We start from the raw sequence: 72,089 nt of genomic DNA, 5'->3' as shown, positions 1-72,089 counted from the left end.
GAGCTCAGAGTAAGACATTTTGAATTTTCATGCTTAAAATAATTCCTAGGGTTAAGTGAAATTCCTAGCTCTATTAAAAATAATTACTTTGTGAGGTGAATTGGGGTTCTTTATAATGCTAAAACCCCCTGGTTCCCAAATTGTTCTTGTTGTGGATTTTAGTCAGTTCCACCTGGAGAGGAAATCAAGTTACTGCCTGCATAGAAGACTCACTTGTGCATGTGCACACCCATGGGCAATCTTTCACTTCTAGTCTCATATTTTGACTTATAGGAGAAAACTACCCAATAAATAAACATTACATATGTTATCTCCAGTGTTTTCTATTCTCTCTGTCCAGAGTCTCCACTGAAGAGCAAATCTGACCAGGAATGACAAAACCCCTACAGATGGAAAAAGACAGAGCACCCATTTTTCTGTTTCAGAGAAATTTTAGCAATATGCCATTTTTAGCCTATAAACCTTTTCCTGTGGCTCGAAACACCGACATTCCCAATACCTATGTGGAATTTCAGCTTTAGCCAGTTCAGTGATTGCCCAGTGGAGGTGTAAACTGGGCTGCCCACACTGCCAGGGGATGTAAAACTGAGCTCCTTGGGACAGTCAGGAGCTGTTCAAACCCCCCGATGTGAGGTCTGGAGTGCTTCCCCCAGCCCACACAAAGGCTGAACAGCACAGGTAACTCATGGAGCAACAAATCAACTCCTTTTTTTTTGCAAGAATCTACCATATTTCCTGTAGTTGTCCCCTTTGGTGCCAATAAGATTTCAGGAAACCAGATGGGAGACCCATAACACCTTTCTGCTGAAGGAATAAGTGATATTCCTTCAAGTGAGAATCAGGCTACAGTGTACAGCTCTTTCTTCATAGCTGGACAGGCTAAAGCAAAGATGAGCAATAACAACTGTTCCCAGGTAGAAAAGTACAGTTAAATCATCATCTTTATGGCTAAGCTTACGTGGGCATGTGTATAACTGGTGCATCCTTTTCCCCCCTTAAGTGCCTGAACTGTGTGTGAAATTGCCTTTTTTTTGCAGTACAGGCTCTGGATCTTTGAGGTTGAGCCCTGTGGGGGTGAGCAAAAAAAAAAAAAAAAGAAAAGATTTGCTGGGTGGGTAATGCTTTAAAGCTTTGAAACTTTCTCTCCTCACCCAGAAACAGCCTGGCTGAGGTGAGAGACCTTGTGGGCTTGCCGGAAACCCCTTTGTTTTTCTGGGATGTAAGGGAGCTCATGGGAAAACCTGTGGCTGAAGATGTGAACTGAAGCCACCATCCTGTTTCTAGCTGGGTAAAAGTCATTACTTGAGTGTGTGGGAGTGCTCTTTTAGAATGGTGCTAGGGATCAAAACTGGGGAATTAAATCTGTGTGTGCTTAACCAAAAAACCGTAGACCAAGCTTATCTCTTGTCCTTCAGCAACCACATTTACTTTATCTGCCTTCTGTTGTGAAGCTGATGTTCCCTGAGGCAAGGAACAGAAATCTACACCGTTCTCAAACGTGGTTACAAATTAGGTGAATGCTATGAATAAGCCACGAGGTCAGGCTGATCTAAACCCTTATTTTAACTAAGTTATCTAAGCTGGTCAATTAAATGACTATAAAGCAATTTAAGGCCTGGTTTCCTATGGTTCTTGTAGTCCTCTTGGGTGAACACGTTTAGAAATAATTTATGAAAATGCAGTGCACTGGAAAATATATTCACCCAGTTCTTTTCTCAGCTGCGCTACTTTGCAGTCTGCAGCAAATTGGCATTACTCTCCCCTGCTTCTGCAAAATGCTCAGTGAGTTCAAATGGCTCTCAAATCTACTGAGACAGTTGAATTATTGCAAAAGTCTGTCTAGGGCTGTAGACATGTGTTCTTTTGACTCCCCCTCCATCCTACTGAAAAATAAACTACTGTTCTTCATGGCTTATTTTGTCTCTGTCAAGGAAACTTTCTGCTCTCATCTCAGGAGGATTGTACAATAGCAATCTGATCCTGACCTTTCTACCTCTTCCTTGAATAACAGATGAAAATTGGACAGTGAGAAGTGGTGTACGCTCCATAAGTTGTATCCCAGGCACAATCTAATGACACTCTTCTCCTAGTAAAAACAACAGTTGCAGCAAAGGTTAAGGTAAACAGGTTTAGCTAATTACCTCTTAATCAAATCCAGTTATAATTTACTGCTGTCCTCTGAAGCTCTGTGCCTGCTAAACTGCGGGCTTTGGTTGGATTAGCTTATCTCTGATAAATGCAGTGTGATTAATTTCTCCCACAGTACAGCAGCATGTAAATATCAAGTGAGAATAATATATGACCAAATAAACTCAGCTCACACACCATCACAGCAGAACTCTCCAAGGCCCCCATGTACCAGGCACTGAAATAGAATCCCTTTTTTTCACAGAAGGTGACGGTGGGGAAGCAATCATTTCTGTGTTATTCTTTGTCCCGGGGACCAAAAATAAAACACCAGGAGCGAAACACACCGGCGCTTTCTGGATTAAGAAAGTCACGCTGCATTCATGTAATGTCCACCTTTGTGTGTGAAAATCCTTGCTGCCAGTAAATCAAGTGTATACATGGGACAGAAACATCCATTTCTCCTATGGAGCTTTGTAACTGTGGCTGTGGACACCTCAAGTGTCTTATTTTTTGTAAGCTGTCTTTCTAAAATGTGAAATAGTCTGTTTCTCAAGGAAGTGAGAGGGAATAAAGAGAGCTCAATTAAAAATCCATTTGAAATGTTTATATGAGATCTGAAACTACATATACTTCTTGAGTTTATACTTTGGTTTCAAGCTCAGACTGCTTTAATCAAAACATTTGTTACTTCTTGAGCAAACTTTAGGCTATTTTTTAGAGAAGCTGCTTGGAAGAAAAGTTCTGTGTCAAAATAGTAAGAAAGCCATAATCCCCAGAGCTTTCTTATAAGCCCTGTGAAATGCAGCAGTTTTGATTCAGCTGCAGTTTGTTTTTTTAACTTTATACAAATCCAAAACCTGAGGCAGACAGAAAATGTCTGCCTGAAGCCCTTGCTGTGGCAGGAAGCAGCAGGGCTGGATATGTCTCCGTGTGCTGTCAGTGCTCTGCCGTCCTCAGTGGGATGGAACCAATTGATGTGATCTGAAGTACAAATCTCACCTTGCTTTGGCATTAACTTGACTTCAGTGCCACTCACTGCCAAGCAGCAAGTTGTTGTTTGCAGAAGAACAATGATTTCACCCAAACATTGCCCTCACTCTCAGCACTGCAGGTTTAGTTTAGACAGCAGGAAAAATTTCTCCATGGAACAGGCTGCCCAGGGCAGAGAGGGATTCCCTGGATGTGTCCATAAATGTATGGATATGGCTTTTGAGGACATGGGCTAGTGGTGAGCACAGGGTGGTGCTGGGTTGACAGCTGTACTCGATGGTCTCAAGGTCTTTTCCAGCCTTCATGGTTCTGTGACTCCATGTCCTTTCCCGAGATGTTGAAGAGCTGTTGCTACACTCAACAAACTTTGAGCACAAATTTTCATTTCTTCAGTGTCAACCACAGAGTGCTGGTGTTTTTTTTTTTTTTTTTTTTTTTTTTTTTTTTTTTTTTTTTAACTAGCAAAAGTCAGGAGAATTGTTTCTCAGATCCCAGCACCAGCCTACATTTGGGGTTTTGGGGAGTCCTGATGGGCAGAGACACCTTCCACTGTCCCAGGGTGCTCCAAAGCCCTGTCCAATCTGACTTTGGACATTTGGGGCAGTCACAGCTTCTCTGGGAAATTCACATTTATCTCTGCTGCTCTCCAGTCACCGGGGTTCAGTGTTTGAAGGGAGAAGTGAAAGGAAGCTGAGAAACCCAAACTGGGCACAGCAGGTTTGAATATTTTCTAAGCAAGGACCTAAACTTCCACAGATCTCTACTCTGCAACTCAGAACCAGACATAACAGGTTTTCTGCACTGTTGAACTGGCCAACCAAGGAAGGCAAAATTTAAAAACAGAGAGCAGGATGTAGAGGTGGTCCTGAAGTAGCTGTGGTAGAAAATTACTTTGAAACAGATCCACAGCCTTTCACAGAAATTACTAAATCCGTTCACTGGGATTGTTTCATAGTGACATGCACACTGTAAATAAATGATGGGCCAAGTTATAGGAGCCTTCATACCTTCTCTCTGCTGGGCAGATTGGCAGTTGTCACTGCCCTTTGTTTTTCTCCTGCTTACATATGTTTTTTTCAGCTCTTCTGTTGTGTGCCTCATGAACAGAGAGCCCAAGTTCAAGGCTGTGTGGGATTTTTCTCAAGCCATTGGAGTTTCAGCCAGTAAGTAAGCATCCCAGCACACAGGCCAAATTAATTCCATCATCATCAAATGGAAACAAAGTGCCTGAGACAAAGTGACTGAGAGGTCAAGGAAATCTGCAGCTGAGAATCAAACTGGGGCCCGTTGGGAATTCAATACGTTAAAGGTGAACGAGGGGGCATTTTTAGAGCTTGGGGTACACTCCAGTGATTGCACGCAATCCTTCATGCTTCTTGTGGCTTTATCTCAGATTTATTGTTGACTGATGCACAAGATGAAACAACAAGGGTTGTTCTGGTATGTGAATTTCCTTCTTTGAGTTAATTTTTGTACCGCAGACGCGATCGCTGTATGAAGTGACTCCTTAGGAAACATTTTTAAACTCTACACCAGTGCAGGAAAGCTTTAGTGTGTCTGACAGCTCTGGAGCTGCCCGGTCAGAAGACGGGTCAGGGTTCAACCTATTAAACTTTTGGTAGCTGCAAGATGCGGCATGAGCTGAATTGTCCATCCGCCAACACAGACCTGATTGCTGCTCCCATTTCCTGATGCCGCAAAGGACAAAGCATGAAAGAAATTAATGCACACATTTCATCCCCTGCAGGGCTGACATCTTTCTGGCTGACTGATAAAAACCCTCAGATGATCAGATAGGAGAACTGTCTCAGATACATGGTCGGTTTGCCTCAGAGCAGCACTGTTCTTTTAGAGTCACTTCCAGTCAATGGCAGGTCTGGGAAAATAGGCAAAAAAACATAAGCTAGCTTTTGGGTGAAAGCAGCTGTGTGTTTTCAGTGCAATTGTAATCTGGCACCTTAAATTCGTGACCCTTTAAATGTGGTGTCATGTGAACCCTGATTACTCATCCCTTGGGGGAAAGGAAGCCTATCTGAAAAGCTCTCACACTTCCAAACTGCCCAACTCTTTGTGTCTTACAGCCATATAAAAGTAATAACCTTTCCATAAGATACTGCTCAGTGGCTCTTGGAAATGCCTTGGAATAGGACTTACTCAGCAGATTTGAATAAAACCCAATCTCTTGTTTTTACAGTGTCTGTGGATTAAAGTGTGAAATGTAACCCTTCTGATGAAAATCTGTGCCTTTCCACAACACTCTTTCATGTCAAACCTGGAGCATTTTGGGTGCCTGTTCTGGGATGCCATCTGGCTCTCTTCTGCCATGGCAGGGTACTGGGACTGTGAACATTGTTCCTGTTTCTAAGAAGCATCTCTTGTACCTGCCCAAGCCACCCAACACAGCCAGGCTAGCCCTGAGTATTCTCCTCTGGCCTCATTTCTTGCCTCCTTGCTCCTATTTCTTTTAGCTCCTCTCTGCACACCCTCACACAGCAGTGAGCTCATGATTCAGTTAATCTTACCTCAGCCAAAATATTCTTTCAGAGCTTTGCCTCTTTGCCCAGACTCCTCCTCCACACAATGTGTAGAGGAAATGATATGGAGAGGGTTATTCAACCTGTCACCATCTAGATGTAGAGTCAATTATCCTGGAAGGCTCCAGGACACAGACACTTCAACTTTTCATTGCTCTGTTATGGACTCGTGTGTCTGGTCTGGTCACCTTAGATATCCTCCATAGTTATGGAAGATGGAAAAAGGTGTTTTAAGGTTTTCTTTCATCTCATGACTGATGTTAGGGAGATAAATCCCTCTCTGGTGTTCCCAGGAGACTCTGGGATTGCAGGGGGCTATGGATCTGAGGTGAACTGTGGTATCTGGCTACACTTCTGGTCCCCAGGTTTTTGAGGAACCCCATTCTGAAGTGACTCATTTTTGAAGTCAGGAGCCTCCAGTAAAATTCTGATAGTTTCTTAGGATGAACCTTGGCAAATAGAACCTGTTTTTTCAAAATGGTTCCTCTGTGGGACAATTAACTCCGTCGAGCTATGCTAAGTCTCATTAAAACAGATAATTCTTGGCAGATGTTAAGAGAGTAAGTGTTGCAGGTTATTAACATTTAATTGTTGACTCCTATTGAGCTAAGTAAATTTTATCTTTCCTTTACCCTTCTCATTAATGCACGGAAATAAATACTTCCTTTTCACACGGCCTGGTTGGTTTTACCTTGGCAGTTTTCAAACCTAGTTTATAACGTTTGGGAAGATTGTCAGCTGATGCAACAGATGACTTTGGAGGTATTGATAACCTGCACTGGGAGAGCTGCATCAGCTGGAGGTTTGAGAGCTTAGCTCCAGAGACATTAGGTCTGAAAAGCATTTCACTTTTGACAGAGCGTGGAGTTCTTCTTTCGGCATCTCCAGTGGAAAACACAGTTTAAAATGTATGTTTGTGCTTTTCCCTGCCATGGTTCCCATTGTGGGGGAATTGTCTGTGTGTTTAGGGCAGCCCCTGCCGTGTGCCACAGGGCTCTGCCACTCGTTTGTCAACAGCCATGGGTTTGTTGGTCTGTAATGGTCAAGGCACTGGGAAAAGGATGGTGCTCTGAACTTGTCTCATCTCAAGCTCATCCATGAGTTTTTCCTCATTGTGGAGCTCCTCCTCTGCTCCATGAGGACACCAAATCCAAATCTGTGGGTCCTGGTAGGAGAGAGCTGCTGAAAAGCTGAACCTAAATCCCCTTTGTGAATCCAGTCCCTTTGTAGATGCCAGCTGTGCGTGGAAATTTGGCTTAGGATCTTAAAATCACTTTGTAGATCCAGCCCTCAGGCGCCTTTGACAATCCCTCCATAGGAAATGAGGTTTTTTTCACCATAAGTGTGAAGTAGGGTATAACTCTTACTGGTTTTAGTGCAGCTAAGATCATGTAGCACTTTTTATAGACTGCCAAAGGGTCTAAATATGGTCAGTAAACCAGAAGGTGTTTTAAGGGGAGTAGACAGAAAGGGGTTAGGTCTACATGGGCTCATTGACATCTGTATTTAAGGCATGGGGGGTACAGTGATACCTTTGGGGAAGAATGCAGCTACTTGCACTTTATTTCATTTCTGCAATTTCAGTGCCAAGCCACTGGACTTGAAGAGGGATGATTCTTTTCCTTTTTCTTCTGAATGTACAGGCAGGCAAATAATGAGGCATTGTGTGCTGGTCCACTGCACAGAAAACTAATTCATTGACAAGCTTGGCCTTTTCAGTGATTACTTTTACTTCCAATTCGTTATTTTATGCAGGTTGGGTTTTCTGCACTCAGCTTCCCCTAGGAGAAAAACAAACCAACACTTTCACGTGTTAAGGTGTGTACATGAATTTTGAAGAAAAATTGATTGTCGAGCATTGAAGGTCCAAGCTAGAAACACCCCGAGCTCTGCAGCTGAATGGATGCATGTCTTTGCTGTAGTGAAGGGCTCTCACAACCAGGCTGCTGTCATCCACCTCTTGGAGCCCCAGGTGAGCACTGTGGGCCTCGTGGAGACAACAATCGCTTTTGTTTTGCAAAGGAAAAATATGTAATGGTATATTTGTTTTACCAAAGAAAGGTATCCTGTGAAGTGGGCTCCAGGGAAACTGAACTTTTACCATACGGACTCCAGGTTGCAACTCTAAGAAAGTTTGGGACGGTTTGTGGTCTACAGACACACTGACAAATGTGTGATTTAATGTGGAGAAACACCAGCACAATGACCCTTTCACAGACCTCTTAAAACATTATTGTTTCCTGTCTTCCAGCAGTTACTTCTGGAAACTTGAACGTAACGCTGAACCCTTCAGTGGTTTTAATGTCACCTTCACATAACTGCTCCCCTCTGGAAAGAGATGCACAGGTGTTAATCTACTTATGCTTTTCATCTGCTTTAAAGGGGGCTGTGAGAAAATGCTCTCTGTGTTTCGCATTGACCAGCTTTCTCTGCCTTGTGTTACAAGAAGGCTTTGTGAATACAACCAAAGAGGTTTTCTTTTGCAATCCCTGGAATCTTCCGAGGAATCGCTTCCTGAGTTTTGTTCTGTGCAGCAAGGCTGTGGGAAATCCATATCAAAACCATCAGCTCCAAGCTTTGCTTTGAAGCAGGCTGATGTTTTCTGGAAGACAGTTTTGGAGGCTGGAGCTGAGGACACGGCAAAATTTCTTCTTATATTCACACAAAATCTCATTTGTGAGACCCAGTTGCATCCCAGTTGCAATCCCTGGTTGCTCAGCTCCTTAGATGACACAGTCAGTAAAAATCTACTTTTACTAGCAACTTATACCAGGGTTTGCTTACTATGCTTGAAGTTTTTAACTCAAATTTGGATTTCCACAGTTAGGTGCATTGAAACGCGAGGACTGTCTACTGTGTGTTTTCTCGTCACCTTTTTATGCTGCCTGTAAGGGGTTTAGTTGCTTCAGGGACACATGGTTAGATATTTTTGGTTGGTCTTGGTGATCTTAGAGGTGTTTTCCAACATGATTCTCTGATTCTACTGTGTGAATATGGAAATGTGAAGCTGTTGGAGCGGATGAGCCTTGTTCAGGGGGAGCAAACTAATAAAATAGATTTTTTTTACCCTGACAGAGCTACAATTGCAGTTTTTCCCCATCCTTCCTTGCAGCAGAAAACTTTATTTCCACAGAACCTCCTTGATCAGCTCATTAGTTCAGCACCAGCCCAACCCAGAGGGAGTCAGAGGACACTGTGTGCATGAGGCTGCACCAAACACGCCCTTCGGAGGTGTAACGAGTTGTCTGGGGTCTGGAGAGCTCAGGCAGTGACACCAGGGAGCAAACGTGCACATACTGGGAATGTCATGGGCTGCTCAGAGTGGCTGGGGCAGAGTGGCATCTCTCCTGTGTGAGGAGATGGATGGAGCCTGTGCCTGGATGGCAGCAGGACCTCCCAGCCCCATCCTGTGCGGGGCTCTCTGACATCTGAGGAGCCTCTTGCAGGTGCCAGGGCAGCATCTGCTGGAACTGCTGGGCTCTCTGTGGTGCTTTTTGCCCACCAGCTTGTCTCCCCAGAGATCTGCCAGCTCCGTGCCCACCATCTGCTGCTCTGCAGCCTCTCCTTTTGTTGCATCTGTTGGATTTGCCCGGGGCTGGGTGGATAAATGAGGTGTGACTGCTGCAAGCGCTCTGGAGCAGAGGAGCCTCTCGAGGTCATGCTGCAGCTTTAGGATCCTGACAGTCCAGGCCCTGGTTATCAGACCTGGGCTTTCTGAGTTTAGAGTTTGATTTTAGCATCTCATAATATCCCCTTGATTTGCCTCTGTGGATCACACCTCCACACGTGCAGTGCTTTTCTTTCAGGTACAGATGAGGCTGGAACTTTAAGGTCAGAGAAGAATCAAGCAGAACAAGATGTACAGTTCTTCTAGATGTGAGCTCTTTCTTTGATGTGAGCTTTCTATTCCCCTGCTTTCTGCTGAATCAAGAGGTTTATCTAAAAATAAACATTTCAAGAATTAAAATAAAATTCCCCCGTCTTCCCCCATCTCTTTGACTGTTCTGTCAGGGAAGCACAGTGGAACAGAGCCAAACCTGATACTGGGTTCATCAATGACAAATTCTGATTTTGAAGTTGTGTTTGCTGAAAGACCAGGAAACCTCAGTTTGAATTGCTTCAACAAATGTTTTCTTTTAACATTTAAATTCACAAAGAGGATCTGAGGACAAGGAAACCCAACAACAGCTTCATAAATGAAGAAGTTGGTCTATTTTGTTACTGGCAGCTGAAAAAACCTCCTTTCTATAGTCAGTCTGTGTATGATAATTAAATATGTGTGTTAATTGGAGGCATTAACATCTTTTGCTGTCATGTGGCAGTGTCAGACCTAAGTGGAAGGGTCTTCAGCCACACATGTGGACAAGAAGGAGGAGAAGACAGTCAATGCCCCAAACCAGCTTAAATTAAAGAATCTTGTGGCAGGAGAGAGGGAAAAGAGTCTTGTGAAGGATGGGAAAGCAGTGGGATGCAGGAATGGTTCCTGCAGGTCAGCATGAACACGTGTGATGGGAAAGCAGGACCACTGGAGTCTCACGTGCCAGGAAAGCATCACACTGCCATTCCCAGGACAAAGCAAAAAGAAGCAAAAAGCTGAGATTGATGGAGAAGTGCTCTGCCAGAAATGACAAGCAAAAAGGGATGTGGAAGGATGTCTGACCTGATCCCAGCCATGAGCCTGAGGGTCAGGGGTGACCAGGAGTAGAGGGGCGCAGGGGAAGGAGACAGAGCTTTGTTCCAGTACCTTGGAGGTGGGAGCTGGCATTTCACCAGGAGACACCAAAGAGGCAGCCTGAGAGGAGACAAAACAGTTTGGGAATGTCAAATTGAGCAAAAGGAGAAAAATCAGAGCAGAAAATATCTACCAGGAGCCAGCGTGGAGATGCCAGTTGAGTTCATGGGAATGACAGATGTTCAAGAGGGGCACAGGGTTTCCCCGAGCTGCAAGTAAGGATTTTTAATGCAGGAAATAAAATAAAAAAAAAAAAAAAAAAAATAAATAAATACATCAAATGAGTAATGTTCTCATTGTAAAGCTCCCCTCTTTTCCCAGAGAACGTAAAAATGAGTGCTGTGGCAGTAGTTGCCATGATGGAGATTTATTCAAGGTGTAAAGGAATTTTGCAGCCAGCTATGCTCTGTGATTTATCAAACAGGGACTCCTTATACATGAAATATCACCGTACCTCAGCACAGGAGAAATCACATAACTGTTTTCTGAGACACAAAATACCACAGTCTTCCCATTATTACAAATAGCTCTCAGCTGCAACTGGGAAACCTTGGAGATAGTTAATCTTTTGTCATATTCTGCACAAATAGAGACAAAATGGAATACATTTCCAGTATCGAATTACTTGTTCATTTATTCCAAGTTAAAGATGCTAATTACTATCTGTATTTTCACAGCCTTATCTGATCATATTAACCTGACAAAAGGGCAGCCAAAATTCAAGATTAAGTTTCCAGATAATGCTAATAGATTCATTTTCCCTCATCTCTCCTGTCTTTTGGCTGATTTTCATTAGTTCATTTGTAAGGCTCCTATTAGCCCATGGTTATTTCAACACAGTGTGCAACATAGATGTGGAATTTGATCTTGATGTTATTCTCCACTATTTAAAATCTGACTTCAGATCTGTCTGTCGCCTGAGGAAAGCAGGAGAATGCAAATAATGATCTAAGATTCAAGAAAACAAATAGGGAAGTAGAAAAGCCTGCTTTGAAAATGCCTGCTGGAAAGGAGGCACAGAAGGATGGTGACAAGGAGTCACAGAGTTGTGTTTTACTCACTTTCAGGATGAGAGAACCAGTCAGCAACACACTCTGAAAATTTTCCAGAGTACCTCTCATGTCAGCAGCCTTAATACTCTCTATGGGATGTGTGAACTGTAAAAAGGCAGAAAAAGACAGCAGTTTTGTCAGTGCTTTCAAAGTTATTATCAGTTTCAGGATTAAAGACTCGGGTCCCAAAGTTTATGCTGAGGTCCAAACCACATTTTGCCTTAAAGGAAGGGTACATTGCTGAGCCTCAAAAACCTGTGTGCAAGAAGCTGTGTCTGCCCAACTCTATGGCAAGAAGAAAACACTGTTTTTAAAAGTCTGGTGGAACTCCAGCCAGTGCTCTGAGGTCCTAAATCAAGATCTCTAGATGACTGCTGTTGGAGAAATGATGATTTTTGTCCTATTTCTGTCTGAGTTAGTGGTTATTGATAGCTGGAACCAACTTATAACACTAGCTGATTGGATTTGCAACCCTTTGGGAATTCCAGCCATTTGGGATTTTCAACACAAGGAAGATGCTGATGTCCTGCAAGGGCCTTCATACCTCCAGAGTTCAGAAGCTCGTTGACATGCGTGTGCACATGTTTTGAAATGAAGAAGACAGGAGCTTCTGTAGGGACAAAAGTAAAAAGGTAGGGTGGAGAAGCACCTTAGGGAAAGGAAGAATAGGAATTAATGGGCTGTGAGGGTCAGTCCTGAGGCAATGAAATTTGCTCTTATGTGTATTTGCCATGTTTGTATAATCCTTCCCCAAAAGGGACCAAGCTCTGGCTGTTACTTAGACCCAAGGAGATGTTCTACAGGAAGAATGATGAAAATCTCACCGTGTATGAGCAGCAAAATCCCCAGGTATGGCCAGCTGAGATCCATTTCCCTGGACCTGGGGAGGTGAACATATGTTACAAGAACTTAATTCTCCCCTTGGATGAGGGAGAAAGTTCAGGTGGAGGGGTCAGAGGTAGATTTTTTTGGGTGATGCCTGAGTGAAGGCTACTCTGCCCCACTGCTGGGGTTGTTCTCCTCCCTCCTCTTCCTGACACTTGCAGCTATGAACACTCCTAATCCCACTCCAGTCAAAACGAGTCTGCCAAAAAATGCCTACCCCAAATTTGCCCGCCCCAAAAGGCATTTCAGGGGTGTAGGAGCTGATTTGCACACGTGGGAGCAGCCTGGGACCCGCCAAGGGGAACAGTGCTGGGACACTGAGGGTGGTCTGGGGTCACAGGGGGTCCTGGTGGGAGAGGGGCTGTGCCTGGGAGCCCTGGCTCAGGTCCTTGCCCAAGGGCCACCATCTGCAGCAGGGGACAGGCTGAAGTCAATCACTTCCATTTTAAATGATTTCATTTCTTCGGTGGAAACAAGGTCAGATGGAGGTTTTTGGTGTGGGTTTCACTCGTCTGGCTGGTGAAAAGGAGAAATAGTTGTCATGGATCCTGAAACAGGAGCAGAGGATCTGGAGCAGGCAGAGTCCCCCGAATGAGTGGCTACGTGTGCTAGTTTGCTTCCCTGGCAAAAGCTGGAAACAATCTGTCCTTCTTTGGATGGTCCAAAAACCTACTTAAAAAATCAAACATTGAGGTTGTGTTCTTAGTTCAAATTATTTGCAGTGGATCCGTTTTATATTTTCAAAAGGATTTGATGCCTATATACATATATGTGGCTTTATATTAAATATTATATAAAAATAATGAAAAAAACTAGTGAAACCGCCTCTGAAATGATCACAGAATTCATTAGTTTAATGAAGGTAACATTTTTCATTAAACTAAGAAGACCAACAGTCAGAAATTGGCAACAATATATGAATTTAAATGATTTCCTAAAGCACCGATAAGGAAAGAATAAAATGAAAAACGTGCATAACTCAATGTAAATGCTTTCACAAAACACAACTTTCTTTGGAGAGAAGTATTTTCCACCTGAGCTGCCCCCCTGGAAATTTTACTGATTAATTTAGGAATGTGTCTGTTTTTGTCTCTTGATTTCAGAAACTTGCACCTCCACCTATCTACTTTCATTATCACTCTTCTCACTGCCATGCTGCAGGTCTGCGTGCTGCTAAACCCACAGCCTTGGCACTGACACCTTGAGATACAGTAAATCAAACTCCTTTTTACATTGATACACGTGCCGGATGAATCATGTGCAAGATTTTTAGCACTGTTGTACTTTGTGTTAGATGTGGACAAATGCTCAGGCATCCTTTCCGCAAGGGCAGGGGGAGAAATTACATGTTTGAGTTTGCGTGATGCCAGCAGGGGCCAAATCTGGGATTTCTGCAGAGAGCTGGCACGCAAAACTGTGACTTCATAAAAAAGGAGAGGCCAGTTCCCCCAGATCGTGACCCTCTATTTACAGGCTTTCTACCATCCCAGGTGAAATTGAATTGTACTTAAATAATGAAATGGCGTGGCAAGGCGTTGATTAGGGCGTGTGTGGCACAGTGGTGCTGTGTGCCACCCAGACGCATCCGAACGCGCTGCCCACGGCGCCCCGAACCCTTCGATTCCAGGGTTCCCGATGGTTCTCGCCCCGGGAGCCGGACCCACGCAGCACTAGAGGGCAGGCTAGACCAGACTTACCCCTAAACCGGGACTAAAAGGATTCCAGTGCACAACTCCGCTCCGAAATACCGCTGCAACCGGAATGAAAGCCTTGCATCTCACCGAAAGCCTTTAAGGGGAATCGAGGCACTTCACAGGGATGATTTTGCTCTCGTTGGAGGGGTTTTATTTCAGAGCGCAGTGACAAGCGGCTCTGCGAGGAAGCAGATGGGTTGCAGCAGGTCTGCAGCTCCCCTGGGGGGTTTGCTCTTCCCTCCCCACCCCGGAGGGATGCTGAGAGCCTGTGATCCTCCATCCTCCTCCTTCACCCTCCCTGGACCTGTTCTGAGCCACGGTCCTGCCTCTTAGATGGCTTGTAGAACAAGAAAACATCTTTTAATTGTTTGGGATGTGTGTGTGTATGTGTGTGTTTGTTTTTTAGCGATTAATGTCCCAATTCTGCAAGTTTTCCTAACTGCAAAGTTGTGTTTGCTTCTGTCTCACTCATGCACTGGGGCAGAATGATCAAAAGAGAAGGATTAGGGGTGACCTCACTGTGGCCTTGCAGTGCCCGAAGCAGCTGCAGGAAAGGTGGAGAGAGACAATTGCCAAGGGCTGGAGGGCCAGGAGCCAGGGAATGGCTTCCCAGTGCCAGAGGGCAGGGCTGGATGGGATATTGGGAAGGAATTGTTCCCTGGCAGGGTGGGCAGGCCCTGGCACAGGGTGCCCAGAGCAGCTGGGGCTGCCCCTGGATCCCTGGCAGTGCCCAAGGCCAGGCTGGACATTGGGGCTGGGAGCAGCCTGGGACAGTGGGAGGTGTCCCTGCCCATGGCAGGGCTGGCACTGGATGGGCTTTAAGGTCCCTTCCCACCCAAACCATTCCATAATCCAGTGATTCTCTGGCTCAGTATGCTGGGATGCAGAGCTGAGCCCTCCAACCCCTGCCCTGCAGGGATCACTCCCAGTCTCGCAGCTCTGCAGAACCCAAACTGCACTGACCCGTCCTGGTGTCGCTCCTGATTTTGGATTGTGATTTCTTTCTTCCTCACACAGTCAGTGACTCTGAGCTGAGCAGGGGGAAGCAGCCTGGCCTGGTGGCATGGAGCCACTGGCTGAGGCAAAATACTGCTGTGAATAAATTACCCCTGGAGCAGTTCACAGAGGAGCCACAGAGATGGGAGGGAAGTGGATGTATGAGTTTTTCTGTTCTCTCTCTTGCATTTCATTTTCACCCCTTATCACTTTCTGTTCAGATTAACCACCCACCCCAAATTGTCAAGGAAACTGTAGGCCTGGTGATATGCTTTAAGTGTACTTTTAAAAAATATATCCAAACTGTGAAGGAGATGTCTTTTTATCTGTTCCTCAGTCAAGATGCATTATTTCTTTATAGTGTGTTTCTTACCACTCTGTCCAGCTTGAAAGTGCCTTTAATTTAAGAGCTTATTCCGGCATTTTTGTGGCCAACTCTGTCCCTGGTATTACATAAATTGTTGAAACTCTCTGATTCTTGGTCAGAGTGAAAATGATCTGCATTAAGATCACAGGTTCAAGGTATATTTCCTGGTTTCTTATGATGAATTCTTCCCAGAATTTCCCACTGCTGCTCAGCCTATCTTGGCTATCAGCTCCCCTTTTACTTTCTAAAACCAAACTGGAATAGTTGGCCTGGATAGCTAACAAAATCAACAAATTTTCATAAGGCTACCAGGGACACATAATTTGAAGAGTACATTGCTTGGCATTGTCTTTTCTGACACAGCAGTGGTGGACAGAGTGAGATGAATTATCAGTGTCTGCTCTTATTTTAGTTCTTGAGACTTTTCTTTGCGGGTAGAACAAATCCTGAGTTCCCAGGATAAACAGGAATTTAGCTGAGCACCAGCCAAATAAAACCTCCCTTAACACCTTAGGATTGTGCCCTGACTGAACAAACATCCTGGAGGGAGTTTTCTGAAGCTTTCTGCCTTTTCTTGACCTCGTGTCATGGGAACTGGAGGAGGTTTGATATTGATTTTTGGGGGAATGGGTTTGTTCTGGTGCTGACTTCTCATTGCACCATAGCAAGGGTTTCTACCGTGACATCCTGAGCTGGTGGCTAACCTGAGCTGGGGTGTGCCCTCAGAGGAGTGGTTAGAGATCAGGAAAGAAGCTTTTCTTGCTAAGGAGAGATCAAAAGCATCAAAAGGTTCCACTTTTCCTTGCAAAATTTGCCTACTCCCAGCAGTTTCCTGCTGTGTGTGCTCCATGAGGTGTTGGGGATGGAAGTGAGAGTGCAACAGCAGATGAAAAATGGGGAGCACACACTGAAAACCATTGGGGATGGCTCATGGATCCCCATGGCTTTTGAGGGACTGAAGTGTCCAGGGAAGGGAACGGAGCTGGAAAGGGGCTGGAGCCCCAGGAGTGTCTGAGGGAGCTGGGAAAGGGGCTCAGCCTGGAGCAAAGGAGGCTCAGGGGGGACCTTGTGGCTCTGCACAAGTCCCTGACAGGAGGGGGCAGCCGGGGGGGTCGGGCTCTGCTGCCAGGGAACAGGGACAGGAGGAGAGGGAACGGCCTCAGGCTGGGCCGGGGGAGGCTCAGGGTGGACAGCAGGAAGGGCTGAAGGGGCTGTCAAGCATTGAAATGGGAAGTGATGGAATCACTGTCCCTGGAAGTGTCCAAGAAGGGTGTGGATGTGGCAGCTGGGGACATGGGTCAGTGGTGGGGGAACGGTTGGGCCGGATGATCTCAGAGGGCTTTTCCAACCTAAAATAACTCTGCGATTGTGTGAACCCAGCCTCAGGGGCCAAGAGCAGGACCCTCAGTCACTTGGCCCCTGCCAGACTCCCAGCTGAGGATGAATTAAAGAAGAGAACATGATCAGAGTGCCTTTATTTCCCGCCTTGCACAGCTCCATGGAGTGCCAGAGAGGTTTTTTGGAAGCCAGCTGCCTCCTGGCTCTGAAGGAATTCATACCATATTGTCTTGAAATCCTGTATGAACACAGCTAATCTGTGAGATTTCACAGAGTAGATGGTGGTGCTTCCTTCTGTTACTGTCCAGGCCTTCTGAAATTCCTCTGCAGAGCCCCACACTCCAATTTAAAGGCATTATTCCCTGCAAAGAACAAGTTTCAGCAAAACATTTCAGCATGAACTTAACATCTTTTATGAGGTTTCACATCATTTTTGGATTGCTGAATTGCAACTTAGATTATTTTTACTGTAGCATTCATTCCATGGATCATTAGAGAATTTATGGCCTCCATGCTATACTAAACAAGCTTCTTATTATAAAATAGAGATTATTGATTATTGATTATTATTTTATTATTTTATTATTTATACTTTATATATCATAAACTAGGTCAGTAATGTATATTGTATAATACATTATGTGTCATGCAAAAGTCATAATAAGCAATGCATAATATATTATCTACAGTATAAAATATATAGTACATAATAATACTGCATAGTGTATAATATACAGTAGCATATCTAGGACTCCAATTATTTCAATGTAATATATAAATTTTTGTATTATATATTGCATTTTACATGCTATGTGTTACATATTAATTAGTAATATGCAACTACTATTAAAGCATAATACTATGTATTTATATACTGTATGCAATATTGATAGCTATTATATTTCTATATTAATTATTATTTATTTTACATGTCATTTGCAATGTATCATTTTATATAGAGTAGTGCATAACATTTAGCATAAAATACATAGTTTATACCATTGTATATAATTTATATACTCTCTCTAGATAATATTAGCAGTGCAGTATAAATTATGTTACCTGCTTTTTACACCTGCATTTGACATTTTTCACTTGTTTTTTAATATTTGTTCCTTCAGGTTAGTTTTCCAAGTATTGTCCAGTTGAGTGCATGCGAAGCTTTGATTAAATCCCAGCTTTTGCACATTTAGAGCATTGGTCCAATACTCCTCCTCTTGCAGGAAGGAGGTGCAAGAGCAATGAGGGAATAAAAGTGTGAATGAGGTTGTGGTGAATGACTCTGGTGGGCTTTAGTCACTGTACAGTTATTCAGTTTCCTGTGGTTTCCTTGGTTGCTTTTTGTTTGTTTGTTTGTTTGTTTGTTTGTGGGCTTTTTTGTTTGGTTGATCTGAATGAAAGCTTCTTCAGAATGGAGGAACAGCTCGAATCCATGAAATTAAAAATAATGTGCACAAGTTACGTGGGAATTACATTCACAGCAACCCATTTTCCTATTGAGAGCCTGATTTCTCTATTAATGAAGTCAAGATTATGTGTTTGAAGTAAAAACTCGTCTTGAAGTCATTCTAGAGGCTTTTCAATCCCATCCCTTAAAACCTGTATTTATGTAAATCCACGTTACACAGCCCAGTCCTACTCTGCGTGCTCTGTCCTTGTACATGTCTGTACAGCAAAAGCAGGTAATGCTCCTGCTATTTAATTGTAAGTTTGATCCTCGTTCTCAGAAACGAGCCTGAACTATGTAACTGGACGATTTGTTGCACGTTGGGTAAATGGAATATAATCCTGTATAAATATTTTAAAAGTTCTCCGTATTTATAGGGGCCATTCCCTGGGGGGAGCACAGTCTCTCAGGGCGAGAGTTAATTCAAAGCCAGAGCAGAGCAGCTGACTTTTCCTGTCCCCCCACACTGCTGAAATGTTGATTGATTCAGGAGCTGCTCGGGAAAGTGACGGCGTTGACGTTAAAAAAATATAAAATTACTCGCCCTCGGTAAAATACACAGAGAAGGGAACCCCACAGTAAGGTCTAATCCCGGCTGAGATGTCACACAGGAGATGATTGCTGAGGAGGGAAGTGTGCCTGAAGGTTTTTGGGCAGATTTGTGCTGTTTGTCCTTGCTCTGAGCGTGCTGGAGCTCGTCAGGCAGGAGGGACGCACGCGAGACCTCCTGCTCAAGGTGGAGCCTGTTCGTGAGGTGGAGTCCCCATCCCGAGGAACTTCCTGGGGATGCTCTGCACTTTGGGAGGGCCACGCTCTGAAAAACAGCTGAAAACCACCAGGGGAGCGATTTAACCAACAAGAACTGCAATTGAGTGGAGCCTTTTCTACCCACGGCTTGGTCAATATCAACACAATTTGCACACTTTCTATTTAGCAGCACAGCAGTGCCTCAGACCTCTCCGTGGTGACATCATAGAGGAGCAGAAATGCAATTGTCTTGGGGAAAAATCAGATTTAATCTTCCCAAGCCACACTTTCACTGTCAAGAAGAAGTTAGTGTTAACAAAAAAACATCTTAGCGTGCTGAAGACCCCTGGCTGCACTCTATAATAAAAGATGTTCTTTCATAAAAACAATACCATTTTTTTTTTTAATAAAAAGTTAAGCTTTATTTATAATGACCTACCTACAACGAAACATTAATAATTTTTTGCCATAATTTTAAGCCAAAAATATGTGTGGAAATTTAAAAGGATTGGAATGGTGCGCCATTTTTAATATTTAATCACATTTTTTAAATTAGGTGTCGGAGGAAATGCAAAAACACTTAAAAAAAAAATATTATTTTGCAGCAGAAGGACAGCAAATACCTTTTATTTTTTCCATGAGAAAAAAGCAAATACAAACCTTGCCTTCCACAGGTGCTGCTGTGGGCAGTACTATTTGTAAGGCCTGACTCTTGCGTGTGCTGTTGTCCCTGGGCAGGAAAATGAACAATAATCATCTTTACATGCAAACTGTAGCATCTTTTAATTCTCTTACTTATTTTTTGCAGTGTTTTAGAATTCTGCCTGGAAGTACCTCTGCTTCTCAAAAAGGTATATAAAGAACATCAGAAGAAATCCCGCCTAAATTTTTAACATTTCACTGGCTTTGTAGTGATTCAGTTTATAAATTTTAAGCATTTAAGTCTTGAACACAGGACTGGGAGGCTCTCCTGGTGAAATGGGTGAGTCTTTGTTGATTTCCTGACTGCAGGGCTTACCCAAGGTGGGAACACCACTGTGTGCTTGGAGCTGTGGAAACGCCACGGGATGAGTTTTGACCTGTTAAATCCAGTGCCAGAAATCCCTTTTGCTTCCATGGCACCAAGGTGGTCCTTGTCTGGGAACTCGAGACCTCACCACCCTTTTTGGTGGGCCAGGAAACCTCTGCAGTCACCCTTACATGGTGTAAAGGCTCCTAGCAAGGACTCAAAACTAAACCAAAGGATGGGGCCCATGCAACAGCCCAAGTCCCTTTGTTTCTTCTCTAAGCACTCCTTGCAGACCTCTCCATTTCTGATTGGAGTCTGTGAAATGAAAAATTCATCATCATCATCACTATTGTTTTTATTATTATTAATTATTATTATTATTATTGTCTCTCCATGGTGTTTCTGGGCAGAGGCAAAGGCTGTTGAATGTCACTGCTGGTATCACACATTTAGACATATTGACACTGACTTCACTGAGTGTTGGATAACTCCTCTCCCTGCAGTTTATTTTTCATTTGGTTGTGGGGTTTGGGGTTTTATTTAATTTATTTATGTATTTATTTATTCATTTTTAAATAGTCTCAGACTAGAACTCCCTGCATCTTTTATCTCCTCTTTTGGAAATACCTTCACAGTAGGAGACTCCCAAGCTCAGTGCCTGCTGTGTTCTCAGCCTGTTAAGGTTTTCAACATGTCTTATATTTTAATCCTGGATTATTCTGCTGAGTGAGAAGAGTCACAGGTGGGCATGTGCTGTGTCTTTTTTATGCTGGAGATCCAGGGCTTCTAAAAGTGGAGGGGAAAAAATTCAGGGTGAAAGAAACAGAGTATTTATCTATTTTCCTTTCAAAGTGCCCCTTGCTTCTCCTGATATATTTCAGAGGAAGCAGAATGACTCTACTGCATCTATGGGTTTGGTGTGGCAGTTTCCATCTGAATGAACTTTTATAGGTAGGAGATACAGATAAATCATGCTGTTAACCCAGCCTGTCCCTCTCTTCTTCTGGCAAGAAGTCTTTTGTTGACTGAGATAAATTTACATCTGCAGCAGGTTTGTGTGGAGAGTTGATATTATTAACAAGTTTCAGTCAGAAAAAAAGGGGCAAAGATTTTGGGTATGTAGGTTAACTGGCTACCTCAGCTATTTTATTGGCTCTGCCCTGCAAATGTTGTCTCAGCTATAACCTGAGGGCATCACACCCACCAGTTAAAGCACCCTCACTGTATTCCATCTGTCCATGTGCATGGTGTTCCTTGGGAATTTCTTTGAGAGGCAGTGAAGAACTGGTCAGCTCCACATTTCAAGGAGTTTGATCCATGTTCTGCAGAATGCAAACATTTGATCCATTTGCAGGGTTCCAAAAGCAATCCAGTTGATCTTTTCACTCCTCTTTTTCAGACAATTTGTGCTGTATCCCATTTGTGGCATTGTGAAGTTTTAGAAGAATGGGTTATTGAAACTCTTGAAACTGTTTTTTAATCACATCTTATTCTGTCAGCAGATTGCCTATTTCAGTAGGCTTCTGCGCATTTCAGTTCCATCATTGTTCCCAGAGCTCAAGTGGAAAAAAGCCAGGGATGGCTGCGAAACATAAAAGGAAAATATGAACAAAATAATCATCCTAAGCCAAGTGCTGGTGGGAAATGCTATGCATAATGGGGTAAGCCCACATTCCTACAATAAAACCATCACATGATAGAGGATAAAGAAGAGTCGCAAATAATGGTGGGAAAGCCTTCTGTAAAGAGCTTCAAGAACAAATGTAATTACCAAAGGCGTTGTTAATTGTGGGGAAAGGCACTTTGACCAGCCTTCCCAATGGTCTAGAATGTTTACCAATGGTGCACTCGCAACTCGCCAAGCCAGTGGAAACCAAGGGCTGTAAAAATGTCAGCAGAGGGAGGGAGGAGCCTCTGTGGGTGCCTCCAAGGGCATTTTGGCAGTGCTGAACAATCCCGTTAATTCACCCAAGCCTGATTCATCTTGTGCCTGGAGCAGTATGTGATGTGGCCTTGCCAGTCTGCACTGCCAACCCTTACCATTTATATAAAATATGCCTACAATGTACCTGTTTTGTGCCTAAAGCGGCCCCTCTACAGCACCACGGCTCCAGATGGTGTTCCCAGCAGCATAATCCACGTGGTTTAGTGGAAGGTGGCAGGGGGTGGGATGAGAGGAGCTTTAGGGTCCCTTCCAACCCAACCCAACCCAACCCAACCCAATCCAAACCACTCCTATTCTATTCTATTCTATTCTATTCTATTCTATTCTATTCTATTCTATTCTATTCTATTCTATTCTATTCTATTCTATTCTATTCCATTCCATTCCTTTCCATTTCCATTTCCATTTCCATTCCATTCCATTCCATTCCATTCCATTCCATTCCATTCCATTCCATTCCATTCCTTTCCATTTCCATTTCCATTCCATTCCATTCCATTCCATTCCATTCCATTCCATTCCATTCCATTCCATCCCCTGCCTGACAAAATCCCAGCAGTATTTGCATCTGGTGTGCAAATCCCTGCCCCATTCCATCGCATTAAGACCCATGCTGAGATGGTCAGGGCTAAGTTAGATGTTACTAGCTAGAAACGATATTTTTATTTATGTGATAGTGTCACAAGGATATATGATTATCTTTGCAAGTCTAAAGATAAATCACAATATTTCTTATTTTTATTTTCAGCTGTAACAGCCTGAAATATTCCCTGCCGTCAATTAGCGGAAACGGAAGTGAAGTCACAAAAGATTGTAAGCCAGATGAAATGGAGTCTTGGGAAGATATTTTTGAAGAAACAGACACTAACTGGGCAGAAAAGTACTGTTCCTGCTCCCAGTGACTAGAAATTTGGAAGATTTATCATGTGTAGGACTCCAGCTTCTTTCAAAAATGATATGTAATCCCGATTTAAATATATAAATTCTGTGGAAAAGTTCAGCATTTTCATGGCTGGATTGTACCATAGAGCCTGGGGCCTGTTTCTGTGCTAAACTGCATATCCTTTCACAGCCCTGTCATAGGACTGACTGTACAGAAAGCTCATTGTTTGCAAGCTGCAGAGGGAAGCCCACTCCTTCGTGAAACAAAACAGCTTTTAACTCTGTGGCACATCCTTCAGCAGAAGCATGTCCACAGAATGGCAATTTATCACTGAAAAAATGGCAAGTGGACCTGGGGACTTGACAGCAGTGTCCTCTGGAAAGACCCGGTTTCAGAATTCGCTGCTTCCTTGGCCAAAAGGAAGTTGAAAAAGCCCCTTGAGGCTCCTTGTGAGGGACCCTGCCTGCTGCAGTGAGCTTCCAGACAGCTGCCAGTATTTATCTCTCTGAGCCCTTCATTTCATCTTTCTGTGCAATCAGACGAAGAGGGAGAGAAAGAGACACACATAACTTTACGAGCACTGAGCCCACACCAGGGACATTTGATATTTTGGCAGCGAGCTTTTCCATTTTCCAGCTGTGCCAAATCAAGAAACATGCTAGGAAAAGAAACTAGTGCATAATTAAGTCTTCCTTTTTTTTTTTTTTTTTTTTTTTTCCCTTGGAGACTTCTCAGTTGACTTTTATTATTCTCCTTCTCTCTCTTTTTGTCTCCCGTCTTGAGAATTTACTTTGTTTTTAATTTTTTTCAAGGAAGCTTTCTCACCAAACAGGTTTGTTTAAGTTCTCACCATTCTCCTGATTACTAACAAAACAACTCAGCTCTCAAATATCAAGCCAGAAGAAGAGTTATATTGTGGGGAAAGGGAAATGGGGATGCAGTGCTAATTTTTATTTTATTACTATTGATGTTACATTGTCAGTTCTGTTAAATGACTCCTGCTGTTGGTGACATTTCAGTCATGGGTCCTCCCCTTCTGCTTCTTGCTCCTGGTTGTGGCCTGTGTCCTTTTCTCTGTCCCTTAGGTGAGATTATCCTCCTGTCATCTTAACACTCATCTTCTTCATAATGTGATGGGTTTGGCTCCTTGGACAGACAGGAGGAGTTGCTGTAGGGAAAGACAAAGAAGATGTTAATAACAAAAGTTCTTGGGCTGTGCCCTGCCTTGATTGTGATATCTTTTCTTGCAAACAATGCTGAATCCAGATCAAGGGGAATTCTGCAACATAACTATTAGTAAAGGAACTTTTGGGCCATGATTGCAAACCTCTCAGTTGAAGGTCCAATACAATTGTGATCCTTAAGACCCCAGAGCAGAATACATACACACCTACATTATTTTCCTTTCCTGTCTGCCACGCTGGGGAATTGTTACGTTACTTCTCATTTAAAGGAAAAACACCAATTTTCACTACCTGAGTGTGACTTCTCATTGAAAAGATCCTTATTGGTAAAACCTAGGACAGTGGGAGCCAGGCTGTGGTGCTGGGAGCTCCCTCCAGCTGTTTGTGGGGTTGTGCTGGTTTTGGCTGGGTAGAGCTCATTCCCCAGTGTCTGCTGCGGGGCGGTGTTTGGGGCTGTGCTGAACACGGGGCTGATAAAGCAGAGCTGTTTTGTCATCGCTGAGCTCACCCAGAGCCAAGGCCTTTCCTGCCCCTCGTGTGGCCACGCTGGAGGGGCTGGGGGCGTGGGGGAGGCTGGAGGGGGCACAGCCAGGACAGGTGACCAGCGCTGGCCCAAGGGATGTCCCAGACCGCTTGGCATCGTGCTCAGTGCGGAACGGGGAGGGCGCAGGGGGAAGGGGGGTGCTGGGAGCGATGCTGTTTGTCTTCCCCAGTGGCTGTCGCAGGTGAGGGGCCCTGCTCTCCTGGAGGAGCTGAGTGGGAAGCAGGGAACGACCTCCTTGTCTTGCTTTGCTTTGTGTGCATGGCTCTTGCTTTCCCTATGGAACGGTCTTCATCTCAGCCCACGAGGTCTCTAAGTTTTACCTGCGCAGCTCTGAAGAGGAGACATCCAGCTGCTGGCATGGAGATGGAGTGAAATAAAAAAGGGATTGTCGTGATTCAGCTCTTTGCACTCCTCCCAGAACAGCACCAAGGAGTCTCCAGATCAATTAATGTGAATGGTGTTAATTAATGACCAGGTTTGGTCTTTAGGTATGTATCTTGGGATCTCTGGTCCTTCTGCTCATGGGAATAGAGCCGTGTAATCGTACAAGTGCCGAAAGTTGCTTTTCACAGATCAGATTTGCAGGAGTTGATACTTTAGCTGAGAAATTGGATGGTTTCTAAAATTTTGAAATGTATTAAACAATTTTTTAAAAATTAATAAAGCATATTGTCCTTTAAAAAAAACCCCTTTGGATTTGTTTTCTTTTCGCCTTTCTTTTTTTTTCTAATTAAGTAAGTTCAGGAGATGAAAAGATCTTTTGAGCCAAATGAAAGAGGTATCTTGTCTCAAAATGTGAAATCTTCAGAGCGATTTTTGAAAAACAAAAAAATGCCTAAAAACCTGTCTTTTCAGCCCAGGCATATTTCCTTCCTCTTTTAAAAAAAAGCTGTTCATCGAAAGACAAGCATTGTTTTTCCCCAGGTGCAATTAGGATCTCCTGTGCTGTCATCCACACTAAAAGCTGTCTTTGTCTTATGTCTCCCCGAACACAAAGCCAAGACATTAAAAAGAGAACCTATGCAAAACAATTCCTTTGTTGGGCTAAACTTTATAATGCTTAGAAAAAAAGTGCAAGGGAAATATTTTGCATTGTATCCTGAAAGTTTTCGAGGACAACACTGAAGTTTCCCTACTTCGCAAAATTTGTCTGTAAATGTTCAGTCAGTTGCTCTGTTACTGCCTTCTGACTCCTGCCCTCATACTCAGATAAGATTTTTCTTGGGATTCCAGGAAGAAAGGACTGCCAAGCACTCGAATTTGATTTTTACAACCACATTTAAACTGAGGCTGAGTTTTGCAGAGGTGCCTAGGGGATCCAGATGCTTCTTTTCAAGAAAAACGAGCATTCACTTGGAATTACCAGATAAAATGTTTTCACTCCATTCAAAAATAACATCTTTTTACATTTTCAAAATATGATGGAAATGTCTGGTGCTGGCAATTTTGTTTTCTTCATTTGTTTTACATATTTTGTACGAGGAAGAGGAATCTGGATCTCGCACCACAGACTGGAGAGGCAGCTCAAGTTGACTCAGACAATGAACAACGGGGACGAGGAATGCATCCACAAAACCAGTCAGGAGAGGCATTTCTGCCCACCAGAGGAGAATTCCTCTTGGCCAGCTGTGATATCATTTAACAATGACAGCTCTCTGGTTTGGGAGTGCAGCATGTGTTTTCAATGCCTGATTTGCAGCCGCTTCACCAGATCACGACTTAAAGTCACATCCTGCTCTTCCTGGGTCTGCTCCTGGTGCTTTCTGTGACAACTGCCACCACGGAGGTGAATGGCCTTGTATCCTCCCAGAGAGAATTCCCAAAACCTTGGACACATCCCTAGCTAGCAAGAGTTGGGGATAACCTTTCTCCATGGGTGGCCTGGGCCGGCCACGTCTGCCTTTGAAGTGGACCACACTGGCCACAGTTGGTGACAAGGTATCAGATGAGACAGCAGCTCCCTGTGCCCCTGAGGTTTTGCCATGGAAGCATCACAAATACCTTCCTAACAGCGTTCTGCAGGGACTGCTTTGGGAAGGGAAGGCACTGGAGACGTTCCCATGAACTTTGTTACCCCTTCCTCTGCCCACCCCCCTGAAACCTCAGCCTCAGAGCAGCTAGCATGTGTCTGATGAAAAGCCACTAATGTATGTGCTCATCTTGCACTGAGCTGGATATTTACATGGCTCAAGGAATGCTTGGTGTTTCTCAGGGCCAAGAAAAATAAAGTCACCAGCCACCCCCCATAATGAAAAATGAGGTGCTGCTCCCAGCCATCTGCAGCAAGCTTTGCTTGATTGTTTGTTTGCTTTATTTATTTTTTTTAATAACCTTCTAAGGCTTGGTTCAGATTATTTTGCTTCCAAAGCCTTTGCCCCTAAAGAAGCAAATAACCTTTTTTTTTTTTTTTCTCTTTTCCAAAGAAATATATGTATGGAGGGAAATCTCTGCCTGTTTTTTGAAGAGCATGGCACACGAGAAAGCAGGTTAGCCTGGGACAGCTGGAACTACAGGCTGGCAGCAGGAGGTGCAAAGAGGACAATTGTCTTTGTCAAAAATAAATGCAAGCTGGAAGAAATTCTATCCTTGTATTGAAAACAGCATCATCCAAGGAGCTTGCAGCATTAATTAAACCACCTATCCCTAAAATACAATTTTTGCCTTTCATTTTGGGTCCCAGGCAAGAAATAGCAGCACATGTGTGGTTCTTGCCCTGAGCATGAGCAGGGGAGGATGTGTTGGAACAAAGGATTGCCATTAATGGAAGCCTTGGACAAGGGTGAAGGGGAAGGAAGAGAAAATCCTAATCCACTATATCATCCCACAATATTAATCACCAGAAACCACACTTTGCTGGGAGCTCAGCCTGCAGGAGGGGAAGCCCACTTGCCAAATATGCAGTGATCTGCAAGCACCAGGATGAGCCACTGCTGGCTGTTCTCACAGGGAGGGAGGTGTTTCTGAGTGAGATAAGGCCTTGTCTCTTCTAGGAGAGCAACTCCTGTCTGGTATTGGCAGGATCAGATGATCCATGAATAGGTACAAAAATCCTTCTTGCAAACAGTAGTGAAAAAAAAAATTACTGATCTGAGAGGTTCTGATTTTCTATTTTAAATTTAGGATATATATTATCTTGTGGCAGGAAAAAACCTGCTGAGGTGACTAGTTTTGTCAGCCCCAAAGAGAGCATTACAAGGGAAAGGCTCTCAAGAAATTAAAGCTTTGAAACCATTTACATTTAGAAAAGTGGCATGTTTTACTGCAGGTTTAATCCACATCTGCGTGTGAAGTCTGCAAAAGGCATTGCAAAGTTTATATTTCCTTTATCAAGGGTCTGCTCAATAATATTTAGCCACTTTTCTCCTTGTTATCACAAAGTAGAAATTATGGAAGTAAAGGAAAATTAGAGGTACCGGGTTTCTGAATGTCTGATTAATAGTACACGAAATTAAGGGCTATGATGGGTCAGACTGTGTGAAACAAGGGTTTAATTCCTGATGGAGTAGTTCAGAGATGTAAGAACAGACTGCTTGCTGTAATTGTTGTTAACATAGCTAAGAAGTGGCAAATTGCCCTTATCACTGTTCTTACTAGCCTGGTGGCTTGTCCACAGGAGAATCACAGGAAAGTTTGGGGTCGGAAGGGACCTTAAAGATCATCCAGTTCCAATCCAATATATATGCAAGGCTATGAGTTCTTGTCCATCTGTGAGATATCCTGGTGCTGGAGGTGTTTCTACACAGCCCAGGGCTGGTGTGGGGTGCTTGGCCAAGGGCTGAGACCCCGTGAGGGCACGGGGCTGCCAATGCTGCTGTGCACAATCAACAGCGTTGTAACAGCAGTGACAAATCAGGGGCTGCCAGCCACAGGAGCAGATGATCGTGTCTGATGGACTGCAGGGAAAACATCCCTGGTCTTTGTTCAAAGAGTTAACACCAGGATTTCACCTTTGCCTCACCCTAACTAATTAGCAGAATTCACCTAATACCACTGGGCAATGCCCACTGAAGAAAATTCTCTGATGAGAGTCTGAGAGTCTGAGTGGACTTCTGGTTGCACTCACAGTATGGTGTTTTCTCTCTCCTCACATGTTTTTTCCAGCCAAGCACAGCTCTTCCAGCAATTTATGGAGGGAAATACTCCTGACTGTTGTGTCTCCAAGCCCCAGCAACCTGGACTCTTCCCACTCCTTTTGCCACAGCCAGGTGCTGCCAGAGAGCCTGCCAGCTCATAAATAAAATGAGGCATTTCTTTTCCTTCCTATAACTTCTTCACCCAGAATTTCCCAGGCCTGCCTCTTCCCCAAATGTGAGTGTTTCACAATAGCATCTGGTGTATGAAATGAGATAAACCTCCATTTGTGTGCAACAAGAACAATAAACGGATGTCAAGTTCTGCGTAATACTTAAGGCTTTAATTGCATCCCTTCTCTTAAAAAGGGAGGGGAGCTGGTTGTGATAACAGGCTGTCTATCTCACATTTGTCAGCAATTAGCCTGAGAAGGTGCCTGTCCTGACAATTTTCTGACCAGCAGCAAGGGTGCAAGGAAAAGTGTTTTGTCACGGTGCATTTTCTCACTGCTGTTAATCCCCTCCCTTTGATTGATTATTGGCCACATGGATTGTTACCAGGGGGGGATTATCCAAGGCACTGATAGCAGAAGGCAGAGGGGATCTGGTTTATTTCTTGCTTGATTTACAGAGGAGGGTAAAGCTGGGAGGGAAGGAGGAGTGTGTGGATGTGCTTCTTTGGGAGGGTTCACTTCAACCTCAGCTGCTCCGTCTGTGATTAATCCAAGCAGGGTGCACCCAGCATCCAGAGCTGTCCTTCCTAAAGCCACAGGAGAAAAGATCACTGCAAGAAAAAAAAGGTTAAAACCATTTTTTTTCTTAAATTTCTTAATTGTTGTGTTGACTTTGCCGACTGGGAAGGTGACAGACTGTAGAAGGCTTTCAAAAGCAAGGAAGCCTGGAGGGAGACAGGTGATGTTTTGAAGGTGAAGTGTTTTGAGCTCTCTCATACCACTTAATCATAAGGACAGGGTATCAGGTCTCCTTTCTCCCCTGTCTAAGTTTTACCCTGAAGGAACCTCACTGATGGGCAACCCTGGGCGTTTTCCACTTGCTCTAAAAGTCACTTTTCTGACAAGGTTGAAAATATTTACAAATCTTAGGACACTGTGTCTTATGTCAACTGATGAGGTACTACAGGTGACATCAGTGTAAATTTGGCTTGACCACGGAGGGGGAAAAAAAGAATCAATGTGAAATTGTGCTGTACTAAACCTTTGAATGATTCAAGGTTCCAAAGTTTCAAGAGCTTTCATTCTTTCCAAAAGCAGCTCTGAAAGGAAGCTCACTGCTCCTAAGGTTTAGGTGAATTATTTTCAAGGAAATGAAGAATAGTCTTTATTAATGTTAATAAAAACAATTATGATGAGCAAATGCACTGAAGAATAATATCAGAACAGATGAATAGGTTTCTTTCTCTATTATTTACTTAAGGTGACAGAAAGTGTATTAATTTCTCTGGAGTTTCTTGCTAATACTTTTTATTTATCAGCTATTTTCTAAACAGTTAATTCTGAAAGGGCAGATTTAAAGGGCTCAGATTTAGAACTGAGCTCAGACTTAGAAATTAGGGTCATAAAATAATGAGAATCATCCTTTTGACAATGCATTTATAGATCATAATCATTCAGGCTTAGCACTCGGTTTATAAACTCTGGTCTATGAATTTGGTTTATAAATTGATGTTTTGTGTTCACATGCACCAGACTCAAAGTTGTCAGTTTGAGAAGTTTTAGTGGTGCCTTCTGTCACAGGTGAGTGAGAAGCTGAGACATAAACAGAAAATGTTTAAGGGAGTCCAGATGAAAGCTGTGTGGACAGATCAGCTGATGAAAAGCTTCCTCCTTGAGGTATGTTTTATGTGTGGAATACTGGGGTTTGGTGAAAGAATTTATGCCAGTAGCAGAGGTGAAGGAACCTATTTTTTTTTTTTTTATGCAAATGCTCTTGTGTGTGAAATTTGACAGAACAACAATGCTGCAGCTCTGAGAAATTACTACTCACTTGAATAAATCAGTAACTGAATTAAAGCACTCTGCAGGTAAGTTCCAAGTAAATTAGTGGGAGATTTTATGTGACTGCAAACTCCCAAAATTTCTTATTTTCACCTTGATTCTGTTTGCAGTTACTGCTGCAGGACTTTCTCTGTTACAGGTGAGGCTATTTTTGTATTCCCTTATTGCTGTAATACAACCAGAGTCAAGCTGCAGGTTAAAAGTTTTTTCTATAAGAGGGGGAAAATGAGATAATTGAATATGTGCTATTCTGTATGAAGCTGGTATCTGAGACACAGGGATTCAAGATGCAGCTGGGGAACAAAAACTTGCTTGTGTAAGGGGATAAGTGGACATAATGGGGTGGAAATAAGAAATGGAGGGTTTGGGATGTTTATCAAGGAAAAAAAGCTTCCTAATGAGGTAGAATAGGCTGAAAATAATCATTCACAGAAAGCATTGCTCAAGACAACTTAAGCTGATGGGACAGAAAAGCCAAGAAACAGCAGAGGGAACTCAGCTCATCTTTTCTGTCTCCTTACATAAATCATCAAAGGGAAGAAAAGGAGAGAAATGAGGATCTTTGAATGAAGACAGCATAACCAGTATTTGTGCCCTCAAGGAGACCAAGATACACCTACAAAAGATTTGCAGGCAGGCATGAGGACTCTGGTTTCCAGCATTGCTGTGAAATGGTCATTTTTACATCCTGAGACTGCACATTTTGGAGTCCATCACCCTGCTGGACTTCCTCCAGGGGTGGAGGCTGGACCTCCACCCTCCTCCACCAACACAGTGACGGATGGGAGACTTCTCCCTGCACCCTTCTCTGCCCCAGCAGTGCTGAGCTCCTCATGACCCTCATCAGGGCAGCAGAGGTGGGACTGGGGGATGCTCTCACCCATGGCCACCCCAGCTGTTGGTGCGGGCTCCCGACAGGAGCATCAGGGGAATCTCCTGGTGAACAATAAATCCAGGTCCCTCAGCTCCAGAGGGATGGCTGCCCATTTCAGACTCAGGCACCGTGTGTGTTTAGTAGGAATCAGAGTGGCCAGGCCTGGCTGCAGAGGGGATGGGTGGAGGGGAAGGCACAGGTGAGTCTGCACAGGAACAGGACTCAGTGCAGGCTGAGGAGCACACAATGAGATTGGCTGCCCCAGGTCCCCACCGCAGCCAGGTTTGGGAGAGCTCTTTGGGCTGGGTACTCTTAAATTCAGCAGTGAAGCTGGGGATTGTTGTTGTTTCTCTCCAGAAGGGAGATGGGAAATGAGAAGGGCCTGTCCCAGTGCACGGGCTCTGAGAGCTGTCCACACTGGACTCACCCACGGAGTTTTGGGTTCCAGATGGAGTTTGTCTGAAAGTTTGATTGACTGTGTGAAATGACCCATGTAATCCCTGCTGAACGTTTCTTTTCTCAGGCCAGAAAGGAAGTGAAGCTTCTGCTGTGTCTTTTATGTATTAACATGCAACTCTCTCTATTTCCTGACTGACACACCTGCACCAAAGCCTGCACTCTGTCTGTCTTGGTCCAGAAGTCCCTGTGGATGTCCGACAGTGAATCCAATGGGATTTGCCCATGTTACATCTTCCTTCCTTGAGGGATTCGAAACAATTTGCAAAATCAGCAACAAAAAGAAGCCTATCAAACACAGATCTCTCCCTCATCTCTCCTCCAGCGTCCTTGATTAGGCTTTCATGGATCGCATTCCACTTCCCCACAAAGCCTGCAATGATAATTTTCCCCCTCATGTTTGGAACAAATGGGACTTGTGCAGATACAGCCACACACAATGTGCTGGAAAGCTGAGTGCCCGAAGCTCCAGCTGAATCACAATGGGTTTGTTGGAACAAAGAAGGAGAGGCACAGCTGAAGCCTGAGCTCTGGAGACTTGCAGAGCTGCACAGTTCCCTCCATCCACACCCAGGATTTTTAGCATGGAAATGCCAGGGGTGAGCAAGGTGCAGGTGCTGAGCTCTGTTCTGCTGGGTGCTTTGTGCTTCAGGCACTGAAATGTGAGAATACTAAAGGAGCTAATTAGAAAACAACAACAAAAAAAACCAACCCAAAACCTTATCCTTTCCAATGACACATCTGGAAGCGACTACAGCTTTGTCACTCCTTCTCGTTCTCATTGCATTTTTCAAGAAACAGTAATTTCTTTTAGATTAAATATTCGCTGAAAAAGATTCTGAGGAGCTGGCAAGAAGTGTCCTATCACAAAGTCTTAGAAGAAATATTAATAATTATATTACAATGCATTTTCAATGTATATTTCAGTGTCAATGATTAGAAAGGAACACATTTATTTCTACCTGCTGATTTTCCAGTTTTGAGTGTTTTGGCTCTTTATTTGAACTGGGGAGAAAAAAAGAGCTTTCAGAATTCTGCCTGCCTCTTTACCACTTTTTTTTTAAATTTGGTGGCATAGACCTTGTTGAAGGCATTTCATCAGGAGATCCTTAACTAGTTTTCTTCACTTGTGATCATGACCTTCTAGATGTCATCCCTTTCAGACATATTTTTGCTGTTTTTTAAAGGAATTGAGAAATTATTCATCTAATCACAGACTGTTCTGTCCCAGTGAGGCTCCTTTCTAGCAGTAGTACTGGGACAATATAAAATCAGGGCCTTGGAAGAATCTGTTCATCCATCCCTGGATGGCCACTTTTGACAAGAAACAATCAAACCCATCACAGGGAAAAGTCTATCTGTTTATTCACTTTGTTAAACACACAGAACATGAGATTGGACTTTCAAATTTACTGGTTTTGCTGACAAATCTGGACTCAATGGGGAGCAGAGACTGATGTGAAAGGTCAGAGAGAACTCCTATGACCATCGTCAGCTGGGCAAACAAATGGTAATGAATAAAATTAATTATTTATTCAATAGTGTTAAGTAATTTTAAAAATGGTAATAAAGAAAAAAAAAAGGACAAGATTTATGAAAACCATAATAAAGAAACCCTATGAAGACGTTTCCCTCTCCCATAAGACAATCATATTTTAATAGGAGGTGAGAGGTCTTGTATCTTTTCCTGAGAATATGCTCAAACAGCTCATGCCTCTTGATCCAAAAAGCTGCTTCAACCACCTTTTCCAAAACTTCTCTTTTTTGCCTCTCTGCCTTCAGTAAAGATCACACAACAGGCCATACTTTACCTACACTGGGAGGACACATCTGCCTTTTTTGTCAGGAAACACTGAGAGTGAGGTTACTGCAACATCTGCCACGACAAGCCCCATCTAAAGTGTTCTCAGATTGGGCTGGAACAGGAAATAAGATAAGGTTTTTGGGATGGAAAACTAATTCTCTCACTTTGGAGGGGGAAGAACAAACCTCAGGACTATTGTGCCAGCCCAAGATTAATAATGTTCTTACACCTCTCCCAGAAGAGTCTCGCAGAGTTTCCAAGTGCTTCAGTCATTCCGAAAGAGCTTGTAAAGTTTTGGAAGAAGCAGAGGAAAAAAAGAAAACAACCTGGGAAGTGCCAGCTTGATGAAACCCTGTTCTGCCCACAGTGGTAGGTGGGTAAAACACAAATAAAGGATCTATTTGCAAAGCAGATGTCCCACCACAGGGCTTGTGGCTGCAGCATTTTTTTGGGGGGCAGATTGGGAAAACAAAGAGAGGACTTTGAGAAGACCAGGGCTTATTCCTCTGGGAAGGACATGAGGATGTGTTGTCCCTCCTCTGAAGCACGATCCCTGTCCAGGTTCCTTGTCAAAGGGAGGAAAACTTACACTGTTACCATCCCAGGTGAGATATCCCTCAGTTTAGGAAGAGTGGGATTTTCTCTCTGGCACAGATGGGGTCTTCATCCACCCAGGTTCTGCAGCAGAAGTGGTGCTCCTGACCCATCCCACCCCATGTCTGGATCTTTGAAAAATAATTGGTTTTGTTTGGCATTTTCAAAAGCAAACCTCACTCGAATTCTGCCTTTTCACATACATATTTGAGCAAATAAAAAAACCTCCAAACCCTCACAAATACAAACTTGGTATGTTGGAAATTGCACTCAGGGATAGATTTCAAATTTCTGTCAAAAAAGGCACACTAGATCATTTGACTAATCAATTTGACTAATCAATTTGACTAACCCAAGCTACTCATCTTGGGTTTGGTCCCCAGTGCAGCTTTCAGTTTGGGTGTTAAGTAAATGCACACCAAACCTCTTTTGAAATTCCTCAGTTTGGTAAATGTTTTTTTGCTGACACCATGGCAAAATGTAAATATTGTATGAGTTTTCTGCTGCTCTACAGCTGACCCCAGGTACTCCAGACATTTGTCTCGAGTGCACTCCAGAGGTTTTTGACCCATAGCCAGGCTTTGGCTCTGCTGCTCTGAGCTTCAGGTTTGCAAAAAAGGTTAAACAGTGACAAATTTTATTCAGTAAATGTCTAAAGAATTACTATAGCCACTGCCAGAAAAAAAAAAAAAAACACCTCTCTTTGGAGGATAAAATTCATTTACATCAAATGAATTAAGCATCTATCAGAGAAATAATTGGAAATTCCTTGTGAGATATATCTGGAGCTTAGAAGTGCATCTCCTGTTCCACTATATTTGCTATGCTTATAGAGGAGCTAAGGCACTGGGAATCTGCTTCCAATTACCAAATTAAAATACAATTAAGCAGTTTAAGTGAACAAACAATGATTTCTTTTAAATCTGATTATTAAGAAATGTAAAAATGTTTGTGGGAATCAGATTTCCATGGTTAGGATGTTTTCACTTAAGGAAATCCTGTGCATGACCACACAACACAGCTAGCAGCTAGCCTCCTCTCCTCTCCTCTCCTCTCCTCTCCTCTCCTCTCCTCTCCTCTCCTCTCCTCTCCTCTCCTCTCCTCTCCTCTCCTCTCCTCTCCTCTCCTCTCCTCTCCTCTCCTCTCCTCTCCTCTCCTCTCCTCTCCTCTCCTCTCCTCTCCTCTCCTCTCCTCTCCTCTCCTCTCCTCTCCTCTCCTCTCCTCTCCTCTCCTCTCCTCTCCTCTCCTCTCCTCTCCTCTCCTCTCCTCTCCTCTCCTCTCCTCTCCTCTCCTCTCCTCTCCTCTCCTCTCCTCTCCTCTCCTCTCCTCTCCCCCTTTTTCTCTCTCTCTCTCTTTCTTTCTCTTCCTTCCTTCCTTCCTTCTTTCTCTTCCTCTCTCTTTTTTTTCCTTCTCTCCTCATTTCCATGTCTGCCATGCATAGAATCGAGTCATTTGGGTTACACAGGAATAATCTCTGCCTTTATTAAAGTGGTGCTAGGTGGCAGATTCTCAGCTGAATTAAATGACCATAAAACCCAGTCTTTGTGCAGACACAAAACGGGAAGGACCACAATGGCAACTGTTTGGAAAAATATGCACCTTATTTGTAAATTTGAGGGGGAAGCTGCATTTAACAGAGTGATAAACTTCCACAATTAAACACCTCATGTCTGAGAAGCCTGGAAGTAAAGGCAGTGTACAGATTAAAGTTTGTCCCTAGTTATAAAGCAGACTGCAGTGAGTTGCTTTGAAATTAAAGGAGTTTTCAGCATTACTACATGCATTTGGGTCCAGCTCTTACCTGTGCTGGACCAGCTTTTCCACCACAAAGGCCATCAAAATTCCCAGATTATGGTCAGGCACCCCTTTAGAGACCCCTGTGCCTTGCCAAGGATGTTCCAGCACTGTGGAGGGTCAGACCTGGGCCTCCCTGAGGTTCCATCCCTCTGGCTGTTCCTGGCTGTATCCCAGTGGAGCTGATGGGTGCAGCAGGATTCACTGCTGAAAGCTGAAGCCTTGACAATGCCTCCTGAAACTGAAGCCTGCCTTGCTGTCTGGGAAAGCCGTGGATTTTCCTGCACTCCAAACAGCCTGGGTGACTCTCACACGTGCTCTGAGCCTGATCATGGCCTCAGCTCCTGACTGCTCCTCTGTACTATTGTGTGATTTTAAAGAAAGTTGAAGCAGAGAGTGAAAAAAAGGAAGGACAGAGGTCTAAGAAATGCCATGGATATCCCATGTGCAGTTTGTGCAGCTGAACTGGCACCCTGATAGTCTTCAACCCATCTGCCTCTGCATCACCCATTGCTGGCCTCTGCTCCTTCCATCCCAGTGTCACTTGGGTACCCCTTTTCTGCTCCTTGTGATCAGCCCACAATCCTTTGGGGTGCTCTCCTTCCCCTTTAAAAACACCTTGCCATGCTCTTCCAGCAATGATCCCTTCCAGCTTTAATGTCCAATTATGGTCTCCTTGTGGCAGTAACTGATACTCGCCGTGTGCTAATGAGCAGTTTCACTGCAGGCTTAAGCAGACATTTCCATACTGTGTGTACCCCATGTTGACATTTCCATGCATATTACTTTGACAAATGGGCAATTAAAAACACCCCACGAACCTAATACCAGCATTGCTACCACTTCTTCCTTCCCTATGCTGATCAGTATTCCCTCAAATGTGATTTTTTTTTTTGAGAATTTGTGTGTTTCCAGCCATTTTCAGGTCTTAGCACTGCACGAGAGCCTTAAATTGGTCTAAGATACAGGATGGACTCACAGACCTGAGGCTGTATTAAACAGTTCATAAGTGTCTGTGTTGTGAGATGGTCGGCCCTTTTGAGTAGCACACAATCAACACTGGAGGTGTGATTAACCTGTCTCATATCTGGCTATTACAGGCTATGATGACAAACTGGAAAGCAGGCAAACAGCTGGGCTTTAATTCCTGGTTAAATGTCAAGGTAAATAACGATTTGAAAAAGGTTTTGCAAGCCTGAATGGGACTGCTCGAGTTCAGGTTGCTGTCAGAGACTTCAGTGTGACAATCCACTGCAAAAGGACAGATTTGATCAAGCTCCCCCCTCTTCCCACCACGACATGAAGGAGAGGGTGGGGACATCGCTGTGTCTCCTCTCATATTTTACATTTCTGTGGTCCTCTGGAATTACACTCGTGCTGTGCCCAGGGTGAGTGACACTTGCAGACCTGTATGAAGGAACCTGGCATCATCTCTTCTAATTTCTTGCAGCATTTTTTGTTATGCTGACCCAGAAGAGCAGGCCATCCAGTGTGTGAGGAGCACGACTGGAGAGGGAGGTGCAGCAGGAATTCCCAAATGCGTTCCTGTGCACTCCCCAAGCCCCCGGAGCGCTCCAGACCTGGCTGGGGATGGGAACCACCACCAGGCTGGGTCGGTCAATTTTATTTGAAGAGACAACGATGCTTTACAGACACCGAGGGACACATTTGCAAGCACTTGGTGGGGTTTTAGCTACATGAGTGCTATCAACATCAATGGGACTCAAGCAGCCAAATCCACATGAGCTGCTGGTGAAAATGTACCCCTGAGGGCCCAATTCACAGCGGCAGAAACAACACAAGCCGCTTTTACCCCCAGGACTTCGGCTTCCGTGATCCATGGAGAGCAAAACACACTTTGTGGCTCATTAAACCCTTGCACAGCACACGAGCAGCTGGGTAATGGTTGGTGCTCCCCGGTCCCTGCATGAGGATCCAGGGCGGCATGCTGTGGTGAACGTTCCTCCTGCATTTAAATATTGTTCTGAGATTTTTTCCCGTAAAAAGACACATTAATTATCTTGAAACCCTGGTGCTTTTAAAGCACTTGCACCTTTCTCTGGAGAAATGTGTTTAATGAGCCTTTTAGCCTCATGTCTGACTGTTCCAGGGATTGGCAAATCTGTCATTTTCTTGCCTTCTTTCCTCAATCTGATCGTTGTTTGGTGGGCTGTGTAAAAGTCTCAATCCTGACTTCTACTGACACAGAAAAACCTCAATTAAGCATGAAGCTTCTTTATGAAACATGCGTCTAACTTCTCTTTTCTGGATATTTATTACCTTGAACATATTTATTATCCTGCAGGGAGTAAGAATCCTAAACTAGCACATGAAGCCAACCAAAGAGGTAGACAAGGTCTTGAAAATAAAGAAGAAAAAACACAAAATAAAATTATTACTTTTCCCCTGGTTTCCAGTTGCTGCTATTTCTGCTTACTATGGCTGGGAGCAGAAGTTCAACATTCAAGCAAGCAGTTAACATTTATTCTTGCTTCATGTCAGGCCTTTCGTATGGAAGAGCATCTGTCTGTTTGCTGTTCTTTGCCAATTCTCATGGGGATAACTTGATATCAGGTAATTCTGGAGTGTAATAGCTGTGCTTAGCTTGTGTAACAAAGCAGGGAATTGGGTTTAAAAGTTCACTCGTAAATGAACTACTACAGTGTAGTATTCTTGGTTATCTCTGCCTATTGTGCATTGTCACTAGTGAAAAAACATATGTTATTTGGGCTGTTATCCATAGGTTTGGGGGGCTGGGGTGAGTGATCTGAGTTTTCTAAACAGCTGGGATTTATAAAACTGTTGTAAGCCATTCTTTTTCTTTGGGAACCTGCTGGTAAGAAGGTATATACTGGGACCTAGAGCTCAGGTTTGGAACAAGTCCATGAGTGAAAAAAAAAAAAAAAAAAAAAAGGCGTTTCCATCTGTATCTGCCTGGTCCTGGTCCAGATTTTAATGAATAGCCATCCATATAAAAACCCCCATTGCCAGAGCTGGCAGGCGTGGTGGAATTGTCTTGTGGTGTCTCTGCTTCCAGTGCTGAGTCAGTCTGGGGAGGTCCCTTCCCCTCCTGTGTCCCAAACTGATGGACAGGTGTCAGAGCAAAGCTGTGCCTTGGGACAGGCCACCAGCAGCAGCTCAGCTGGGACCCACCAAGACCTGGATGGGGAGGAGCTTCCTGTTTAATAATGGGAACCTTGCAGGTTGGAGTGCTGAGTGAAAGGCTGGGAGATTCACTCTTTAATTCTTTGTGCTTTCAGTGGGATGGAGGTTTTTTGGTGAAAGGTGCACACAGGCTGCCTGTCGTTTCGCCTTGCTGGGAGCACGGGTACCACGCTCTGTGCTTGGGCTCTCTGTGTGCAGCCAGGCTGGCACCACACGGCTGTGACACACATCAGAGCCCGCAGCGTGGGGGGAAATGAGGTTTCTGTTGGCATTCAGCCCCAGGGACAGCGAGGTCCCCTGAGACAGAGGTAATAGGTAGGATGAAGCCTATGAATTACCAGCCAATTGCTTCACTCTGCTGTGTTTCCTGTGATGTCTGAGCAATGCAGCACCTTGTCCAAGCATGTCCTGGGCGCACTGAAACACCCTCAAATGGCTTCTTTTGTGACTTGTGTTCCCTGGCCTGGACAGAGCCCGTGGGCAGGATGTCTGACTGGCAGCTCAGTCAGAACCAGTGGCAGCGAGCCCTGAAACCACCTTGCTCTCATCGCTTCCCTGCTCTTTTTCCCAGCGTCTGTGGCACGATCAATGCCGCCCTTCCCAGCTTTTTGTTGCTTTGCTTTGACTCCGTGTGTCAGGCTGTCAACCCCTGGTTTCCCCCAAGAGATTAAAATCAGGGGAGTGTCAGGGCTGCCTCGGAGCTGCGGCCGTGCCAGGGTGGTGTGTGGGGTGGGAGGGCTGGTGGGTGACTCTGGCTGTGTCACACGTCCTTTCCCACCAGTGTGGTCTGGGGCAGGTGGCAGAGCTCCAGCGCTGCCTCCCACATGCCGAGCCCTCAAACAACGACCCAGAGAACACAGCTCAGCAGCACTGGGCTGCTCCCCAAGGCAGGGCTGCTCTGCCCTGAATGCTGCCTGGGAAAACCTACCTCCTGCACGACAGCAAGAAACCCCGAGGGCTTGTCCAAACTGGAGGGGATCGGCTGCGTCCCATCAGTTCTTGCCCTGCAGGAGCCAGCTCCACATCTGCAGCTGGCTCTGCAGCAGAACCAGGGCCTGTCTGTGCTGCTCCCTGCACACCTGCCCTTCAGCAGACACCCGGGGCACAGGGCGGCTGTAGGTGTGTTGGGATGGCAGCCCTGAGATGTCGCTTGTGCCATGAGCCAGAGATTTGTCCGCAGTCAAAATACCCCAGGATCTCAAGAAACCACAGTAAATAAAAAGGGAGGAAAAACATCAGTGTTTAATTAAGAGATGCTATTGTTGTTTGGGTTTTTTTTCCACAGGGAAAAGAAAAAAAATAAAGAAAGAAACCAAGCCCCTATTCATTTATATTTATCTTGTATTTTGTTTGAGACTCCTGCTTTAGCATTCAAGACAAAACTTTGAATTAGTACTGAACTTTTTCTCAGTAACCTGTCCACTCTGTTTAGCAAGAAAGAGAGAACTGTCACTCTATTTTGTGAAACAGGAACAATTTGCTTAAAAGTAAGCTTCTCTGCATGATAGTTTTTATATTCACCACCTCCTGTTCCTGTAGGTGCTCATTTTCAACTGCATGCATGAAGCTGGGAATGTCTCCTTGTGTGCTGGAGGTTCCCTGCAGGCATTACAATGAAGCAACACCCCAAAAGAGAGTAAAGCAAATTCCTGCATGGAAGTAGGAAGAAGAAATTAAGGAAAATAGGCCTCAGAGCTAGAGAAGAACATCCTTCTCCTTCGCTGAGGGTCAGAAGAGCACATCTCTCGGGCAGCTGCAAGCATTTGTGAGTGGAAACTTTGTGGGTGTTATTATCCTGGTTTTCTAAAGCTGCAAAGAACACCTAAAACTGAGTGTTCATCCTCAGAGCTGCAAAGCTGGAACACCTTTACACCACCAACATTTTGTGACATGGAGTTGTTTTTGTTTCAGTTCTTGCTGCCCTGTGTCCTGCAGGCAGGCTGGGGTGAGGTTTTAGTTGCTGAACATGGAGTTACCCCACTGCCCCATCTCAGTCACGGGACACTGTGGGCTGTGACAACTCTGTGACGTCTCCCCTGGTGGCACTGATGCAATTCTGCTGTGATTTTGGTTGCAAAATGCATCATCACTCGACTTGGCCTGGCAGCTGGTCCCCAAAGTGTCTTCATGTCCCTTATGTCAGTTGTAACTTTGCTGTGCAGCTTCAAGCTCTGGCATGAGAGGTCGAAAATATTTTGGCACTTTCTTAGCCAGGAAATATTTCCTCAGTTTCAGGCACTGGAATTGTGAGCCCTGTTACTGGTGGAGTTAGATGATATGGTTCTACATAAATAATCAGCTTATGCAATAGGCCAGTGGCTACAGGGCTGTTCTGATGGGTTCTGTGACTTTGAGTGTGATACAAAAATGTATGTTTAACATCGTATTTTCTCCACAGCATGTCCAGCTCTTCCTTGGTCTGGTTTTTATGTCTCCTCAGACAGCAGCAAGGTCTCTGTGCTCAGTGACAGCACAGTGGCTCTTTTCAGAGTGGGTCACCTTCTGAGTCAGCTGCAACATCCGCATGCAGATCCTCTCTTTCCTGGAATTCAACCTCTGTTGATAAGAAACTATTAAATGTGGCACTTCAAAGGACTGAGAAATACTTTTTGAGTGTTTCTGGCAGCCTGCTTTGGTCTTCCAAGTTCTTTGTTGACAAAAGAGCTGCTCTTGCTCTTTTACAACTTGTAGTATCTATCATTTAAATTTTTCCCCACTCTGATTCAACCCTTAGCAAATCTGCTGTCTCCTTTCCAGTTCAGGAGTCTGCTCCCTTTCATAACTACCTAGCCTAGGGACTAGAATTTGGTTTTTGGGGTTTATGTTATGCTCTCATTATTACATTGTTGTCTTAATCCATATCATCTTGGGATAGAACGACTCGAGCTTCTGGAAACTCATGTTTGCACAAGGCAAATTATGTTTGCTACATTATGAGCTGTGGAATTACCATGCAGAGATGAGACAATGCAACATCAGGGGCTTTGTTTCTTCATCCAAACAGAGGATGAAGATGGATGGATGGATGGATGGATGGATGGATGGATGGATGGATGGATGGATGGATGGATGGATGGAGAAACACTAGCTAATTTTTGAAGGTTAAACAATTTTATTATCTAATTTTAGATCAGTCAGTGCCATTTGTGAGTGGCACTAACATGAACCTGCTGCAGAACTTGCTGCAATGTTGGACAGGGGCCAGCAAAATCCAAGGCAATGATTCTGGACACGTGAGTGTGCAGGGTGGAGCTGCAGCAGTGTCCTGGTGACCCTGTCTTACAGCACAGATTGCCAGCTGAAATTTGAGGGGACAAAAAAGGGGAGAGGTGATGTGCAGGGCAGAGTCAAGGCCCTCACCTGGGACAGGTCAGCCCTGCCTCACCTGACCTTCAACAGCAAAAATGTGCAAACTGGTTCAGAGCTCCAGAGTGCCTCGTGCCCCACGTCCTCTCACAGAGTCACGCTCCCTCCTGTTGTGCTGTGCTCCACTTCTTTTTCAAGCCAACATCACATACTTCATCTTTTATCAGAGCAGCAAAGGCAGATCTCCAGTTCTGCAGGGAGTAACCTTTGCTGTGGGCCAGCACTGGGTGAGAAGAGTGGCAATGTGTGTATTTACTGCCCTGCTGGCCGTGTGTGTGTGGTGTACAGGTGGGAACTCCTGTGAAAACCCAGGTGGAGGAGGCTTGCACCTGTCTGTAGCCTGTCAGCACAACACAGTGTCCGTGGCTCAAGGGAGACAGAAGCCTGGGATTTGTATTTCTCTGCTAATACAGCTCGGGAGGTCTTTCCCAAAACTCAGAGTAGCAGTGAGAGAACAATTGCTAATCTGCTTCTGGGGGCATTGGAAAGTCTGGGACAAACCCTTCTGAAATCGGTGTTTATATTATAAGTGCATGAAAAGCCTTACTACTGTTTTTTCTCTCCTTTTGACAGTACCTCTGTCTCCCTCCATTCCTGAGATGCTACCCTCATTTAATTTTTTTTAGTAATTTTAAATATTATTAAACTAGAAAGAGTTGTTTTATTGACTTGAGTGTGATAAGAGCATGCTCATCACTGCCACACAATTGCAGCCCAGGACTACTGGAGTGTGGGACAAGAGAGGAAGCTGCAGGATGAGGTAATTTTCAATTTGAAACTGTCAAATATAATATGTTTTGAATTCTTTCCCTGGCAGAGATAAACTCTTCAAGTGGGAAAATATCTAAAGGGTTTTCAGTCTTAGCTGATGTTCAGAAACCAGAGATGGCTGAAGGCTCTGGCTATTAGCACAGCAAAGAGAAGACAGAAGGGTGAAATGATATGAGAAAGGATCGATCGGTGAGGGGCTGTGAGGGGAGATGGCTGCATTCTTGTTGCCATTGTTTTCCCTTGGTACTTCAGCTATTGTATTTGTATTGTGAGTTTAAGGACACAGGAAACTCCTATTTATAATGTTTCATGGAGAGATTTCTGCTTTCTACTTACTTGAGCCACAGTTTTAATCAGGTTAAATAAAGGGCAGTGAGGGTAATAATTGCTTTTGTTAATTGGATCCACTTTGGATGAGCTGTAGGACTCTGTGTCCCTTAATGGTGTCACGAGACAATCTGTGCCTTGAGATGGGTCTGCTTAGAGCATTCCCTTGTACTGAGTTCCCTGAAAAAAATGGCTTGTAAGAATAAAAGGTCGGGATTTATTTGAATTTAAAAAGAAAAAATATAGTGCAGTGCTAGTGTAAACTTGGAGCAGCTAGGGAAGAGAGTGTAGAAGTAAAAAGGTTTGTAAAGAAGGCTGCCATCAGCCTCTCAGCCTTCCTGTGAGCCTGGCACTGGGCCAGCTCTGTGACCTCCTGCTCAGCAGTGAGTGCTGCAGCTTCGCTCCGGTCCCCGGGACATCCTCGCCATCCACCCACCCCAATCCTGCCCTCGCCTTCCACCCTCTCCATGCTGCACCTCTCTCACTTTGCAGCCTGGGGAAGCCTGGAGGACGCCCATGAAGGAGCCACCTCCCCCTGGCTGTGGAGCACATCACAAACCGGGCGCAGGTGCCGCATCCACCGTGGCTGCCATCGCTGGAGAGGGACCCACGAGTCCTCTGTGAACACTTCTTCACGGGTCTAAGGTGTCAGGCCATCCTGCTCAGATTTGCCTCGCGTTTTAAAAGCTGTTTTATGTTTAGCTCTTTGTTGTCCTCCAGCCGTGCTTGTGAAAGGATCCCCAACCCAATGCCTGTCACTGACAATGTGAACTATTGCTGTTGGGTGGGAGCGAGAACGTGGCATCCACCCAGCAACCCTTCCCACACCAGAGGCCATCCCACCCTGCTAGATGTGCCAGCCTTCCTGAAGCACCACGAAGGAGGTTTTTTTTACCTGAAATCCCAGTGAAGAAGGTGACAGCCCAGGCACATCCCATCTTTGGTGGACCAAGAGCAAGGATGTGGTCGGACACTGCTCAGTTCCAGGGGCATCTCCCTGTGCTGCCATAGCCACAGGCTGTGTGCTGTGACCCTTGTCAGGAATCCTTCAAGTGCTCTTTCATTCAAGAAGCTGAGTGGCCAAACATCAAGGGTTTTCATTTTTTTCCCCCTTCAGGCACAATAGACCAAGAGCAGTTTAATACTACAATTCCTTTGCAAAGTTACACAAGTTATTTGATAACCATATGTGGTTAATGCCTCAGATTTATCCACCATGTGAAAGATGAAACTTTCAATAATGTATGTCCCTTCCTACAAGTAGATTTTATCATTCAAAGCAAATTCAAAGGAAAAAAAAAATAATACACTTCTGTTACCTCTCCTTACAGCACCAACATTTTCTTGGCTCCCTCTCCTGAATGATATAAATCTCCAATCCCACTTACTTTGAGTACTTAAAAGCCACAAGGCAGCATGAGCAAATGCCAAATGTAGAAACATAAAGGCTTAAAAATTAAATTCTACCAAAAAGGATAATTCTTTCTCCTTACAAGCTTTCTTCACTTCTGCCTTCCAGTTCATAAAAGATAATCACACAGTCCGGAATCCAAAAAGTCTCTCGGAGCAATGTGGACACTGAGGTATCAGAGGGATTTTAAATTGTTGTAGAGAACTGCACAGAGCTATTTCTCAATATCTGCACTGCTTGGATAACTGCTTGGATAATTTATCTGCAGTTTTTGCCACAATGGTCCTGTCATTGTCATCTTCAGTGATACTGTGTCCCCATGGGGAGCTAAAGAAAGCATTTAATGATATAGATCATTCACCTTAATCAGTGAAAGGATTTATGCTTCACACCTTGCACTGGTTGTAATATGAAATAGCACCTCTCTGTGTCTTAAATGATTTATTTGCAGGCAAGTACATTCAATGCAGAAAGTTCCAAGTTTAATTTTGCTCTTAAACTTCTGCGCAAGGGACCCTCCTGGTGCTTCTTGGAAGTGATTTCCTTGTGCCTGAAGCATAGCATATAAAGCTATTTAGTAAATGTGATTTTTTTCCTGTCTTAGAAGGGATGTTCAGGGAGAACACAGGGGAAAAGGCAAATATCAGCAAAATTATCAGGCTGATAACAAGGAGATGGTGAATCTGTCAGAAAAACAAGCAGCATTCTCTTCACCCATGTCTGGTATTAGAATACCTGTAACTATAGTTACACATTTTTTTACTGTCATCCTTAAGAGAATACTGCAATATGTACACCCTAATCTTAAAATAAAATAACTATTGAAGCTGAGTCCTGTTCTGAGGCGTGACAGTCTGTCCAGGGATATCTGTTAACAAAGACCCCTTCAAAACCAAGAAAGAAGTGATTCAGCATAAACCCCTCCCAAAACAGGAGCTGCAATCCAGAGAATCACCACCCAAGGAACCTCCCATGAGCTGATTGAGAGCCTGCACACCCTCCAGATGCTGATCCTGAAGGTTTTGTCCCAGCTCACTGAGCACAGTGCATCTGCACATTAGCATGTGCTTCCTCACCCATTCCTCTACTTCCTAAAAATTCCATTTCCTAAATGGAAATTCAGGGAATTTCCAAAGGTATAATCTCTGAAACAGAGGTGGTTGCAGTGCCTTGGATGGAATTCCCTTTTTAATTATGGAGGGACAAAATACCAAGTGATCCCAAGAAGTCAGCACTTTCCTTCCACTCCCTTCTCCAGGGAACTCCCAGTTCCCAGGCTCCCCAGGAGAGCAGTCACAGCACCAAGGCTGTCGGAATTCAAGGAGCATCTGGATGACTCTCTGAGCCATATGGCTTAGTTTTGGGCAGTCCTGAGAGGAACTGGGAGTTGGACTCGATGATCCTCAGGGGTCCCTTCCAAACTGAAGCAGTCTGTGATTGTATAAGAGGCAACGGGGAGAGATGAGCATTTAAATCAGCACAGGATGCAAGAGGATGGTTGAATTTAAGCACAATGGTCATCTAAGTGAACTTGCCCAATGAACACCAGGACATATCAGCCCTTATGCATGCAAGTGACTAATTCAGGAAACAAGCTCATGTTTTAATTTTCTTTGCCTGAAACGTTGAGAAGACACCATTTTGGTTAAAACGACCATTCCTTAAATTGAAAGAAAACATCGACCCTTCAGTTTTTCAGGAGATGAAAGAGTGAGTGTATAAAAAGACCTGGGAGAACGTGATTGTCTTTACATGAGGAAAAAATACACCTTCTCACGAGTCTTCAGAAATTCATGAATTTGATTATTTTGGGGCCTATAACTGCTGCTACGGGCATTGGAACAGCAGCTAACAGCTCCTGAACCAGGGGCTTCGTGGGTGCACAACCAGTTAACAATCTGAAATCGTGTGAAGATGTGACTTGTTAGTTAAAAGTGGGATGTGCCATGCCAGCTGTGCTTCTGCATTTCCCTTTTGTCTGCTCAAACAGCTGGAGCAGCCTGGAAGAGTAAGAGTTTCCTTCAGGAATTCCAGCAGGCAGTGGGAAGATTCAGGAACTAGTTTGTACTTCTAAAATTTCCACTTCTGCAGTGTTAAATTCTGCAGTGTTTCAGAACTGTGATGTCAAGCACAGCTACATAAAGCTGTGGTCTTACAGAATTCTGTGTGCAGCTGACTCAGTACAAGAAATATGGCAGTGTGAGTGTTTTTAATTTTTTTTTTTTTTTTTTTTTTTTGGCCAGGAAAAGATACTTTTGTGGTCTCCTGAAGAGTAGCTTAACCTCTCTGCGTGTCTGGATGTTGCGTATGACAGATAAACATCTACACCCACAGTGTTATCAACTGGCTCCAGGTGCTGACTGATGGATAAAGAGATCCTGAAAACCCCACCCCTCGGTGACATCTATTTTTCCGACTAAATTCTGCAGATTCTGGTGCCTTCAGTGTGACTCATTAGCATGGCTGGTGTTGTGATTACAGGATCACTGAAACCTAACAACATTTTGTTTCGTTTAGTGAATTAATCTCAGTCTTGGGAACCCCACCCTTCTCTTTCCATAGCAGCTCTTTAGAGGACTTATGGTCAAGAGAAGACCTGTATAGATGAACCTTCCAATATAATTTCTTTGCCTGCCTCACACCTCGTTTTACCATAAACCATCACTCTTTTCCTTCTCTATGTCTCTTCCTTCCTTACTCTCTGCTTTTTCTTTTTCTTTTTTTGGGTCATAGTGTGGTGTTGGGTAAAATAATGAACTTTTACCAGCAAAGTGCATCTGTCAGTTGCTAACCTGCCCCACAGTTATTAGTATCTATGTCCATTAAAATGTGGAAATTATCAAAGGAGTGTGGAAATTAAAAAAACACTGAAAACACTTCCATGACATGCATCTCCCTGAAGCTGCAGTTTGTCACTGACTGGGATTCACAAAATCCCCATTTAAATATGGCATTTTTAAATATGATTCTGTTAATGACAACTCAAATCAACTTTTAGTGAAATTTTCCTGCTAATGACAGCTGTGAAATCAGTTCAACAAATACTTGTCACTACATTTAACAGCTAATGTTTTATTCCCAAAAGCCATTCTTGACTATGGAGCTTTTCAAGTGCCTTGTACAAAAGAAGTTTGAATAATGCAATAATAAGTGAATTAAATTAAATTATTACCAACACTGTTTTGTTTTCTTGAATTAGGTTGCAAGCATCATTTGGAACAATAAGGATTTGGTTCAGATTTGCTGTGGTTCACCCTGTAACAGGGATTTTGTCTTCACATGGTGGGTTTTTCTCTTGGTCTGATCTTTAAAGTTTGCTGGGGCTCATTTCAAAAAGCCTAGCTTGGGGTTGTATGCAGTTCTTCAAGCTGAAATCACTCCTTGCTCTCACCAAGTATGTTTTTGATTAAAACCCAGTTTTATTGTTGCTGTGTATTTCCTGTTTTCCACCTATCTCAATTCCCACACGTCACATAAGGCTCCCCCGAATATGATGGATTTACGGAGAGACCTGTTAACGTAGCAATAACCACAGCTTCCCTCCCAGCTACTGCCTGTCAGCACACCCCAAATGGGTGCAGGATGATTCCAGTTCAGGGGTGTCTCCTTCTCCTTGTTTTTCCTGCCTCCAGGCTTTTCCACAGGAGTGGTTGAGCTCCATCAATCTGCTGTGGATAAACTGAGTTGGGAGCCCACGCCTGCTGTTTGCTCCAGAGGGGGTGGGATGGATGGGCATGGGAGGGTGATATCGACACAGCAAAGCACTTTGGATAGAGATTTCCTCCTGCCTTGAGAATTCCTGGTTAGGGAAATCCAGCCCTGCAAAAATCTCATCTCATCTGAGCTGTAGTTTTCAACAGTAACGCTGAGGATAATAGAAATCAGTCATTGGTTGACAGAAGTCCGTGAGTTCTGTGCTGGTGTTAGCACAAAGGAAGCTTTATGTATTTAATTGTTTTGTAGAATCTTTTCTAATGCAGGGATCAAGTGGATTGGATGCTAGAAAAAATTTCTTGGCTGAAAGAGTGGTTAATCATTGGAACAGGCTGCCCAGGGCAGTGGTGGAGTCACTGTCACTGGAGGTGTTCAGAAAATGAGTGGAGGTGGTACTTTGTGACACGGTGGTGTTCAGTCTAGGCTTGGACTTGATGATCTTGAAGGTCTTTTCCAACCTTGCTGATTCTGTGATTCTGTGAGTCGTGAGCACGTCCTGAATGCCAACCTGCCTGAGTTCGGAATCCACTTTAGAAAAGAGGGAGGAAAAATTGAGATGGGACCAAATAAAGGAATGTGAATCACAGGTGCAGGTGATGTGGAAAGAAGTAGAAAGGGACAAGAGGAAAATCAGTCAAACACTGTGGTGCAGACCCATTGATCTAAACAAACCTGTTTCATTTCATTAGAGTTTGTTTTCTTTTGCCATGCATTGAACACATGACTGTGACAGGTTTTGGGACACCTGTCTTTTGACAAAAAATAGAAATTCCTGTTTATGTGTTAGGCTCCTTTGTGATTCTTGGGTGGCAACTGGGACAGGACAGTGTATTCCCATACAGAGCTCTCACCTGCCATCACTCAGCTCTAGATGAGCTGGGTGTGTGCTCCTGATGTCCCTCCTCTACAGCAGGAGGAAACACTTCAAGAGAAAGGCAGGTCAGATCCTGAAAACATGTGTTATGAGCTCCTGCAACCCACCTCCTTTCATACATTCAAACTGGCATGCTGAGAGCAAACATCAGTCTCCTTTGAGGTCAGTAGGTGGGCCATTAATAATTCCTCTGTATCAGTGTTGTTAAAAAGTCTATAATGCTCATGTCACATCACTTTTCCTCACATTGATTTTCACCTGGAAAAATAGATGAGTAATGCATCTGAGTGGTGCCTGATGTTCCCTAGTGCATAATAAGCAGCATTATTCGTTTTGTGGAGAATGTGCCATCACCTCTCTGGAGGAGAGGTGCTACTTGAAAAGATGTCTTCCTCATCACTGCCTTCCCCCCACCCTTACACTTGTGTTATTAATCATTAGATCATCACTGGAGGAAAGCTGCTGGAGGCACAGGTATGCCTGGTTAAGAGGATAAATGGGTCTTGCCACAGGATGGGAGTTGTGAGTTTTGTCATAATTCTTTCCCGCTCAGACTCCATCCAGATGTGGGTTTCAGGGATGGTGTTTGGGAAAGCCTTTTGTTTCTGAGCCTCTGTGCTGCAGCAGCCTGGAGCAAATCAGACTAACCTGGGATAGCTGGGTGAGGGGCTGTGCAATTTATCTCTGGGTGGCTGAGAGGCACAGACCACATGAAGGATTTCATCACCACATTACTCCAGAGATAGCCTGAGCTCATTCATCTGCAAAAGAAACAAAGTGAATGAACAACTTGATAATGCTTCACAGTTTGAAGATTGCTTCTGGATGAATGACCCGCTTGTCTGCCAGTACAGGGCTGCTGCTGCAACACATGATAAGAATAGTGAATAAATTTCTTCAAAAAGGATTTTTCGTCTGATGGTATCTGATATGTGCACACAGATTTGGAAAAATATTCTCCCTTATGTCTCTGTTTCACCATTAATTAGAATTAAACCAAGTGGTACCATTTACATTCAACAAATCTAGTTTTGCTTTCTGTCCTATTTTACAATCAAACGTGATATTTCTATTTGAATGTCTTATTATTATATTCCAACTAATTCAGCAAATTATTAATGTGGGCATGTAATAGCCAGTGGCCCCTCAGCCTATTTGCTAACTTGGCTGATTTGCAGTTCATAATTTGTTAATAGTTCTCAGTAATTATCAGTAATTTACCTGCTGCTCTTTTATACCATGTGTCAATATTTTCCCAGACCAGATCAGGTGTATGAAATCTGCACAAACGCTTCTGTAACACCCCTTTTTAGGTCTGTACTGGACTGCTGCTCATACTGGTGCTTATGCAAATCATTTAAGGGGGTTACTCTGCTCAGTAAGTGCTGCATCACAGCACACCTGTATGAGAAATTTTATTTAGTAGAAAAGGAAAAAAAAAGACAAAGCTGCAGATTGTGTGGCTGAGAAGGAGTTTTGAACGCACACACACACACCTTGTCTTACCTGGAGGGCAGTAAAGCTGTCAGATGCAAGAGGAATCCATTTTCCTGCTGCCAGAGGAGCAGTTTACACCATATAGTGTTAATATTACTTTTAGTAAAATAGTTTATTATCACTTTTTACCTTCTACTGACTGGTTGAGGGGATATGGTCTTTAGCTGGTGGGTGCCAGCCCAGCTGAGGCCATAGAGATCATCCAAAACCCTGAGCTAAGATGCTCTGCAAGGGAGGTAAGAGTGGCTCCTGACCTCTGAACGTTGTCTGCTGCCTCAGAGGTTGGATTTTCTGGGATGGACACTTATGGAAACAGTGGCTCACTGTTCGAAGAGAGGTAACAGAGGTGGACATCTGAGTGAGGTTCCCTTGGACGCTTCCTGGTACCTGAGGCAGAGGTTCACTTTTGCTCCTCATGATGCTTTTGTGCATACATTTTTCCCCATTTTCCCTTTTATTTTGTGGGCTAATTTTTAGAAGAGGCACATCTGAAATCTCCTTAAACTTACTGCGTGTGCCATGATCCAATTTTCATCACACTGGCACGAATATCTAATATCTCATGAGTCTGGGGATAGTTTAGGAATATTAGGCACACTGACCAACCTGTCTTCCACCAGTAGCTCTACTTGCACGGCTGAACCTCTCTGTAAAGCTTACCAGCTAATTAAATTGCATTAAAAATGACAGTGGCTGTTTACTGTGGGGCTGGAAACCAGAGATTATGGTGTCACACAACACCACGCAATATGTGAGTCAGTCGGCGCCCTTTGAACAGTCCTCACATCTGGCTGGTGCTGAATGGAGCCACTGTCCGAGGGGCTGCTGCTGCAGTACCTGGTTCCTTATGTACTAATTACAAGCTCTGAACGCAGGAGTTAGGGGAGTCTGGGGACTTGTGGCTGGAGTTCACACGGGCTGGCAAAACAAAGGATGCCCTGTTCCTCATTACGCTCCTACACTTAATTAGGAAGTGAGTTTGTTGGTCACTGGCTGCGTTAAGAATCACCCATTTATAGCAGGGCACTTTGTGATTTTTTTTTTTTTTTTCTTTTTTGGTGAAAGTTTATTTAAATGACATCTTGCACTTTGGCCATAAGGGACGTGCCTTTATTTTATCTGAGTTTAAATATGTCTCTTGTAGTCTCCCGGTCTGATGGAAAGAGACACAGGGGCGTTTTGTTCCGCGGGGCGAGCGGGAAGGAGAGGGGGGTGGGCCAGGCGAAAGAGCTGGGGCGATTGTTTGGGGTTGGCACTTGGCAAAGCCATTTTGGAGACCTGTGCCCTGGATGTAGAGAGGACTGTGGCTGCTGCCTTCTGCTGAGGGTGTCAAGGTCAAAGCACTTTGTGGGTCTGAGGGCGTGTTAAGCTGGGCCCGGTGTGGCGCTGAGCCAGGCCTGCGCCCGGAGGCCGAGGGGACAGCGGCGGTGGCCACCCGGGGGACATGGACAGCCCGAGGTGCTCCGTCCTGTGGGGTGGACATGCTGCAGCAGCCCTCTCAATGCCGCCTGCGTTGGGAGACAGTCGCTTCCCCTTCTCCCTTACAGGGATGGCATTAATATCCAGTGCCGCTGCAGGAGAGAGCAATTCCTCGCTGCTACAGCCAGCAGGGATGAATGATGGACTGTTCTCCTCACGCAGAAACGGAGTGCTGGGGCTCTGACACTTAGTGGCAGGGGAATCATAAGAAAGCAGTGTGCAGAAAAGCTTTGAGAGAGAAGCCAAGAGCGAGATACAATGGGAAAAGCAGAAGCCCATCTGATTTTTCTATAGGAGCTCTAACTGGGATTAATCGGCCTTTTACGGAAAGAAATTTACTGTCATCTTTGCTCAGATACCTCATATCATTATTCTTAATTACAGACACCTTGGTGCTGCCTTCTATGCACTCTGGTTCCTCAAGCATAAAATGCCTCCAATCTCACAATTGTTAAGCAAATTTTCTTCCTAGCTACATTCCTGCAGGAAAGCCAGCGAGCAGCAGTGCGGGAGAGCTGGTGGGGTTTCTTGGAGGTCTCTTTACAAAACATTTTAGGTTTAGTCTATATGGAGCCAGTTCACTAGGCTGAACGTGTGTTTAGAGACTGGAGCAAGGAAAAAATCCTGTACTATTAAAATATTTTCCCTGAATTTAACTACATTAAAACAGGTTTCTGTGGTGTTTTGTAAATTGCCTTAGACTTTTACATTTACCTGGTTACAAAGACCATGTCATCCTCTTTTGTGAGTTGTGTATACTGCTTCCTCCCCCACATGAAAGAATAAAAGTCAACTGATAACAGTTTCAGACTCGACAGGTAACAGTTGACCTGAGCTTTTGCTCACATAATATTTTCCAGATGAGAGACTGAAGGTTTTCCTTGCTTAGAGGAAGCCCTTCATTCAGTCCTCAAGGATTGCTTGGACTCTACCCAGAAATGTGAGTGGATTTCTTGTTGTTGCTCTTGTTTTCAAACACTGTCTGACTGTGAGTGGAGGAAAAATATAAGATTAGACCCCAAACCAATCATGTTAACTGTGAGAGATTTGCATAAATGTTATTTTCAGAAATAAAACACAGTAGTGCTCATGTGAATGAGGCAGGTAAGGGGGTGTCTCAACTTCTTCAGATCCATGACCCAGTTATAGATTATCACAAGAAATTATGCATAACTCACAGGCCACCAGGAAAACATAGTGGGGTGTATAATTATGTTGCAGAAGTCTTGCTTCCAAAAAAAAAATTGAGTTCAGCCTGGAGTCTATAAACATTTACATGTGCATTTAACTTCATTAAATGGCAAACAGCTGTAACTTCCTTTACAGTTATCCGCTGTTCTTCCTCTTGAAAGAACTCTTTTGATGTCTAGGGCTCATGGAGTTTAGACCTTCCTCGGGTCTGGTTCTGACTGGTAGAGAAGAAGAAATTCTCCCTTTTGATTAAAGCAAACCCCTAACACGAACTTGTGTGGGAGCTTCACTTATCAATGTGCCCCATTGGTTCTGCAGGACTAATCTCCAGTGGTAAGTGAAAGTAAAAAGCAGAAAGAAAATGAAGAAGAAGAATAAGAAAAAAAAAATCATGGAAGGGTGAGAGGCCAAATGTTCTCCCTGTAGAATTTTACATTGTCCTTAAATATGTGGAAACATATTATTACTTTATGATGAGTGTTGACTCAAGCTTTTACAGTGAAACTGTGACCAATCCCCATCCTGTCACCCAGCCCAGAGCACTGAGTGCCATGTCCAGTCCTTCTCTGGACACCTCATGGGGTGGTGGCAAATCAAGATCCTCTTGACTTCAGCCCTCAACCCAGCATGGATAGCATTGAGAAGACGAGCTCCTATCACTGTTGGTATCTACTTCCTCTCTGAACTAAAGAAAATGATTAGTCTTTCTTACTGCTTCTAGTTCTGAGCTAACTCAAGAATGGGCCATTTAAAGAAAGTCTCTGCATAAACAGTGTTAAAAATGCCCTGTGATTGGTACTATTGCCAACGAAACCATGTCCAGAAACAACATTTTTATCATAAACCCATTACATTTCCATTTTTTTGGTATGCTTGATAAAACCATGTCTTTCAAATACTTATGGGAGTGCCCTAAAAACCAGGTGCTCTTCTGGAGTTAATCTCTCTGACTCAGTAAAAAGTGCCCTCCTTGCATTCCTCTACAAAGCAAAATCCAGCCCCTGAAGCACCAGTGCTCCATCAGATCCATGTTCTTCAGGCAGAACGTAGCTACCAAAGACACTGTAATTCTGAAATGACAGTTCTCTACATAATGTTGATCCATGGTTCTCTATGATTCACATTTCTGGGGAAAAAGCCCCGCTGTGTATCCTTTAGCAGCAAGCAGGACCATTTTTCTAATTTCTCTCAGCTTTGCATTTCCAGTCCTGGATTTGGCAGAGGGCTCTGAGAAAAGGTTGTGGGTAAAATCCTGTGTCACAGCAGCAGAGATTCTGTTGTGTGAGAGCCTTGGCTGGTCTCTTGGAGATATTTTGGGGCGATGGCTTCACGTACCCATCTTGCACGTGTGCTTCAGTCAGCCCTTCCGGATGTGTTTGCCATGCTGCTAGTGGATGCTGCACCGGCAATCTTGACGTCATCCAAGGAATACGCTGTCTTTCCTACAGGAGAACAATCTCATGCTGTGTTTCCTCACACATGGAATGGGAAGGAGCAGCATTTCCAGGCTGATGCGGAGGATGAACTGAGGGTGACTTGGAACGGATGGCTGCTCTACACAAAGCTGGGAGCTAAGCCTCCAATGAAAAGTGGTTTCACCAGAGAAGCTTTGCCTTTCCATCTGCTCCTTGGATTTAGATTCCTCATGTTCTATTGTGTTCGTATTATCATACAGCTCTGTGTCTGGCACAGGTATTAAAACGTCTGGGTGTGCAGGTTCCATAATCCTGCCGCTGGCTTCGTCTTTCATGGGCTGCAGGACTTGGTTTGCTGCATTTTTATTGTTACCACTGTAATTGTGTTGTGAGGGCTCCTGCTCCAGCTCTGGCTTGTTAAATAAACAGAACATATCCTTGTGTCTCATGCCTCCGTGTCTGGAAGGGATTTAAACCTCTTCTTTTGTCTGCGTGTTTTGGCTGAACTAAGATTTTCTCTTGAAAGACCCTGAGAGTTTCAGGGTCTGTGTGTATTATACAGAGTTTGCTTTCATTAAGTTGTGAGTTATTACAGCTTTGTTTGTGCTCGGGGTGTTGAGAATCACGGAGGCCAGTTCCTTTTAAACACTGAGGAGTACAAATAACCCAGGAATAAGGGTCTTGATTGATGTAGCTGCTGCTGTGGCTCACATGTGGAGTAACTCTACATTGTTGTGTTTCCTAAACAGTGGATTTCATAAACTGTATCATCCCATGGTGGCACCTGGTAAAAGGTCAAGAAGTAGAAAAAAGAAAGAGAGTCATTCAAACACAGCAGAATAATAAAGAATATTTTTCTAAGACCTCACCCCCTGTCATTATTCAGCTGTGTTCTGACCTGCTTATTTTCCTCTATTCACTCAGAATTCATCTTGGAAAGTATGTTATTTATGTGAATGTATTGGAAGGATTCATTCTTCCCACAAATGCTGATATTCAATATAAATAAGGCAATTTTTTTGTGAAACCTGATTTTGGAAGACTCATCTACCAAAAGATCTCTAACTTGTCCCTCCAGCCTCAGCCAGAGGAAGCAGAAATGTGTGACATTCCTTCATAAAATCTGGATGGGAAAAATTAGTTTTCTACACAATATTTAAACTCTTTCCAGTCTAAACTCATTTTAACATCCTTATGAATTGAAGATTAAAATACATCCTAGTCATTTTATGTTAGGGTTTGGCCAAACTACCTCTTGTTGTCTTCCCCCACTTCCCTAGGCTCCATTTTCCCAGACTGGATAGAACTATATTTCTTACATGTAAGGGGATATGGTAAAGATTTACACCATTGAAGTAATTTTATTTTGTTTTCTGCCATCTTCTCTATGCAGCAGTACTTCTCAACTTTTCACCCTGCAGGTTCACCTGTGGCCCAGGACAATCCCCATCTACTGAATTCACAACTGGTCTCCAGTCAGTTGCTGGCTACCTCCTATTTACACAGTCACTTTGGGTTTTTATCTGCATCTTGTTCTTCTTCCATATATTTACCTATTACTTCTACCATTGTTTTGTCTTCTACTTATTTCAGACAATCATCGTGGTTGTAGAAATCTTGCAAAAATTGAGTGTTTTGTTACGAAGTGGCCCAGTTGCAGTCTGATTTAACCTGTAAAAGTAACTGAGATACCTTTTTCCACTGGTTAACACACGTCATAATGCCAGATTTTGCCACATTCAACCCAGACTCATCTGTAGCTGGTGGTGTTCAGGTTTTTTATGAGCTGTAAAGCCTTTGTAATACTTGGCATGGAAGACACACGTGGCATATCATGATTAAATACTGGGTTTGCATAATACATCTATGCCTAATTTATCAATACAACTTATTCAACAAACTGGTCCCTCTCCAAAACATCCACATATGTTTCTTCTTTCCTTTAATTGATTTCTCTTTGCCTTCCCCAATGTGGAGCAACATTTTCTTTTTTTCCTCTGCATGTTTAGTAGCACAGTGAAGACAATAGATTTTGTTTTCCTTTAGCTTCATGGACTGAGTGCATTATAGAGCGGGAGGAAAGTTTCCAGCCTCTTGAAACGAGGAGGAACTGCACAGACTACAGACAGGTCATTCCTCAGCACAGGAAAAGTCCTCTGCTGCAATAGATGACTGCTTTTTGAGTTTCACTTGGTCCCAGACCCCCAGCTCGGGCTGTAAATCCAGCAGCTCCTCTTTTTCCCCAGCCCCTGTTCCATGGGTGAGGCAGGACCCACCTTGTGGAGCACACGTGCAGGAGAACAGAGCTCCTGGAGGTTTCTGGAGCACAGCTGCAGGAGCAGCTCCATCTGCACTCGGATCCACGCTGGGACAGTTCAAGGCTCCTCTGCACCACAGGCAAAAAGGAACTTTCCTGACCTGAGGCTGGGGGGCTGGCAGAGGCTGGGGAGGCACAGGCTGTGCTGCAGCAGGGAGAAGCCTCTTGCTTTTGCAGCTGCAGAGCCTGGCCTGGCTGCAGCTAGGTGGGCTTGCCTTCCCTCCAGCACAGCCCCTTGTCCCCTCTTGCCTCGGTGACACTGGCCTGAAAGACGGTGGGGCCACAAATGTTTTGCATCCCCACAGCATCTGCAGAGCTGAGCTTGTTTTGCTGGTACATCAAAGTCAGACCTGAACATACACAGAGGACCTGGTGTGAAATGCATCATTCTTCAGATCTGTGTTTAAGATTAAACCACTGGAGAGTTCGTGTTATTCTGCCTGGTTACAGTTTAGAGGCTGGTTGAAATTTTTAAGAGTGCTTCCTTATAACCTGAGTTTCACATTTCCCCATTTGTGTTGTTTTTCTGGATATATCTCCTGTCAGAGTGATCTGTGCTGTTAAAAGAGTATTGACTTTGTCTAAGTTGCCCATGGTTTTATTGGCTTAGCTGAAATCAGAGAAGCATGGAATTATTTGGTTGGAAGGGACCTCACAGCCCATCCCATCCCACCCCTGCCACGGGCAGGGACACCTCCCACTGTCCCAGGCTGCTCCCAGCCCCAATGTCCAGCCTGGCCTTGGGCACTGCCAGGGATCCAGGGGCAGCCCCAGCTGCTCTGGGCACCCTGTGCCAGGGCCTGCCCACCCTGCCAGGGAACAATTCCTTCCTGATTTCCAATAAGAATCTACTCCAGCTTAAAGGCAAAGGAGCCTCTCTGTATTTGCCTGAAATCCCTTTCACATATATATTTCTCCATGTAATTAACTGGGTTAATTACATGAAAAAATGGCAACTTCTTTGAAAACACATGGACTATTGAAGACATCTTTTAGGGCATTCCCCTGTAGAATCATGGCAAAAAATTTAGTGAGGACTGCTGCTTGTTTTTCTTGCAAAACATCTGGGTTTTTTTCAGGTAAGAAGAGCTCCAGTGATCAGTCAGGGTGTTACCTTTCTGTTTGTACCACAGGGTTTTAACAGATGCTTGAATTTCAATAAGAGCACCAATAATTTCTGAGTATGAGTTATTCAATTCTTACAATGAGAAAAGGACCAGGCTATAGTCATGCTTATAATACATAAAAAAATACAGTAATTTTATGCCTTCATGGTCTAAATGTGGTTTTGGAGTGTAGATGGTGATCATTAAATTTCATTATATGGAGAGCCAGCCTGAGGAATAAAAAGCAGTCTGAAACACTTTATGAAAAAGCTTCTACCTTAAAAAAACCCATGCATCACATTAATATGGTTACTGGGCAAATACACAGCAATATTTATGCTTTTTGGAGTCCTTATTTAATGACTCTGGTGATTTCCTTCTCAGACAGACTATGCCTTAATGATGAAGCTGAAATCTGTTCTCAGTTACCAGAATATCTCCAGATTTAACATGTGTGAGAGAGACTAGTTTGGAACCAATCTTTTTAAGGCAACTTCCATCATTTCTCCTGTGGATTTTGCAGCCTTATCATCAAACATGTAATTGAAAACACTCTAGAGATGAGATAAGTGAAGTGAATTTTAATATGGATCTGTAGTCGTTTAGCCATCTCCTGGAGACTAGCACTGCTCAGCAGACAGCAGTTTGGTAATGTCTTAATTTGTTTACTGAATTACATACTTGTCTCATTGCTTTCTGTTGTTTCCTCTGTTGTAGGATGCCTTTTTCCCCCAAGTATCTCAAAACTTCCAGATGTTGAGTGCTAGCAAGGTCTCTCTTCAGATCTCTTTCCTGCAGAATTTTTAGCCTAGTAAAAATGGCCCATACAGACACTAAGTAGACAAATGACAAAAGAGTTTGAAAAGTCCAAAGCTGTTTCACTTTGCCAAAGGTGTTTTCACCTGTCAGTGAAAAAAAAAGGTTCAATATTTAAAGATAGCTTCAACTTCATCGGGGAAGAAAATGTTACATTTCAACTTTCACCCCCTGACTGGAGTCTCCCACTGAAATGGGTCTGCAGTGATATAAAAACCTAAATCTTCTCCAGTAATAAGAAGATAGGAAGAAAGAGCAGTAGATGATAGCTTTTCACAGTGTCTCTCAATATCTCTGCTGGGATCCAGGTTTTTCAGTTTATTCATGGATTGTATGAAAAAGGAACAATGAATGACATAATTAAGTTTGCTGATATGCAGTTAGTTCAGGACAGATGACTTTCTAGCTATTTGCAGTGATTTTTGGAAAGATTTTTCAAGATTTGGTAGTAGGAAACTTGATGATAGTCAGCCTATAGGAAAATTCCTCAGTATACCTGCACTAAAGACAAACCCTTACTGTAGTTATTATTAGTCAGGAAAAAAACCTTTGGCAATTTTTTTTGGGTGGCTCCCCAAAACCTGAACACATTGCTGCAGGATATTATGGAGCACAGATGTTAGAAATGAATTCTCTAAGGGCTGAGATGTATTCCTGGGAAATATATAATTTAAAGGCTGTTTAGGATTATTGCACCTAGGCAACTACTATCTCAGTCTGAAAAATGCTGATTACTGGAGGTGACAGAGGACAAGGCAGGAAAAATAGTGCTCAGTGAGTGATAATATTATTTTTAAATTCTTTATTCTTATTTATTTCATTTTTTTAATTCATATTTCTTATATGTTCATGTTCCTGAGACATGCACAGCCCACCATCCTGACAAGATCTTCTCCAAAGCAAAAATGAAAATTCTCTGCCTTTGTGGGCATTACCTGGGATACTTTTTTGAGACATGTCCCCAGACTGCAGTGTCCCTGCCAAGCAGTTGCAGCCAAAGCTGGAACAGGTCTAGCAGGGTTGTGCAATCTGACAATTTCCATATTTGGGGCCACCTCAGGAAATGTGACCCAAAGTGGAAGGTCTGTCAAGTTTCAAACCCACTTGAATGGGAATCATCACTAAATGGGCAAATTCTGCAGTGACTTTGAAAGCTGTCTGAGATAATTCTTAAATATCTTGCTTTGTCTTCCTTTCCAGCTGAGTTATATAGCAGCAATCTGGGTAAACAGAAGTTGGTGAAATTCAAGCCCTTCTGACTTTGTCTGGTTTCTTTTTTTTCTGTTGCTGGTGATCAAGAAAATTCTGGATTTACTCCCTTTGCAAACACAGCACCCTCTGAGGGACTTTGAATGGCTTCTGTTCACAGTGTGGATGGAACTGATCTGGATTAGCTGCAGTGTATAAATGTGAATAAAATGTAAACCCTCCCCACCTGAAAATTATTGATAAACGTAACCACAATAACGCTGAATTGCTTAGCATGGAAACAATATTTCTTCAGTTATGAATAATCAAACCTTTTTTTTTTTGTGCCAAATATAATAGAATGTATTACAAGATGACTGTTACTGAGAAGTAACACGTTATTTTTTCAAAAATTGAATCAGTGTCACAAAATCTGTTTTTGGTTTTTTTCTCCCATACATCTTCATTTTTTCCCCCATGTTTTTACCCCACTGGTTGCACTTAGAAAAAGTGAGGGGAAAGGGAGAAGGATAGTCTTGAAATTGAGGAGACTTAAAACTTGGCAAAATGGGAGGGAAGGAAAGGAAAGGAAAGGAAAGGAAAGGAAAGGAAAGGAAAGGAAAGGAAAGGAAAGGAAAGGAAAGGAAAGGAAAGGAAAGGAAAGGAAAGGAAAGGAAAGGAAAGGAAAGGAAAGGAAAGGAAAGGAAAGGAAAGGAAAGGAAAGGAAAGGAAAGGAAAGGAAAGGAAAGGAAAGGAAAGGAAAGGAAAGGAAAGGAAAGGAAAGGAACACAATTCTGGCACAACAATTGTTGTTATTAATGGCAGTTTTGTTGAAGCTATTGTTCACCTTTGAAATGGAAATAGTTAAACAAACTGCAGATGGTTCAGTCTCCACATCCTCACTCAGTTCCAACTGCCCCTCAGAGAATTGCAAATGAAGCAACTGTTTACACAGGCTTTTCCCTCTTGCAAAGGAGCAGCACCAGCGGAGTCCTGACAGCCTTTCCCAATCCTTCCTCACACAGGGCTCCTCCAAGAGCAGTTTTGGGTGAGCTGGGGGCCTGTGACTGGAAAAGGACAGAGTTGCCAGGCTGTGGGGCTGCCTCTCATTTCACATTGCCCTGTGGAGCTCTTTGTTACCAGAAACCCAGCTTTGTGTACAGTCACCTGTGAGATCCTCCTTCTTTGTTGGATAACCTGGTGGCATAGTTAAATTCTGTCGTGGGTCTCTTTGTTGACTGATTCAAGAAGAAAAATGTCATTAAATAAACTCTACAAATGTTCCTTGCCTTGGAGGGGAGAAAAAATGGTGCCTTGGATTTTGCTCAAGACTTAGTCAAGAAAATATTCCATGAATATTCTGGAGGAGAACCTCAGAAATAGGACATTTATTCCACCCTGCAGCAGTGGCAGCAAATCCCTGGAGGCTGGGTTAAGTGTCAGTCAGCAGCATGTGTGTGCAGGCACATGGATCCAGTTTTCCTGCCCTGGGTGGAATTACAAGATTGTTCCCAGAGACAGCTGCTGCAGAGAGGCTGGAAAGCACTGGTTCCTCCCCTATGATACCTTTGTAGCCCACCAACACAATGTGTTCCACAAGCAATGTGTTTTCCACGGGGAGAAAGCCAGGAAAGCTCCCAGATGGAGTTATTCATTGAGTTAGAGTCTATCTTTATGTAATGGACTCTTTTTAGGAGCAGTAATTTCTTAACAAATGCTATTAAAAGCCTTAGCTTCACTGCATAGCTGTAGATCTTTCAGGTAAGATGAAATGCAGGCCTTTTTTTTATAGGGACTGTGTTCTGAAATTAATTCCCATTAGTATATGTGAGAGCAACCTCTAGCTTTGGTTTGCATCCAACAGCTTGTGAAGAAACAGCTGCTTTTGGTCACTTTTATGAGTGAAAATCTAAATAATGTTTTACATCTATTAGACTAAATAGAAAAGAAATTTGAAAGCAGTTCAGTGATGCCAAAAAATAGAAGGACATCTGCAGGAATGTAAATTATATGCAGAGATGCTGTGCTTGTAGGAGTAAGTGAGAGCAGCTGTTAAAGGACTGGGAAACTGGTGCTGGGCTTGATTTGAAGACTTAGTCCAGGTTTCCCCAGGTGTGACTGAACCACGTCTGAGTGGTGGTGACACAGAGCTCTGTGGTCCCGCTGGAGGGTCCTGGTAGCACTGTCAGGTCTGCAGCCTGGCAGGGCTTTGTGGCTCAGGGGCAGCACTCTGCAAAAGTGGCTGTGCCCTTCTGTGGCTCCAGCTGCTTTCCTTGTCCCCATCTCAGAGCCAGGTGAGGAGAAAATGCCATCTCCTGATCCACGTAGGAGCCATGAGCACTTCTGTGTCTTTGGGATCTGGAGTCCCCAGGGACCATGCTGTCAGCATCACCCAGAGTTCCTGACGGGAGCAGTGGAGAAGAAAGGCCTTCTGCCCCAGGGTGAGAGCTCTTTGTGCTGGCTGTGTCCACCAGCTCTTGATGCTGCACAAGCAGATTGCAGTGTGATTTGGCCTCTCCTCCTCCTTGTCCCTTATCTCCTTGTCCCTTATCTCCTCATCCCTCATCTCCTGCTCCTGTTCCCTGGGACACGCAGAGGAGCTGGAGGTGAGGTTGTCCTGGGTACGGCAGGAGCTCATGGCAGCATCTTGCTTGTGTTAGGCAGACCCTTGATTTTCCATCCTGAAAGTGAGAACAGGACTTATTACAGTGACTTCTCAGAAAGACAACAAATATGAAATAAAGTAGCCTAAAACCTTCCTCTGTCTAGCTCTTTGTGACAGCCAGAGCTTTTTCTGGGAGGTGCTGTGTGATTTTAACTGACTTACCCAGTTTTTTGCCTCTAGTAGAATTATTTGGGAGGGAGGGGTGTATGTACACTCACTTATTAAATAACAGTTCATTGGATGAATTTTTTTTATTTTAATGGACAAAAAAAATCCCATTTGAAGACTGCAAGTCAAACACAAGTACTGTTTCAGCCAGAAGTCTGTCTTGACTGCCTTGCCTATGGCAAACTATGAAGTATAAAATATTTTACAAGGAACTGAGACTTCCCAGAGGATGGTATAAGAAGAGCCCTGTTTTTCAGTCTCATTGTCACATGTTTGATCTTCCTTCCACTTTTGCTGCTGCAAAAATTGTCTTAACTCCACTGTTAGCAGGGGACCTGAGGAACTGTGACTCTGGCAGAAAGGGTCAGAATGCACATCTCTGACTGAAATTGATCACTCAATTAATTTCATTATTTAGGACGCTTTTATTGCTGGTGCTGATTAACCATCAATACTTGGGAGGGAACAGGCAGAGAGCTCACTGCTCATTTAATTGAACATTACCCTATCAGTGGAAAAAGTTCTAGCACTGCAGCAGCCCCATACCCCCTGCATGAAGGAATGCCAGATCTATTTCTTCCTTTTTAGGCTCATGCTCTATTCCCAGTAACCCAATTATACGGCTTTCTTCACACTTTATCCATAAAATACTACTAACACATCAAAAACAAGTGAATCCTTACATCCTGCCGTTTTATAGCTCATAAAGCCAGCTTCACCCATTTTACCCAAAGGAGTGTGCAGCCAAAACCAGGACAAAGCCAGTGGAAAAAAAGATATGTGTGTGTGTGCTGGCTCTGTATATGAATTATGACTATTCAAGGGGAAAAAAAAATTTGAATGATTGCCAAAAAGCCAAGTGTGTAAAGGGACAGCTGGAGTTTTATGCTGGAGTTTACAATGCATTACTGTTCAATAAAAAAAAAAGAAGCCCTTTACGACGGCAGCTCACGCATCGCATGAGACATAAGCTACCTCTGAATACAGAGCACCTTCCTCAAAGGAAATGCCACTCCATTCTGAACTCTCCTTTAGAGGAACAAGAGGTGACCTAGCTGGAAATGGGTGATCAGAAAAGATCTGATTCCAATGGTTATAATGGTTTGGTAGCGGACCTACCAACTGCACTGATACTTCCCTTCCCATCACAGTGCTCGTGTCTCAGCTCTCAGCCTTTTTCCCCTTTCAAGGGTAACAGGCTTTAAAACCCAGGCCAAAGTCTTCAGGTTTGGCAAGAGGAAAGAGCTGATTCGGTGCTCACAATGAGGGAGGAGAGAGAAAGGAAGAAAAGACGGGAGGAAAGCTGAACCTTTGTCCACAAGGAAAGCTGGCACTGCTTGTGTCCAAATTGTCTGAGAGCTTTGAATTTTCGGAGAAAGTTTTCTCCCTCAGCAGCTTTTCTCTCTAAAGGCCCATCAAGCTCTGTTGAATGCTTATAAGTTATTCTCCCCTTGTGATATTAGAAGTATTCATTACTTTCTTGTATTATTCATGATACTTAATTTTATTCCAACTGTTTCATGAGTCCTTGAGCAGTCTGATTACAAGTAAGGCTCAGCTTTGGTTCTTGAGAAAAGTACTAGAAACTCTGAACATGTGGGCTCTGATTTAAGGGATGGAAAATCCCCAGGATGATTAATGTCACAGCAAAACATGATGGAGAAACCTAGAAACAAAATGCAGCATCTTCTTGAAGCCAGCCAGACAGGTGAGAATATCTCAGGTTGGAAAAGACCCCCAACACCAAATTTATTGTGTTTTGTTGGGTGTTTTGTTTTTTACTTTTTGAGGGCTTTTTTTGCAAGGAAGAACACAGTAGTGTTAACTAAAAGAAAACAGGTTGAATTAAAATGGGGAATAAAAGGAAAAGAAGTAGCCAAACGAGTAAATAAAATAGTTGCAGGTGATACTGAGATTTTTTTTAGAGTGGCCCAGTATAACATGACACTAAAAATAAAACAAATAATACAAATTTGGAAGGAAAAAAGCCAATTCAGTAATGGTATAAATGAGGCTGTTTGGTATGGGAGTCTCTCAGGAACAAGAAATTTTCTTTAAGTAGCAGACAAACAGGGAAAGCAGGAAGAATTATAAGTAAGGGAGGCTAACTGGAAACCTCCATCAAAAAGAAAGAGAAAAGGGAACAAAAAGGTCTTGAGGAAGAACCACTAAAGGCAAAAATATTAATAACCTCTTTTTATAAATGTGTATCTTCCCAACTCTCTGCATGGCCAGTGGAAGATGAAAGGATAATGGAAGTGCTTGGGGAAGATAAGAACTGGCAGAAAGCTGAATTAATTGTTTGTATCAGTGCTCACAGAGGAAATGCTCAGGGAGTTTCTTGCCATGGATGAGTCACAGCAGCTTCCTTCAGTTGTGGTGTTGTCTGTCACGAATGGTTCTAAATCCACTCTGCTTCCAGAGGTGACAGTCCAGTTCTCCTGCTCTTCCCCCACTGACCCTGGCCATGCCATCCCAATCCCTCCCTTGGGCCAGAATTAGATTCCTGGCAGCCAAATCAAGAAACTAATCCCATCAGTCATCAGGAACAGGGTTTAAGATAAAAAAAAAAAATTTCTTTTTTTTTCCGCTGTAGTGCATAGTTAAATAGTCCTATGGGATATTATGGGTAATGGAAGGACAGCAAGTTTCCAAAGGCAGCTGGTACATTTGTATAAATTCGTATAAATGTCTATCCAGGGAGAACAGAACTTCCCATCAAGGAACAACCAGGGCCCTGAGCCTCACCCTGGTGGGCAGACATAAGGGAGATGTGCTGCTCTTATTTTATGCCCTACCCAAACATTTTCTAGTGGACTCTGAATTGACTTCTGGCCTGAACACATGCCATTGTACTCTTTATGGCATCAGAAGGAAACCAGCAGCAGCCAAAGGGCACCTCTCTCTGAATTTTATGAATTCATGCCAGTCTCAGGAGAGCTGGAGATGTAGCACTTTTTCTGGTAATAGGTATTTGGGTGCATCCTGCACACAAAGTAAATATGGTGTTGATTACAGTTGGTTTGTCCAACATAAATTGTTAACAAGAGCGTTTTTGGTTTTTTTTCCGGGGAGTAAGGGAGAAAGAAGCAAGCCTTTATTAATCCACCATCCTCTTCCAGTGTAAAAAACTTTCAAAAAACTTGTGTCTTTTACTCTGTGCAAGGAGCCAGAAGGGTCTCCCTGCTCTCTCACAGGGACCACGATTAGCAAAACCTGTCCCTTTCCCCTGCAAAATAAATCTTTTGATCACACTGAGACTAAACAAAGATTTCTCTGTTTACTTTTGGAAGCACTGAGCATCAAGACACTAACACCAGGGGATAATCTATTGAAGAACTTTCTTTGTGTTAAAGTCCAGACTTTGTGGAAGACTTTGTCAACAAACCTTATGAAAATATTGATATGTTACCGTAGTTTTATGGTGGTAAAAAAGCATTTGCAAATGTCGATTGGTGACTAATTGTCTTTAAAGCAAAGGAGTAAGAAGTGTGCCTCTTGGAGCATTTTGGTTTTTATCAGCAGCTCACTCACAGTTAAAGACTTCACATTTCTGAATCTCTTGGTTACTACATGTTGCAAATCATCATAGGGTACAAACACCCCAAGAGTAAGTAGGGCTTTTTCATGACTCACAGCTTCCACAACCAATGAAGATTTACTGTTAAGCTAAAGAATTAAGCCTACCACATGCTACCAGGCCTGAGGCTGCAGAAAGTATCAGCTGCAACCACCAGGCTAAATAGTGGCATAGAAAGGGGAACAGAATTGATTTCTACTACTGGATCTCTGCAAGAGACCGAGACTCATTAGAGGGCAGAAGAATGAAAGCAGATGGGAGATTTAAACTGTGCCAAGTGATTTAAAGATGCATGGATAACCCTTTTATTACATGGGATGATTGATGATGCACCAGCAACTAATGCTGGCCACACTGGTAAGAATTAATTTGGAAGCCCAATTAGAGATGAGCTGCTACTTAGTTCCAGGCTGCGGAAGAAAATCCAGCCATTTGTCCAGGGATGGCTGAAGGTTTGGGGTTGTTATCCAGAGAAGGAAATATGGTTATGCCTGGCTTTATTGTGTTGTTTTTAGTGTGTCTGCCTCTCATTTGGTCTCACGTGTTTACTTTTCTTCCTCTTAAATGTAAACTGCACCACCTGCCTTGGCTTGGGAGTCAGCATGCAAGGCTCAGAAAGAGCCTGCTCCGACACTGACTGTGACTTCAATACTCAACCTTTTTATGAATACTGTCTGGCTGTAACCTGCCTCTAGATGGACAAGATAGCAGCGTGTTGGTGCTCTGTGCTCCTGCTTATTGTCAGCAGCTGTGACAAATACGCTTTATTTTGCTTTGAGCCTGCACCAACAAGCCAGGAGCTTCCAGCGGGGCCTGCACTGGGGTCTTTCATTCTTATCTGCATCAAAACCTGGGGGCAAGGAATTTACTGCATGTAAATGTGTTGGCTTGTTTTGATTAAACATGCTGTAGAAAGCCCAAATTCAACACCTATGCAGCCACAGGGAAATGGCAACAGTATTTCCATCATGAGCAGCATAATTTGCTGAAGGCCTTCCTTAAACATACGTGGGCCTGTTGTGGGTGAAAATTGAGTGCCATGCTTGTGAACTCGCTAAAAACATTGTCAAGGCTGGTTTTGGTTCACAGCCTGTGCTTGTGTCAAAGATCTAGTTCTCTGTTAGAGAGTGCTGGACTTTTCCCTCCCTTTGCTACGTCAACGTGTTGAGCTGGGGTTTCTGAACTCCCAAGAAACTGTGGTTAAATCTGTCGTCCAGTGAATCTGACACTGATGTTTTCAGAGATTGCTCCAAGCATTTTGGTCTGAATTTCCCTTCTGCTTTGCCTCTGAAAACTCATAACTCTTTACCACAGAAAGTGGGTGATGCCTAAGGACACATTTTTGGATACTAAGTTCTGATGAACAGGCCCAGGAAAGTGCTCTCAAATTTTTGTGAGGCATCAGCTATGCAGAAAACTTCTTCTTCACCTCTCACAATGAACATTTTGGGTTTGCAGTTGTGATGCTGTTGATCTCCCTCAGGATGCTTGCAGATCAGCCTTAGTTCATGATTCAGTCTCAAATTTGTTCCAAATGTGTGACAGCCAAGTGACGGTGATGTTTAATTTGTTATTGTGGTTGTTCTAAGGGCTGTGGCTGGAGCAGCCACCCTGCACATACGCCTCTGCAATGTTTCACAGACCAAACCTCTCCATCATCCAAAAACCATGGGATTCCTGCCATCCCCAGAGGCATGCTTGAAAATCACCCTTGGAAGTGAGTTCAGGGTTTTGGAGATGCATGTGGTGCCTGACAGTCAGCAAAACAAACGCGTGGAGATGCAGAGGACAGCAGCATGGGGGATAAATCCTCTGAGCACTGATTTGGGCAAACCATAATTGCGGTTGCTTCACATATGTCAATCAGCCAGATTGGCATCCAGGCATTCCGGTCTCCCACTTCAATCTCTCCTCCTGAGCTGTGCTCTGGGTTGCTGCCACTGGTATCAGACAGTCACAGGTGTTTTAGTGTTGTTCTGAGGTCAGTACTTCACATCTACGTGGGATAGTATTAAGGGAAATGAAAGTTTAGGAGGGCAAAGGGCAAGACAGATAAATATTTTGCTGCACTAGCTCTTTATTGGTGTCTTAAGGAGATCACACTCCTGACATGGGGTCCTGAATGCAAGTCTAGGCACCATCTGGCAGCCTGCTAGAAGCAGTTTCTTGGGGCTTCCCCACATCCCCTTCATCTCCCCTGAGGTCTTGGATGGATGAAACTGAGTCAACTGAGCCAAGCTGACTGCTTCACCCATCAATTGAGACCAAGGTTCCCATGAAAGCTGACTATTGCTGTCAGGTTTTTTAATGGCAGACCGATAAACTGGGATTTGCTTATCTTTTTTTTCTTTTTAGTTTTTTTCTTTTCCAGAGAGACTGCCCAACAAGGGCTTGGAATTGACTCAATAGAGTGTTTAGTTGCAGGGGAGTTAATATACTTTATGGCCAGGATGAAGACATTTGAACTCATAAAAAGTGAGAGTGTGCTATAAATCCTAAAAACCCTAAAGATGTTTAGTGGCTGTGTAGCCTGTGTTAAATAAAGAAGTACATTTTTGGCTGTCTCCAGGTGGACACATCTAATAGCAGTAGATGTTCCCTGTGAGATGCCTTCTCCTCCCACAAAGTTTGTCTTTAGAGCAATACAACGAGGCACATGCACTGAAAAAACTTGGGAGACTTTGTATAATATAAGTGCCCTTATCAGCAATCTTGTAAACTGTCTCTATTTACCAAAAACATTTCCTGGCATGAAACAACTGTGTATTTTGTTTCCACAGAACCAGAACTGGAAAACACTTTTCTTTCCAAGCTCCTTTTGCTCTTCAGAGTATTTTCCTGCAAGCTAAATCTCCATGCCTCTTCCCTGCTTGAGGATGCCAGTGAGGGATGAGAAGCAGAAAGAAAATTGAGAATAATGTAAGTTTCCTTATAGGGAAACCAGCATTTCAATATTGGCAAATATTGAAACCAATATTTAATGGTTTAAATATTTACCAACAATTGCCTATAAATTTGGTAGAATTGAGAATACCTGCTGAGTGCCCCATCCCAGGCGAGTGTCCTGGCTGCTCCAGGCGTCGCCTGTGCTGAGGTTTCTCCTTTCCGTTGGGCTTTTTGCTGAAAAGCTCAGAGGTTCCTTCTTCACCTCCTCTTGGCCATCGTTACCCTTTCCTTGCGCCTGGGCCCTATTCAGTCCTGGACAGTGACAATTTCTTAGCCCCTTTCCAGCCCAAATATATGAATGTAGTTCCATTTACCACTTTAGCAGTTTACAGTGCTGAGCCTGAAGTGAGATGAACTGCAGACTCATATGAAAACTCTTTATCTCATTTCATTTAATTGCTCTTATCAGCATTTCACTCATAACTGCATTAAGGGGACAGAACCCATTGGATCCATGGGTCACTTTCTAATTAAGACTTGTAGAAATTCACTAAACCTATTTTTCTGTCAAGAGACCTAAGCCCGTACAATGGCACTTGCCACATTTGCACTCTACCTTCACTTCCATGCTGAATTTCAAACCCAAACGAACAAGTTTGCTCCAAAGTTACTGCAATATTATTTTTTAGTTCAGACAGGAGGCACCAAGCACTGCTGTTGCTGTCTTTGGAGGAAGTTCAGGCTATTGCATTTGTCACGCTGCTCCGATGAACTCGCTGCCACACACAAACACAACAGAGCAGATGATGAAAAGCATTCACAGTTGCTGAAGGAGCTTGTTATGTACCAGGACCAGCATGAACCTGAAAGTGGATATGGAGATTTATTTATTCTTCTTTCTTTTCTTGGATGGCAGGGGGGAAGGTATTTCTTTCTTTTTCTCTGTCTCTCTTTTTTTTTTCCTTTTCTTTAAAAGCTGTAAACAAAACAAGATATTCCTGTTCACCTTAGTAAATGGACGGATGTTTCCCTCGTTGTAAAAATAAGCAGCAGTCAGTGGCTGAATGTGTGGCCGTAATAAGATATATCTACATAACACATGTGTTTTCAGACAAAAGCAGAGAGAATAAAGGCCTGGTACAAATCACAAGTTCTCAGAACATCCTTCTGCTTTCTGCCACCAGCACCTCATGCTTGCATGGTGCTCCCCTTGCCAGGAGACCACCATTTCTTCACTGTGACATGCCAAAATCTAAACAATGACTATGTTCTCGTGTGCTGTGCCTGATTTCTGTCATGGAAATAACTTTGTCATTGTTTCCTTGCCTCTTCCCTTCTGGCCCCTCTTTTGGGGCAGATTGCGGGCACAGCACACGGAGGGTGCTGCTGCTGTAGGACAGAAATCCTCTGTGTCAAGCCTCACATTAGATCAGAATCCAAGGGCTGTTCTGCCAGCTCTTGTAGGGAAACACATGGGCACAGAGGAGAGATGAACTGCTTTTTCCTGTGATTTTTCTTCATGCAAGGAGAGTTTAATTGTATGCAAGCACAAGGCAGGGTCGTCCCGGATGGTTTTCATGGGATTGATCCCAGTGAGCTTCATTTGTCCCAAAGGTAAGCATCAAATATAACCTGGATTTATTGAGGTCTTTGGTGTTGTTGGAGAATGTCAAGCTTTTAAGGGAGTATTTCAACTTACATATGTTAAAATGTAATATATTATCCATCTTTCCCTCTGGTAACTCCTGGCTATTGAGTCTAGGTAAGTAGGTTAGAGTAGAAACTCAACTTAGAAATAGCAAAAATTTGGGCTAAAAAAATCCCAATCCAAGTCCCTGGTATTGGATTGCTTGGATCTCTATCAGACTGGAGGATTTTGTTGTCTGGGACACAAAAATTAAGTCTGAAATAAACCATTTGGGTCAATATGTGCTGCATCTTGCCTTGAGATTATTATTCTACAACCAGGCACAAAAGAAACTGGACTTAAGACCTTCCAAGCAACATTTAGAACATCCAGTAAAAATTCCTAAAACTAATTTTTTTCAATTGTGAGTGTTCATATTGCT

The 72,089-nt window shown here is 43.6% G+C and overlaps 2 long non-coding RNA genes across 2 annotated transcripts; both read left to right on the top strand.

The window, feature by feature from the left end:
* Positions 1–29,238: 29,238 nt before the first annotated feature.
* Positions 29,239–34,267, top strand: LOC138103358 (uncharacterized). The gene is made up of 5 exons (XR_011147709.1): positions 29,239–29,347; positions 30,302–30,397; positions 30,515–30,588; positions 30,673–30,701; positions 31,098–34,267. It is a non-coding gene; the product is annotated as an uncharacterized lncRNA (long non-coding RNA).
* Positions 34,268–49,787: 15,520 nt separating this feature from the next.
* LOC138103560 (uncharacterized) lies at positions 49,788–70,993 on the top strand. Its single transcript, XR_011147752.1, has 3 exons — positions 49,788–49,874; positions 69,915–70,053; positions 70,710–70,993. It is a non-coding gene; the product is annotated as an uncharacterized lncRNA (long non-coding RNA).
* Positions 70,994–72,089: the final 1,096 nt, after the last annotated feature.

This window comes from Aphelocoma coerulescens (genome assembly GCF_041296385.1).
Source record: "Aphelocoma coerulescens isolate FSJ_1873_10779 chromosome Z unlocalized genomic scaffold, UR_Acoe_1.0 ChrZ, whole genome shotgun sequence".
NCBI classification, from domain to species: Eukaryota; Metazoa; Chordata; class Aves; order Passeriformes; family Corvidae; genus Aphelocoma; species Aphelocoma coerulescens.
This window is presented reverse-complemented; position numbering and strand designations above follow the sequence as displayed.